The sequence below is a fragment of the Stegostoma tigrinum genome, chromosome 11, assembly GCF_030684315.1.
Source record: "Stegostoma tigrinum isolate sSteTig4 chromosome 11, sSteTig4.hap1, whole genome shotgun sequence".
In the NCBI taxonomy this organism is placed as follows: Eukaryota; Metazoa; Chordata; class Chondrichthyes; order Orectolobiformes; family Stegostomatidae; genus Stegostoma; species Stegostoma tigrinum.
In genome coordinates, this window is record NC_081364.1 from 34,879,482 (window position 1) to 34,951,570 (window position 72,089).

Genomic DNA, 72,089 nt, shown 5'->3' on the forward strand with positions numbered 1-72,089 from the left:
GAAAATGGGAGAAGTGCAATGTAAAATGAACTGGGTGATTATTACATTTGATTGAAATCGAGGAGATAGAGTGACAAACCAGCAAACAGAGATTCTTAAAACAGAATCTCACTGAAAACAAACTGAAATGGAAGCAGAAAAAAATGGATTGGAAACTGACCCTCTCAGGTTATAAGGAACCTCAGGTTTTGAAGTTGCAGCTTTGGAAGGATATCTATGTTTTGCAGCTTCAGTTCACTGAGATTGCCACAATAAATGTGTGTTAGACTTGCACTACAAGCAAAAAAAACACTTTATCATTGACCACCAGGCATGAGGCAAAGTTTTATCTCAGTTTGAATTTTTTATCAGCAAGCAGAAGCTGGAAGATTGACTATTTTGAAACAAGCAGAAGAATCTACAGCTGGTCCCCATAGTCCTGTAGAAAAGGAAGCAACCAGCTTTAAAAAGTAACCACAACAAGGACTTGAAGCATCCATTGTCAAGAGAAGGGAAATAAATGTTTCATGTGTGAGAATAGCTGAAACTGAGGACTATTGTCCATTGGGCTATGGCATACTTATGATTGGTCCCTGAGCAAGTAAATGCATTTTACTTTTGTGTGTCAAATGAGATAATTCTTGAGGAAAGTAAGAAGTAAATCTGAGACCATCAGGTATGTTGTTACAAACCAGATTGTGTATATTTGTTTTATGGTGTCTTTTAAAGTCAATAAAGTTTGTATTCTTTTTAAAAGTGGCCTGAAATCTGTGATAAAGTTCTATCGGTTAAAATTAAGTATTTGGATTTCTGTTTGAATGCTAATTCTCCACACTTGATTGTAACATTACTATCAGTTTCTTGAGAAATCTCGCATATGAAATAGTTTAAATGTTCTTTTCTGTATAATTCTTTGAATATTATTGCATTTTGTGAGGCAATCTTTGGGCGGCACAGTGACTCAGTGGCTAATGCTGCTGTTTCACAGCACCAGGGACCTTGGTTTGATTCACCCCTCAGGCAACTAGCTGCGTGGAGTTTGCACATTATCCCTACGTCTGTGTAGGTTTTCTCTGGGTTTTCTAGTTTCCTCGCACTGTCCACAGATATGCAGATTAGGTGGATTGGCCATGCTATGCTGCAGGTTGTTCACAGGAATGTGCAAGCTAGGTGGATTTGTTATGAGAAATGCAGGGTTACAAGGATGGGATGGGGGGATTCTGGGATAGGATGTTCTTTGGCGGTTCAGTATGGACTTGATAGGCTGAATGGTCTGCTTCCATGCTATAGGGATTCTACAATCTAATTGCTGATTCGGTTTTATATGTTTCACAGAATGTCTACGAATTGTGTTTTGTGGTATAAACAAAGGCAACAAAGTGTTGCAGAAACTGCCATTGTCATTATTAATACTTTTATTGCAGAATTTGTGTTATAGTGTTCTAAATATTCACAATTTATAAAATCAGCTGTTTTCTTGTGCATTTGTGATTTGCTGGAAATTCATCAGGACTATCATTGTAATGATGAAGGAAACTTACTTTGCTTTTCTGTACCATGCTATTAATGAATGTCCTACTTCTGTTTGAAGCTGTCACAAATTAAAAATATTCGGACTATGAATGTTTAATTCTGTTGACTCGTTTAGTACATTCAGCTTGACTTTGAAAGAAAACAACATGAAATTAGGCAGGATGCTGCTTTAAAATGGTTGTAGTGATCAGTTTACTGTAGACACCATGTTTCCACAAAACCTCTGACACAGACTAACATTAGGCAACCGCTTGGAGAGCTGCCCAATGGGGGTTGATACAGCAAAGGAGGAGAAAAAAAATAGACTGACTGCCTTCTACAACATATGGAATCGGCCAGGGAAACTGAGAAAGCGAAATACCCAGTGCAGTCTGGCAAGGACAATACACGCGATAACAACCCACACAAACGCATAGACAATCCTACAATAAACTAAATGGAAATAGTCACAGCTCCATCAAGTCTCACAATCAGGGTTACCATTTCAGCAGATCATGTCTGATTTGCTACTGTAAAAATATTGGTGGCATCTGGATATTGGTACCAAATGCCGACACTACTAAAAGAGAAACAGAAGGAGGTTGGTATTCCAGCGTTCTATGCAGCACTCCAGCTCCTCCTTGCTTTTCTGGATCGGGGTCGAGCCAACGAACAACCAGGAACGTGTTTTCCTTCCACCGATCATCATCTCCACTTGTGACCTGGCTGTTTTCTTCATTTTTAATTCCATTATTTTAACAAGGAACGCTGTGAGGAGACCTTCTTGCTGAAGTGTCGTCTCACTTAATGCTATTTAATGCAGCAGACTACTCCCTTGATGAAGCCTCTGATTGGTCCTCCTGTTTTGAGGCCTCACCAGTCATTCTGAATTAGCCAGGGCATCTGTCTCCATTCCATTTGAGATTGTGTCACAGTCAAAAAAGCCTGCTAGTAATTGTTTCACCCTGAGAGTGGGGTTGGCGTCTGGAAACAGGCCCTAATTTTGATCATTGCCCTGAAATGAAAATATGGCCCAGGTTATGAGGCAAAAGCATAACACCAGGAACTGAGGTGTACAGACAAAATATGGATGTGCCAATTTTAATGTAAAGCAACAAAGTTTAATGATTTCTAAAGGAAACAAAGCTGCCATAATTTTATGTTGCAGTGTAATGTGCAAAATGATGAACATACCAATGGCATACATCTTATGATAAATATAGAAGCTACAAATGTGAAGAGACCACCCTTTCTGATTTGACTATTTCACTACTGAGCCATTATGAGAAGTCAACTTTTCTCTAACGTTCCAACCAATGACATGCACCACACAAACCAAGTAGCATCTATACGCTAAATGCTTTGTTTGGTGTATTATCATTTCTATATTGAATATGTTGAACATATTCAATATTGGACATACTTTGGACCAAGCTGCAGCATTGTTCCACATTGTGCCAATGCGCTGAAGGAAAACTGCTAACACCTTTCACAGAGAGAATGGGAGGGGGTTCTTCCAGAATTTTAGACCCAGTATAGGTGGCGCTAATCCTGAGTGTTAGGAATTATGCTGGCAAGCAATTTAGGATTATCAGTTGAGCTTGTAGAGTGGTGCACTTGCATTTATTGGAAGCTGTGCTTATGAATGCACAGTATCCTGTTCTTTGCAGACTGAAAGAACATGCGCACATGCTGCACCTGTTTCGACTCAACAAAATATGTATCAGCCATTCTTTAGTCCATTTCTCGGGCAATGCCTTGACTATTTAGAATTAACCTGCCTGGTTTAAAATGTAAGCAATACTCTGTACTTAAACGTCAGTCATGATTAAGTGGTGCATTCTCCACCGCAACATCACTGTTATTCAGGGTCTACTGCCAAACAATCAGCAATCTCCGCACATACACTATAAATGTTGCTTACCTTTACTTTTCCATTTCATGCCATTTGCCAACGTGAATGCAAGAAAAAAATGCTTCAACACAAAAATTGTGAGGAACTGAGGATTTAATGATATAAAATAACTTAGAATAATTAAGATTAAAACAAAGTAATGGAGAAATTAATGGGGCTAAAGGTTGAAAACATTCTGTGTCCAATGGCCTTCCTCGGGAACTGCAAGAGGTGACTGAGGAGGTGGTGGATGTATTGATTGTGGTCTTCCAGAATTTCCTTTCTGATGTAATGGTCCATGAAGATGGAAAGTTAGCAATGTAAGGCTGCTGTCCAAGAAAGGAGAAGACAGATCTCAGAGGATGATAGAGTGTTAGCCTCACCTCAATCACAAGGAAAAAGCCAGAAACTTATTATCAGGAATACAGTAACTGGGCACTTAGACAATTATAATTTTCAGCAATGTCAATACAGTTTAATGATAGGAAAAGTGTGTTTAATAATCTATTAGTAAAGATAATGGAAACATGTTCAATATTAATTTTTAAAAGGCATATGGATAAATATCTGAAAATGAAAAATGTTCATGGCTTTACGTAAAAAAAAGGGGAATGAAAATAATTTCAATTTTCAACTTTCAGAGATGGATATTTTTAAGAATGTCTGCAGTTGCAAAGTGTTTGAAATTGGTGTGATATGTTTCTAGCGCTGAGTTCCTTTTATTTGGCAAGCAGTGTTGCTATATGGCAGTATGGACAGAGTGTGAGAGAACATCACCACAGACAGGCTACAATAGTCATGTGGCAGCTAATGCAATGTCTCTGAATCCACAGCATGACAGCCTGATTCTCTCAGGGAAGTCTGTGCTGGGATCCTCCATGATCCTTTGTAGATCAGATAGATGTTTAACCAGTGTAACTTCTATCTCAGTGGTGTCTGACTATCAACACTTTCTTGAAGGCTGTGCCACAAGGTCCTCATTTGAAAATGTTGCAGCAGATGATCTTGTTAGAAGCTAGTTTGTGAAGTATTTGTTTCCCACAACTTTGTTTGCATCTCGCTCATCCCCAGTCACCTACCATGCACACACCCCAATGTCGTTGCTCCAAATGAAGGAAAGGATGGGAAACCAGAGATCTGTAGGGATACAATGAGCAGTTTGCTCATTGTGCTGGATAGCAGAATGCAAGTGAGCCAAAACTGAGATGAAGTAAAAGAAAGGAACATTGCATCATATCCAATGTGCCCAACAATGCTGGACGTCACAGTCACTTTTGCACAATGCTGAGAATCAACTCCTCCACTGTATTCTAGAAATACTGGAATCCTTGCCCTCTGACAACTCTCTTTTATTCTGTGCTACACGGTTCTCCCATATATGTAGATGTTGTTGCTCCATCTTGATTGCTCAGAGCTCGTGCTGGTCAAGCAATGGGAATGTGGTGAGTAAAGTAGCATGGAATGAAAATGCAGTGATGTCTAGGGGATATCATGTAAAGATACATTCACTATCCATACTCATCATGAGAAAGTCATTATACTTCTAATGGTATTAATAGACTTCAGTGCTGGAGACCAGAAATCAGCCTCATTGCTCCCAATCCCTTTTGAAGGTAGTCCTTAACACTGTCAGGTTCCTCGTAAAACTTCTCATCACTCCTCATATCCATTTCCACTACTAAAGCATTAAGCTTCACATGAATGACCCTACAACTCTGTCTTCACTCTGAAGAGTCATGCTGTACTTGAAATGATAACTCTGCTTCACTCTCCTCAGATGCTGCCAGGCCTGCTGGGTGAGTTTATGGCTGACATTTCATTTTCCTTTTCCAACGTTGGCCTAGTAGTATTTGGCTACAGTATGAAGACATTCAGTGCCACTTTGCTTTCAAAAAGGACAGACTGCCTTTGAGAACAGAAGCTTAGCGATATCATGTCCTATCAATACAATGCAGGTTAAACCCACCACAGAGCATGAATGCAGTGGCAGTACAGCAGATGTTGAGCCCTAAGTAAAGATAAAGTCACCATAGCCTCATTAGAGAGAGAGATGACTAGTGATGATTTAACCTGAGGGTCACTATCATTAAGACATAGGGTGAGGTTGAGAATATGGGACCAATGTGTTAACTCAGCCAATGCAGGAATTAAACCCAGGTTTTTGGCATCAATCTCCATGCAAAATGACTCTCCAGCCAGCTGAGCTAACCAACCCTGGTCTGTGCCTTACATTACAATAATTTAGATAATGTAGTAATACAAAGTGTATGCGCTATTCACCTCCAACAGAACCAGAATAAGTAGGCTATAAATAGCAATTCTCTGCCGATAAATTGGACCCTAATTACCTGAAAGCACAGAAAGCTGTATTGCAAATAATATTAGGTCTGCTCATTCACAGATATTTTAAGGGATGCATTACATGGTGATATGTTCTCAGACACTGGAAATCTCTAATTAATTATGATAGGTATCGGATTACTACGAGCAGTGAATTCTCATTTCACTTTTTTTCTATTATCATGCTTTAAATGAACAACAGTGGAAGGTATTGGAATGAAATGAAATGCAAGATCGTTCATGTCATAAATTCTTACTGTGATCTGAGGATACATCAACATGGTGGTTATGGAACACTAATTGTGCTCTGGAGAACCTCCAAATAATATGGAATTTGGGTTGGAGATAATGGGAACTGCAGATGCTGGAGAAGCCAAGATAATAAAGTGTGAGGCTGGATGAACACAGCAGGCCCAGCAGCATCTCAGGAGCACAAAAGCTGATATTTCGGGTCTACACCCTTCATCAGAGAGGGGAATGGGGATAGGGTTCTGGAATAAATAGGGAGAGAGGGGGACGCAGACCGAAAATGTAGAGAAAAGAAGATAGGTGGAGAGGAGAGTATAGGTGGGGAGGTAGGGAGGGGGTAGGTCAGCCTGGGGAAGGCGGACACGTCAAGGAGGTGGGATGAGTTAGTAGGTAGGAAATGGAGGTGCGGCTTGAGGTGGGAGGAAGGAATGGGTGAGAGGAAGAACAGGTTAGGGAAGCGGAGACAGGCTGGGCTAGTTTTGGGATGGAGTGGGGGGAGGGGAGATTTGGAAGCTTGTGAAGTCCACATTGATACCATTGGGCTGCAGGGTTCCCAAGCGGATAATGAGTTGCTGTTCCTGCAACCTTCGGGTGGCATCATTGTGGCACTGCAGGAGGCCCATGACGGACATGTCGTCTGAGGAATGGGAGGGGGAGTTAAAACGGTTCGCGACTGGGAGGTGCAGTTGTTTATTGCGAACCAAGCGGAGGTGTTCTGCAAAGCCGTCCCCAAGCCTCTGTTTGGTTTCCCCAGTGTAGAGGAAGTCACACTGGGTACAATGGATACAGTATACCACATTGGCAGATGTGAAGGTGAACATCTGCTTAATGTGTCACCTTCCACATTAAGGAGATGTTTACCTGCACATCTGCCAATGTGGTATACTGTATCCATTGTACCCAGTGTGGCTTTCTCTACATTGGGGAAACCAAGTGGAGGCTTGGAGACGGCTTTGCAGAACACCTCCGCTCGATTCGCAACAAACAACTGCACCTCCCAGTCGCGAACCATTTCAACTCCCCCTCCCATTCCTCAGACGACATGTCCGTCATGGGCCTCCTGCAGTGCCACAATGATGCCACCGAAGGTTGCAGGAACAGCAACTCATATTCCGCTTGGGAACCCTGCAGCCCAATGGTATCAATGTGGACTTCACAAGCTTCAAAATCTCCACACCCCCACTGCATCCTAAAACCACTCCAGCTCATCCCCGCCTCCCCAACCTGCTCTTCCTCTCACCTATCCCTTCCTCCCACCTCAAGCCGCACCTCCATTTCCTACCTACTACCTCATCCCGCCTCCTTGACCTGTCCGTCTTCCCCGGACTGACCTATCCCCTCCCTACCTCCCCACCTAAACTCTCCTCTCCACATGTCTTCTTTTGTCTCCATCTTCAGTCCGCCTCACCCTCTCTCCTTATTTATTCCAGAACCCTCTCCCCATCCCCCTCTCTGATGAAGGGTCTAGGCCCGAAACGTCAGCTTTTGTGCTCCTGAGATGCTGCTTGGCCTGCTGTGTTCATCCAACTTCACACTTTGTTATCTTGGATTCTCCAGCATCGGCAGTTCCCATTATCACTGAGATACCTTTATAGTCAGGGCAGTGGGCACTTCAGCCTCCCCATGGGCAAATTGCTCATTTCACCTTCTCTCTTCTTTCACTGTCTTCGTATGAACTAGCAAGCAATTGATCCTGAAATAGCTTACAACATTCTGCAGCTGTAAACAATTTAAGCCTGGGCACTGGAATGAGTGAGCAAGTGATGTACGTGTTGACTTTGAGATGGTGAAGGCAGAGTCACACAGGGGAGTATCTTGTTCCAGGAAATCTTGGGTTTTCTATCTCAATGTCTCTTGACCATAATTACTAAGGCAGAAATGACAATCACAAATGAGCCAACATTAAGCAAAGCTGTACCACACTATTAATACATTCCGGGCAACATTAAGAATTTGAGGGTCAGTGTTCCAATCATCAGTGGGCTAAAATTTTGCCTTCAAGAGCTGCTATCCAATCTATCAGGCCAATTGCTTGAGAAATCCCAGTGCCAACATGCAGTATTCAGTGCTGCTGGTAGTGCAAGGAGAATGGATCATGGACCATGATAAGGTCAATCCACAAGATGTAAAGGACTGTTTCTAGGAAGAACAAACCAGTTTCTCAATCAATTCTCCTTCTGTTTTTGTACTTACTGCCAGAATTTTGGTAGCTGCAATGTGAACTTACATCAATATTCATGATCCACAGCATTCAGCCATTTCTTAGTACCGTGTGGAATTGGCTGAACATGTGATGCTGGGGACATCTGATGTGCATGAAGATGGATCATCCACTTGTCATTTCTGGCTGAAGATTGTTGTAAGTATTTTGGCTTTGCCTTTTGCACTGACATGTTGGGTTCCCCCATTATTAAGGATGGGGAGGTCATCCTCCAGCACTGTTCACAAGATTGCAAAGCTTCAATCTGTGCATTGTTGTCAAATCCCTTAACTGTGTCTATCACTTATGCTTTTTGGTAGCTTCACCATCTTAGTTTTAGGAATGAAGCTGTGTCTGGTATGCCCTCATTTGAAACAGTGTTAATTCTGTGGCATGATGGTAATGGTAGAGTGGGAGGATATTCTGGTCCAAGAGGATGTGTTGGAGTACAATTTTGTTACTGCTGATAGTGCACAGCATCTCGTGGATGTCCAATTTTCAGTTGCTGGATCTGCTCAAAGTCATTTAGTACAGTGATAGTGCCACTCGACATGACAATGTGTATCTTCAATTTGAAGACTATAGAACTCTCTTTCTTAGAAAACAATGGTGGCTGGGTTATTGAATTTACTAAACAATGAGTTTGATAGATTCCTGTTGGCCAATGAAGTCAAGGGTTATGGCAGACTGACTGGAAAGTGGAGTTGAGATCTCAGTCAGACCAACCGTGATCTTGTAGAATGGCAGAGCTGGTTCAAAGGCCTGAATGATACTCTTTCATGTAAGTTTGGACGTTCACTAAGATGTGTCTTGATCTAAGGACAGGCCTACCAAGCTTTACATTTCAAAGCCTCCATCTCGGCCACTTGGTCAAACTTCTCATGCTGCAGTGGGAAAGATAACCCAATTATTGATTTGAAAAATAAACACAGCAGTAAGTATCAACCATATTAAAGAAATATCAGTGTATTAAGTTATACATGCCCTGATTACAATGTGCCAGCAATTTATCCTTCAGAGACATAGCACTTGTGACAATTTTCACTCCTGACAGAATATTAGAACTTGCCAGTATCTACTCTTCTGAATCTGCACCTCCGCTCAGTTTGCAACAAACAACTGCACCTCCCAGTCGCAAACCATTTCCACTCCTCCTCCCATTCTCTAGATGACATGTCCATCATGGGCCTCCTGCACTGCCACAATGATGCCACCCGAAGGTTGCAGGAACAGCAACTCATATTCCGCCTGGGAACCCTGCAGCCATATGGTATCAATGTGGACTTCACCAGTTTCAAAATCTCCCCTTCCCCTACTGCATCCCTAAACCAGCCCAGTTCGTCCCCTCCCCCCACTGCACCACACAACCAGCCCAGCTCTTCCCCCCCACCCACTGCATCCCAAAACCAGTCCAACCTGTCTCTGCCTCCCTAACCGGTTCTTCCTCTCACCCATCCCTTCCTCCCACCCCAAGCCGCACCCTCATCTACCTACTAACCTCATCCCACCTCCTTGACCTGTCCATCTTCCCTGGACTGATCTATCCCCTCCCTACCTCCCCACCTTTCCTCTCTCCACCTATCTTCTTTACTCTCCATCTTCGGTCCGCCTCCCCCTCTCTCCCTATTTATTCCAGTTCCCTCTCCCCATCCCCCTCTCTGATGAAGGGTCTCGGCCTGAAACGTCAGCTTTTGTGCTCCTGAGATGCTGCTTGGCCTGCTGTGTTCATCCAGCCTCACATTTTATTAGATAGTGTAGGAGGGAGGGTTTCAGATATCTGGATCATTGGGTTGCTTCTAAACTGGAAGGGCACAAATATTCTGACCAGGGGGTTTGCTGGTGTCATGCAGGAGGATTTAAACTAGCTCGGGAGGGGGTTGTGAACCAAAGCAAAGGTGAAGGGACTGAAAAGGAACTAAAGAATTGAGCCAGTAAGACTCAGAGTAAGGGCAGACAGTGTGTGGTTGTGAAACAAAATGGATCTTGTGGACTGAAGTGCATCTGTTTCAATGCTAGAAGTGTAACAGGTCAAGCAGATGAAATTAGAGCTTGGATTAGTACTTGGAACTATGATGTTGTTGCTATTACAGAGACTTGGTTATGGAAGGATCAGGATTGGCAACTTAACGTTCCAGGATACAGATGTTTCGGGGGGATAGAGGGAATTATAAAAGGGGTGGGGGAGTAACACTACTTGTTAGGGAGAATATCACAGCTGTACTGAGGGAGGACACCTCAGATGGCTTATTCAGCGAGGCAATATGGGTAGAGCTCAGGAACAGGAAGGATGCAATCACAATGTTTGAGGTTTACTACAGGCCTCCCAACTGCCAGCGGGAGATAGAAGAACAAATATGTAGGCAGATTTTGGCAAGATTTAAAAATAACAGGGTTGTTGTCATGGGTGATTTTAACTTCCCACATAATGACTGGTACTCATTTAGCGCTTGGATCTCAGACGGGACAGATTTGTAAGGACCATCCAGGAGGCCTTCTTGAAACAGTACGTAGATAATCCAACTAGGAAAGGGGCCGAACTGGGCTTAGTATTGGGGAATGAGCCTGGCCAGGTGGTTAATGTATCAGTAGGGGAGAAGCTTGGGAACAGTGATCACAATTCAGTATGCTTTAATGTACTGATGTATAAAGATAGGTGTAGTTGTTGGGTTAAAGTGCTAAATTGGGGGAAAGCTAATTACAACAATATAGGCAGGAACTGAGGAATGTAGATTGGAGGCAGATATGTTTAAGGGCAAATCAACATATAGTATGTGGAAGGCTTTCAAGTAGAAGTTACTGGGAACTCAGGGCCAGCACATTCCTGTAAGGGTGAAGGATAAGTATGGCTGGTTTAGGGAACCTTGGATAATGAGAGATATTGTGAGCCTAATCAGATAGGAAAAGGAAACATTTATCAAGGCTATGACGCTGGGAACACATGAAGCCAGGGTGGAATACAAAGAAAATCAAAAGAAACTTATGCAATGAGTCAGAAGAGTTAAAAGGGGTCATGAAAAGTCATTGGCCAACAGGATTAAGGAAAATCCCGAGGCTTTTTAAACATATATAAACAGCAAGAGGATAGGCATGCAGAGGGTTGGCCCACTGAAGGACAGAGAGGGGAATTTATGTGTGGAGCCAGAGGAAATAGGCAAGGTATTAAATGAGTACTTTGCATCAGTTTTCACCACAGAGAAGGACTTGGCTGATGATGAGTCTGGGGAAGGGTGTGTAGATAGTTTGGGACATGTTGAGTTCAAAATGGAGGAGATATTGGAAGACTTGAAAAACATTAAGGTAGACAAGTCCTCAGGGCCTGATGGGATATACCCCAGAATACTGAGAGAAGCAAGGGAGGGAATTGCTGGGGCCTTGAGGGAAATCTTTGTATCCTCACTGGCTACAGGGGAGGTCCCAGAGGATTGAAGAATAGCCAATGTTGCTCCTTTGTCTAAGAAGGGTGGCAAGGGTAATCCAACTAATTACAGGCCGATTAACCCCACGTCAGTGGTAGGGAAATTATTGGAGAGGATTCTTTGAGACAGAATTTACTCTCACTTGGAAATCAGTGGTGTATTTGCAAGAGGCAACATGATTTTGTGAAGGGAAGGTCGTGTCTCACCAGCCTGGTTGAGTTTTTTGAGGAAGTGACAAAGCTAATCAATTGGGGGAAGAGCAATGAATATTGACTACATGGACTTCAGTAAGGCCTTTGACAAAATCCCTCATGGCAGGCTGATACAGAAGGTAAAGTTGCACAAGGTCAGAGGGGAGCTTGCAAGATGGATAAAAAAAAAACTGGCTCAGTCATAGAAGACAGTGGGTAGCAGTGGAAGGGTGAGTTTCTGACTGGAGGGCTGTGACTTGTGGCATTGCTCATGGATGATTGTATATAAATGTCATGTATATAAATGGTTTGGAAGGGAATGTAACTGGTCTGAATAGCAAGTTTGCCAATGACACAATAGTTGATGGAATTGCAGATAGTGATGATGACCGCTAAAGGATACAGCTGGAAATAGATCAATTGGTGACTTGGACAGTGAGATGGCAAATGGAGTTTAATCCAGAAAAATGTGAGGTAATGCATTTTGGAAGGTCTAATCCAGATAGAAAATATACAGTATAATAAAATGTGTTGCTGGATGAACACAGCAAGCCCAGCAGCATCTCAGGAGCACAAAAGCTGACGTTTTGTATCTTGTATTTTCCAGCATCTGCAGTTCCCATTATCACAGAAAATATACAGTAAATGGTAGAACTCTTAAGAGTACTGATAGGCAGAGGGATCTGGGTGTACAGGTACACAGCCCACTGCAAGTGGCAACACAGGTGGAGAAGGTATTTAAGAAGGCATATGGCATGCTTGTTTTCATTGGCTGGGGCATTGAGTTTAAAAATTGGCGGGTATTGTTGCAGTTTTATAGAACCTCAGTTAGGCTGCATTTGGAATATTGTGTTCAATTCTGGTCATCACACTACCAGAAGGATGTGATGCCTTTGGAGACATTACAGAAAAGATTTACCAGGATGCTGCCAGGTATGGAGGGCATTAGCTATGAGGAGAGGTTGGAGAAACTCACGTTGTTCTCACTGGAATGATGGAGGTTAAGGAGCGATCTGATAGAGGCCCACAAGATTATGAAGGGCATGGACAGAGTGAACAGTCAGAAGCTGTTTCCCAGGGTGGAAGAGTCAGTTACCAGGGGCTATAAGTTTAAGGTGCGAGGGACAAGGTTTAAAGGTGATGGACGAGGCAAGTTTTTTACACAGAGGGTGGAGGGTGCCTGGAACATGCTGCCTGGGGAGGTAGTGGAAGCAGATACGATAGTGACTGTTATTGGGTGCTTTGACAAATAAATGATTAGGATGGGAATAGAGGGATACAGTCCCTGGAAGAGTCAGGGATACAAGACCCAGAAACACCAGTGAGCACAGACCCCTGACTCTGTATGTATATCTGTGATATTATAGATGTGTACATAGTTAGTGTTCTTAATAAGCTTCAAGGCATTTGTCTCAACAAGAATCCAACTCTCTATGACGACTTTGTCTTTATGTTATATGTTTTATGGACCAACGTATAGGAAACCACAAAGCTCATGTCTCTGGATTGGCCTTCTGTCTATGTTCAGAGTCTGTAGGAGCGTTTGAAAGCAAGATGAACTAAAGACAAACAACTGTGGATACTCAAAACCTGAAACAGAAACAGAAATGACAGAAACTCAGCAGGTCTGTAGCAAGGATCTGAAGAAGGGTCACTGGACTTGAAACAATTACTTTGCTTTCTTTCCATAGCTACTGTCAGGCCTGTTGAGTTTCTCCAGCAATTTCCATTTTTGCAGCAAGATAAACAAGGTACATATAGGTTTGCCAACACTATTATTCCTTGTTGTCAAACATCCTCAAATTTTACCCCTGGTGTCTGTGTCTCAAAGTTTTGTGTGAATGAAGTGATCAGCAATATCAAGCGCAAAAAGATGTACAGTACACAGAATGCCTTTGGATTGCCACAATTTTGGTGTTTGTGTGTGTGTGCCTGCATGTGTGTGTGCCTGTGCGTGCATGTGTGCCTTTGTGTGTGTGTATATGTGTGCTTGTGTGTGTGTGTGTGTGTGTGTGTGTGTGTGTGTGTGTGTGTGTGTGTGTGTGTGTATGCCTGTGTGTGTGCATATGTGAGCATGTGTCAGTGTGTGTGTGCATGTGCACCTGCGTGTGCAGGTGCCTACGTGTGTGTGCGCGCATGCCTGTGTGTGTATATGTGTGCATCTGTGTGCGTGCGCATGTATGCCTGTGTGTGTGCGCACATGCCTCTGTGTGTGCGCCTGCATGTGTGTGGCTGTGTGTGGGCGTGTGTGGGTGTGTGTGTGTGTGTGTGTGTGTGTGTGTGTGTGTATGTGTGTGTGTGTGTGTGTGTGTCTGTGTGTGTGTCTGTGTGTGTGTGTGTGTGTGTGGTTCCTGTCCTCTGTAGGACCTCACATCAATTAATCTTGCAGCCCCCTCACAGATCAAGACAAAGAGCCTGCCCAAACTTCCCCGTTAGGTACTTTTGATTTCCAGTATAATGTATGGCAATAGCAAGCACTCACCAGCCAATGAATTCCAGGCTCCACTTCTATGTGTCAGTGGGGCCTCGACTATCCAGACTCCCTCCCGGCAACCCTTTCTGTGAACTCTGTACATTTCCCACCTCCCTGTATCTCCCTCAATGCATCCACATATGTCTGCAGCTGCCCACCTTTCCCTTTAGCCCCTAGTATAAGAGGTGACCATGCCAGATTTGGGGGTGGGGGGGGCATGTATTTTTCTGCCCATCCCTTGAGGCAAGAGGTACTCATACTCATGGACAAATGCCCCCTCCTGCATTCTCCCTTCTCCCACATTACCCCTTTCCCATCCATGCTTTATCATATTCCCCCAGCTTGTGGCCCCAAACACCACAAACAGGCTCTTGAGTCTTCTGAGTACTAATGCATTGATCTAGTGAATGAATGATAGTTTTCAAACATACAATATTTCATATTTGACATTTTGAAAGCTGTCTCTGTCGCTCATCAAAAGTCACAATGCTTGGGTGCGTTGTATGTGCCTAATAACAGAATGATGTTTCTTTTCCTGAACTCCAAATGTTTTAGGTACTTTTCCTTTCAAAACGCATTTGTAATTTTGCTGCATGTCAAGTTAAAAGTATCTTTCTCTTCTATTTCTAAGCTCTTTGCAGCACCACTTGTGAATGAATTACATGCCAAGGGGGAAAGAAAAATCTTACTGATGGAAATTTATTGCTCCCAGCAGAAAAACTGCATTTCAAGTTCACAGCAAATGCGGTGGGTGCTGGGAATGCGGTCAGAGGCTGGACTGGAACATATTAGCTCTGATTATCTGACTCATATTCCCTTTGAGTGCACACTGCTACTGAGAGCATAGGTTGCTGAATTGAATGTCAACTGTATATAAATTGGAAACATTAATCCAATCAACATATTCATGCTCTGAGTCCAGAGGCTAGTTAAACCTGTTACAGCTCACAATTCTGTAATTGTGCTGTGATCCATACGCATTCAAACAATAAAGATTGATTTCAAGTAATTTTCCTTATGATTTTTGAGGTCTCCACTGTGCTACTTTAAAATTTGAGTTTGAGTCACCATCTTGACTTCAATATATCACCAGTTTTACAATGCAAGGCCCAAGAGTGTGCTCCATGACATGACAGAACAATGCACGACTCACCATGGCAATTTCATTTTCAACTGTATTACATTGTAAAACTAATTGCCTGCAGTAAGCTGATGGGAAAACTGAGCATTATTTTATGGCATTGCATGATAAAACAGATTTAGAAAACTATAAGGTTGCAAAGTAACTGTTATTTCGGAAGGTCAGAAATCACACAACACCAGATTATAGTCCAACAGGTTTATTTGAAAACACAAGTTTTCAGAAAGCTTGTGATTTCAGATAAACCTGTTGGGCTACAACCTGATGTCTTGTAACTTCTGACCTTCTATCCCAATCCAATATCTGCACCTCCACATTGTGTTATTTTGTAAACTACAAAGGCAGATTAATAAGGCAGCATTTGCTGAAATACATGTAAATACAAGCCAAATGAAGACATCTTTTAAAACAATCAGCAAGATTTGCAAAACAGCTTCTAACTCCATAAAAGCTGAGAAGGTTAGAATGAAGTGTCAGCTGAATGAAATGTCACCCTTTGCTAAACGGAATTTGCAAGGATTGCAGCAAACACGATTATGAGCACGAGGTAAGTATCAGTTCGTCAGAACCAAAGGAAGTTTCAGGTGTGTGAAGGAGAGAGTTGAGTCATGAGCAAATGGCTCATGCAGATTGTTAGAGCTTCTTTGATGATGCAACATACAATCTGCTGTGTTCTTTTCCATACCCTACACTTGTTGATTGCATATCCGATGTGAGACACAGCTGGTTTACCACCACACTGCACCCCCAAAAGTAATTTGTCCCAATTCTTGGCTGATAGACCAACTTCTCTGCCTTGACAGATTGAATCAGAGCACAGCAAATCCCATCAGAGTTTACTCATTTTTCAAGTCTGATCTACAATCCACTAAATTAAAAGAACCTTTAAGTTGGACATTTTAGCTTCATACTTCCTTCTACCTGATTTTTCTCCATGTGGTGCGCTCAGGTTAGCCAGAATCACAAATGACCATCAGCATTTCTCTCCTTTAGAAGAAGACATTTAGTTATTAGTTCAGCTTGAGGTACCTTTCCATATGAGTGAGTCACATCAAGGACACTGGCCTCCGTGGACCACCAGTGTCCGCCTGTTCAGATGAATTCCAATGATCCAGTGGTGCTGTTGGAAGAAGAGCAGGCAATTCTCCCAACATACAAGTTAACCCTTTTCTCCCTGCATCACGACCAACAGCAAATTAATTAATTTTGTTTCACTTTGCTCTTTGTTGGAGTTTGTGACCTCAGCTCAGATGTTTCAATCTATGAACCTGATAATTTATATAAAGTGAAATGGTTTTGGTGTTTTCAAAACTAAATGAGCTATTCACTTTTACGATATTTTTAATTTTTATTCAAGTTTTGAAAAGCAATCATTTTCCTGCTCTGTGCATTCTCGTTCTATTGAGATCAGAAAAATGTCGAAAATCAATTTGGTTGAGTTGTGTTGGATGCAGTCCACTGAAAAAAGTGCTGTTATTAAAGCAATTCCATCATCAATTTTATGATAACAGAAAAAATAAAACACAGCTACTTTCTCAAATACACTCTGCTGTGCTGTTGTGTTAGTTTCAGCGTGCTAATGCAAGAAAGGTCTTCTTTCCTCGCTGCAAAGCTGAACAAATAAAAAGTAATGACACAAACAGTGGCAAAATGCCAGGCATTATGCAACTGTAAAGTTCATTGTGAATGTGATAGAAGCAGGTGACCTTTGGAAAAAAATCTAGGCAGACTGTATTTAAAATTGATTCTTTTAAGAATTGTCACAAAAGCTGAAGGTGCACGTTATGCATTTCAGAAGGCCTGCCAAACCCAAATGTATCATGTCACTGCTGAGAGTTTTTTCTTGAATACACTTTGGCCCTTTAGGACAGTTCCCAGCGAGGGTAACATTGAGGTAACATTGCTCGCCCAGCCAGTATATTTGATTGCTAATTAACGTCATCAGTGCGCCTCCAGTAAAGTGTTGGTGTTCTGTCCCACTTATTGCTTATATGCACTGACGATGTTACCTAGCAGGGTGACGAAATGTCTGCAATCAAACACACTGGCTCAACAAGCAAGTCTACAATCTCATCCACAAGCTGAGTTATAAATCTTCTCAAAACCTTTAAAGAGTAACATTGTTTAAATTCAATGTAATGTTGTTTTATATAGCTGATGGCTAACAAATCACGCATTTAAAATTACACATACATGAACTTAAGTTTACAGTGCCTTTTGTTTCCAACCAGCATTCTCTTCAGCTTGCTCAGAAACCGTTCAACAGCTACTAATGGTCCTTGGGTGCCCTGTTCAAGTGGTGAATACAGACTTATGACTTTTCACTGTCAGACAACCATAGTGCCATGCTCACACATTCATAAATGTGGGAGAATCACTGACAAGAAAGACAGGATGATTAAGAAGACGTTGACCACCCTTGCCTTTGAGTATAGGATTTGGGAAGCCATGCTGAGGCTGTGCAGAAGATTGGCCAGGCCTCTTCTGGAGTGCTGTGTACAGTTCTGGTCATCCTGTTACAGGAAGGATATTATTAAGCGAGAGAGGGTTCAGAAAAGGTTTTCTGGGACTTTGCAGGGAATGGAAGATTTGAGTTTTAAGGAGAGGCTGAATAGGCTGTGACTCTTCACTGGAGTGTAGGAGGTTGAAAAGTGACATTGTAGAGGTTTACAAGATCATGAGAGGTATAGATAAGGTGAATAGCAGGTGTTCTTTCTCCTCTCAGGTGGGGCATTTCAAAACTAGGGGCATATTTTTAATGTGAGAGGAGAATGATTCAAAAAAGCCATGAGGGGCAACTTTTTACACAGAAAGAGGTTCATTTGTGGAATGAACTTCCAGAGGAATTGATGGATTAGTGCACATTTGCAATGTTTAAAACACATTTAGGTAAGTCTAGGGATGAAGAATGTTTGGAGTTTAGTTTGAGATTATGATCGGTGTGGATTGGTTGGACTGAAGGATCTGCTGTATGATTCTATGACTTGATGACTTTATGACTCTATAGATCAATAATCAGGGAAACCAGATGATTGGGGCCTTCCTAACATACAGCACTGGGAGAAATGTCACTGTTTCAACTTTAAAGTTGTCAAAGGCATTCTGCATTTCCCAGAACCTGATAGTGCGGTTGTTCAGACTTTGGTTGAGAAAAGATCTCTACAATTAGTAAGTAGTTTGTTGAAGGGTTTTCTCCTGGAGCCTTCAGCAATCATTTACGCGTGTCAGCAATTTCTGCTCATTGAATATTGACTTGACCCACCTTGGACATTAGAATCTACTTTTCTGCGGAGTGATTTTCGTTAGTAGCTGCTTAGAACTGTTGTACTTCTCGATAGAGCTATGTTTTTTCTCTGAATGTGTTAAGTCATGTTGATGTGTGTGCGTAATTGCAAAGATGTGATGCACATATGACTTTTATCTGCATAGGTGGGACACCATCCATCTTGACTGAAACTTCAGTAGTCCTGAATCTGAGGCCTCTCCTGTATATAATTGAAGATTTATTTCTAAATCCATAATCTGAGACATCTCAGATTCATTTATTGGTTGAAGGAAGTTTTGAAGTTTTACGTGCTTTCAGTACTGATTAAGCCAATACAACATGTGTGCTCCTACAATGCTGCTTGGCCTGCTATGTTCATCCAGCTCTACAATTTGTTATCTCAGATAGTCCAGCATCTGCAGTTCCCATTACCTCTGATACAATGTTTACTTCTTGCTTCCCAATGGTAGTCCATCCTTTCCACTCTGAGCAGGAACATTTTCATCTCACTATGTTGCTGCATCTATTCAGAAGATTCTATACAATAAATATATTATTTCGTTGCTTCATTATCTGTAAGGAAAATGTAATTTTTCTTAAAAGAGACAAGGAGATTTCAGTAATAGTGCCACCTAAACCCAAAGGCACAGGCTGGTCCGAAATCCAAGACTCCAGTGACTGAATCACTTGAGTGATAGCTCCCTTCTCTATGATGATACACTTAAAAAAAAACTTAAAAATAAAACAAGCAATCGTTCAAAATGCATTGTGGTGGTTGGTCATTATTTTGGCTGGTGCCTTCTTTTCCTGCCATTTTTCAGATTCTTCTCTGAGAGAAATGAAGGGTCTGTCCCACCCTGCATTGGAGTGGAGGGTAATGTCTGGCATACTGTCTTGAGGTCCATGTCTTCAGTGTCTGACAACTGAAGAAAGTTAAATGTTGTACAGGCAGATCGATTGAATAAAGCCTCTTCGTGTTTAGAAATCATGTGCAAGAGCTCTGCAATCTCTCTTCCCCTGCCAAAAAGTGTTGCATGCACCCTTCCCCTCCCTCTGTTTCTAGCATTTACCAAGCTCTCAAGTTGAGTAAACAATTGTCTGAGGAATGATGGCTTCAATCATGGTCTAGCATCCAAAAGTAACAGTATGTCGTTTCTGGCTTCCAAATTAAAACCTGTTTTCTTGCCATTCCCCTTAATCTCCACATACCAGAATTTGTCTGGTGGGTGTGTATTGTCAGGGGGTTTGAATTCTTTCGATTGATTGGCCACATTCCTCCAGAAAGTGTTTATCTTTTCTCTTTGCCTCCCCTGCTGCTGGGGCTGTTATAGCCCACTCTTTCATGTTCTTTACTGAAGCTGCAACCAGATCCCAGTGACTCATTTGACACTGTCTCAGAGATAATGGGAACTGCAGATGCTGGAGAATCCAAGATAATAAAATGTGAAACTGGATGAACAGAGCAGGCCCAGCAGCATCTCAGGAGCACAAAAGCTGACGTTTCGGGCCTAGGCCCTTCATCAGAGAGGGGGATGGGGAGAGGGAACTGGAATAAATAGGGAGAGAGGGGGAGGCGGACCAAAGATGGAGAGAAAACAAGATAGGTAGAGAGGAGAGCATAGGTGAGGAGGTAGGGAGGGGATAGGTCAGTCCAGGGAAGACGGGCAGGTCAAGGAGGTGGGATGAGGTGGTAGGTAGGAAATGGAGGTGCGGCTTGAGGTGGGAGGAAGGGAAGAACAGATTAGGGAAGCGGAGACAGGCTGGGCTGGTTTTGGGATGCAGTGGGGGAAGGGGAGATTTTGAAGCTTGTGAAGGCCACATTGATACCATTGGGCTGCAGGGTTCCCAAGCGGAATGTGAGTTGCTGTTCCTGCAACCTTCGGGTGGCATAATTGTGACACTGCAGGAGGCCCATGATGGACATGTCGTCTGACGAATGGGAGGGGGAGTTGAAATGGTTCACGACTGGGAGGTGCAGTTGTTTGTTGCGAACAGAACGGAGGTGTTCTGCAAAGTGGTCCCCAAGCCTCCACTTGGTTTCCCCAATGTAGAGGAAGCCACACCGGGTGCAATGGATACAATATACAACATTAGCAGATGTGCAGATGAACATCTGCTTGATATGGAAGGTCATCTTGGGGCCTGGGATAGGGGTGGGGTCGGATTGTAGATGGCGGAAATGTCAGAGGATGATACGCTGTATCCGGAGGTTGGTGGGGTGGTAAGTGAGAACGAGGGGGATCCTCTCGGGGCGGTTGTGGCGGGGGCGGGGTGTGAGGGATGTTTTGTGGGAAATGCAGGAGACACGGTCAAGGGTATTCTCGACCACTGCCGGGCTGGGGGGGGGATGTTGTGGTCCTTGAAGAACGCGGACATCTGGGATGTGTGGGAGTGGAATGCCTCATCCTGAGAGCAGATGCGGCGGAGGCAGAGGAATTGGGAATAGGGGATGGAATTTTTGCAGGAGGGTGGGTGGGAGGAGGTGTATTCTAGGTAGCTGTGGGAGTCAGTGGGCTTGAAATGGATATCAGTTTCTAGCTGGTTACCTGAGGTGGAGACTGAGAGGTCCAGGAAGGTGAGGGATGTGTTGGAGATGGCCCAGATGAACTTGAGATTGGGGAGGAAGGTGTTGGTAAAGTGAATGAACTGTTCGAGCTCCTCTGGGGAGCAAAAGGCGGCGCCGATACAATGATCAATGTAACGGAGGAAGAGGTGGGGTTTGGGGCCTGTGTAGGTGCAGAAGAGGGACTGTTCCACATAACCTCCAAAGAGGCAGGCATAGCTTAGGCCCATGCGGGTACCCATGGCCACCCCCTTTGTAGGAAGTGGGCGTCCACATAACCTACAAAGAGGGAGGCGTAGCTTGGGCCCATGCGGGTACCCATGTTCCACATAACCTTGTCTTTCTTTCTGTTATGATTTTAAAACCAAAGATTGGGTGATCCATGCAGGTCTTGCTCCTCCACACCAGCTCCGCCCCTGTACCTTGGTGCTTTCTGCAGTCAACAGCGGCTACATGACCAGTAATTGTTGTGGAATGTCAATAGCCGAAATGGAGAAGATATTGCTGGGGAAGAGAAACACCTTCAATCAATCTCACACACAGGGTCATCAGCTTGGATACTGCATTGGACAAATTTCAGCGTGGAGCAAGATCTGCACAAGGTGAGCCTTTGCGTACAAGTGGGTTTGCAACCTGAAGCAAGGAAAAGTGCAGGATGTAGGTCAGCTCCCCACAAGGCAAGACTATACGTGAATTTTGCTGCAAGGAACTCAGATAGAAAACCATCAAAGATTTTATCTATAAAAAGGCTAATGTGCGTCCATGCTTGGACAATTGGCAGCGCTAACGTACAGCCTGCTGTCGCTGCCAAGGATCATGGAAGAGCACAACTTTAACTTGTCACAGATTTTTGTTTTGCAGAGCTTTGGAGCTCATCATTTCCTGAGTATGAGCACTGGCCAATTCCAATGGAGCATATTTTGGACCTGGCCATCGTGCCTGGTGACCATCGTCCCAACCTCCATTGCAACACAATCACAATCTGAATTCTGCAATATCAGCTCAGACTGGAGCCATGAAATCCATGTTGCCACATGGACTCAGACTGCTACCATTTGTAGTGTGTGTGCCAGTGCCCAAAGGATATTTTAGTCTATCACAGCTATGATAAAAAAAAGTGCGCATTGTATACTGTAATCCTTTGCAATTTTGGATTTTTAAAGGGGATTCTGGTGAATTTTGGCAGTGGATTATACAATTTAAACATCTTTCAGTTCTAGCAAAGACAGTGTGACCTCAGTTGGTTGGTCATCTGGTCTGCAATGCAGAGTGATACTAACATTGTGGGTTCAATTCCATGCTGGCTGAATTTATATTGAATCTTAACATTCTGAACAGCACCCGCTCACCTAAGGAATGACGTCTCTCAGGCTAAACCAAAACTGCTTGTTTCTTCCTAATGATAAAGCAGTCTCACGGTCTGGCAACTTTGCCTTTACTTTGATTGGTTCTTCGATAGCTGAACAACTTAAGGCTGTGAAAAAGTTACAGAGAAAGAGAAGTGTTCAGTTCTTCTGTTGCCTGGGAGTGGAATCTCTGTCCTCTGTAGTTAAAACTAATTTTTAATCTGAAGTAAACCAGTTTATCTTTCCTGTTACAGAGTTATAAGTTGTTAACTGTTAAGTAAGAAACGTTCTATAAGTGAATGAGTAAACTTGTGTTTCTTACCAACTGGTGGAAGCATTCAGAGAAAGATGACTGAGGCAAAGTGCTGGCCTGTAGAAGAGTCATGGACATCATCTCAGCCACAGTAACTGGAAGCAACATTAAATGCCAATGATTTATAACAATTTACCTGTAGCGAGGGACTAGTTTCTTGCAATAAATAGTAATTCTTGTTAAGTACAGAAACCTAGTCCACACTTAAAATCAACCTGGATCTGAGAATCAGATAAATTGGGAACTCTGCATAATTTTTAAAGAACTTTAATGGCGTGACGACACTGGGAATAATGTGACTTTGTTTCTACTGCAATATCCCATAAAGCATTCACACTGTTACATGAAATAGAGATATGAAGAAATTTTAATAGAAAAGAAAAATGCCTCTGAAGGATAACTTTGCATTTTTTTTGGAGCGAATTCTGTTAAAAATATGTAGTATAGGTTATTACTTCGGAATTTGCATTTTACAATAGAAGAAAATGGATGTTGGTTTTAATTCTGTGAAGCTAACATTTTAAAGTGATGTCAGAAAATTATATGGGTAAGTCAAATGAAATATAATTTCCAAGAAGGTGTGATTTCAGTTAAGTGCCTAGCATGATACTTGTGGTGTTAATTAATTAAATGTCTACAAAGCGGAAAATTTATGATATGCAGAGGAAACAAACTAGGGGCCATGGGTTACTCTGAGTTCAGTTCAGAGTCAGGTTTAAGTTCAGCACGGAGTCAGGAAAACCGATCTACCCTAGTAGTAAGGTATTAGTTTGTGACATGCTGAGCTTTGAAAGGTTGGATAAAGGTTTTTAAGCTTTGAGAAATGAAAAGAGGTTTAAACAAGTGGAATTGGAAAGAGGTTTCCTGGTCACCAAAACTGGAAAAAGTAAATTAAGACATGAGAGTTAGGTTTGGAGTGCTGCATCGTTGGGATTGATTATCTGTAAAATAATACTGCTGGGATAAAATGTTGAACTATTGTCTTCTTTCTAAAGTAACTTGCGAATGATATTATTTATTTTGTGCATTAAGTTTGTGAATTTATTAAAGAACATGGTCAGCCTCCTGTGAATATGTTCAGTGTCTAACAATCAGAGTAATTATCTGAAAAAGTTAACCTTATGATCCATCAAACCAGGTTTCAAACTGGAATATGATTTGTCTAGTATTGCCATCAGGAGTGGTCTTTGCACAATAGTAGAACAATTTTTCCATCAATAAATTAGTAGGATTACAGAAATATTGTCTGATGAGTGGTCATTGCCCTCTCTCAGACACAACCAATTCTCCTGTTGTTACTTGCTAACCACCTACCCAGCAGGAAGTCCCAGTACTTCAGATGCAAATTGTGCAGTTAACTGGGAGTTAATCTTGATGTACACATTAATTGAGATTTATAACTGTTTAATATTATGGCCTTAGGTGTAACTCCAGAATCTTAACTTCATTCCTATCTTATCAAGAACTAATTACAAAAGCTTCCAGTGGTGACACAGACATTTCGCTATATAAAAGGGAAAGATCTATGAGGACAACACCAGAGATGTCATTGACTTGCGAGTGATGAAAAGTGCACCATCTTTCAGCAGCTACCATTCCACTAACTAAGTTTCCAACATCAACGACTGAATACAGTCCCGCATAGAATATAATGAGCAGATTGGCCATTCTACTTTACACAAGATTCTACCCCCTGACATAAGTCCGGATTCAGGCAGTAGCATTATGATCCCATTCCGCCTCCCCCTCTCTCCCTATTTATTCCAGAACCCTCACCCCATCCCCCTCTCTGATGAAGGGTCTAGGCCCGAAACGTCAGCTTTTGTGCTCCTGAGATGCTGCTTGGCCTGCTGTGTTGATCCAGTTTCACACTTTATTATCTAGCATTATGATCCCACTCCTGCTTTAGGCTGGAAATACTCATCCTTCTCTTTCTCCTGTCTTTCAGGATTCATATCTTCAGCTGCTTTAGCCTGTCCTGTCTCTCATTTCGCTCAGAGACTTTAAACACCTGCTCAATTTCAGCTATTTCAGTGATATTTGGACTGAAGTAAACTTGTCCAGTTTGGATTCAACGTCTGCAGTCTGCTTTGATTTTAAACTGAATTCAAAACATTAGCTGATATCCGCAAGCATTCTTGTCTCTCTGTCTTCCTGAGGATCTTTACCTATCTGAATGGCTTTTAGATGGCTCATGTTTAAGGATGCTGTCTTCTGCTAAATTAAACCCTCTTGATCAATAATGACTCATACATTTAAAGTCATCATCTTGTGCTATCATTGGTACTTTTACAACCAAACTTGGCTGCTATAACTTTGGATTTCACTGCAAAGCATTTGATTTCTACCTGCCTTTCAACTTCTATGCAGTTCTTGTGCTTTTCACAACAGGTTAAATTTCAGTTTTCAATACAAATTTGGCTTCAGTTCATTTTGCAATGGATACAATCCATTTATGAGACACCAATTTCACAGTGATACCAGATGTGATCACAGTATTTGGTTCATGACATTAAATTTGTATTGCTTATTTAGCCTCCTATTTTTGATTGGCAAGTGTTCAAATGAAAAAAAGAAGCAGCAAAGTTTTCGTTTTGAACAAGATAAGGGTGAGCTTATTGTACAACTATTACTGCAAGTTTTAAAGTAAAAGTGATAGATATTTACAGAAAAATGCGCAGACACTAAACTTAAAAGTAGGTAAATATAAAAGTTTCTTATAAAGATGAATATAATATCAGTCCATTATTTTTGCTAGCCTGGCTAACTTGAAGATTATTGTTTCCGGTGTGAATGGCTGAAACTTGAAGTTAGAAATCAGCAACTGCAATGTCTTTTCTAGCTGATTAGTTGGAGATTATTTGTACAGATGGGTTGAATAGGTACAGTATACTTTGGGAGAAAGAAAAACCATTCTTCTTCCTCATTCATTCTGCAATTATGACATTTGGAGCTTGCCCATACTCTTTCAACAGAACAGCAATTGATTTCTGAGTGGGTTTTTTTTATTGCACTTCCATTGGATGAGAACTATCTGTCTCTGATGATGTCTTTTGAGGCGTTCTGTTCAAAATGTTGCCATTTGGCACATCTTGTACAGAACAAATTTGAAATGGTTACTGTGTTAACTTTGCTGAATCATTGATTCATACAGTAAAATCAGTTATACTTAAATTCCCTTAAGTGCCCTCCCAGCCTCCTGTTCTTTTAGAAGATTTGAAAACTCTCACCTTTAGAAGGACTCATTACATTGTCCAAAGGTTAATTATATTTAAAATAGGTCTCTTTGTGTTTATTACTGAAATAACAAAAATGTCTATCTGATATTTTGGACGTAGTGAATCAACAAAAGTAATCTTGTGACTTCTGGAAGCTACCTTGTATGAATCTGTATTCATTTTCAACAAATTCCTTTTCTTTACTATATACAATATGATTCCACAGGCATGAAGGTTCTTATACTCTGCTTTCACATCTATAGCTAGATCCTGTATATGTGAATTGCTTTGGGATGTTAATTTATGCATTGTGTAAGTTTAAGTTGTCATTTTTCATTTTAGTGTGCACAACTTTCTTGTAAAATTCAGTCCATTTTTGTCGAATCTCAGAAACATCTTTGTGGCAAATAGTTACTCGGTGACTGCATTATGCAGAATAGGTGAACCCAAATCTTCATTTAAAGTAATCTTAACAAATTAAGTTCCATTCACTTGATAAGTCCTATTATTAAAATATATTTTAAGCTACGCTAATTAAATGGGGATATTAAATGTTTCCTATGGTTTCCTCTACTAGATTTGAAGCACAGTCATGACACAATAGGACTGACATAGAGATTTCACTAAGGACCAGGAATGAAAATCTTGTTTAATATAATAAATATGTTTTCCAGTAAATTAATAGAGAAAGAAAACTAGAGCTGTTGACAGTTAGTTAGAACAATTTTCAAAAAGAAAGAAACAAATCTCTAAAATAGAAGAGGTCTCATGGCCTTGTGTTGTAAAGCTGCAGCAATAACCGAGACAAAAAGTAAATAAATGAAGTGACGGTAATCTCACTGAGCAGAGAAAGTGTTTTCGTGCTCGAACAGGATATTAATGAGGACAACTCTTACTGGGTGCCAATACTAAGGGTTTGGGAAAATGCTGAAAATGAAGTGATGCTCAACAAAGAGGGTTTTTCACCAAGCTGTGTCAATGACTGACTTCAATTCCAAGAAAAGGTGATTTACATTTGAACTCTCAAGGGAAGTGAGCCTATGTAGGAAGTGAATCAGAATTCTAACAATTTCTGTACACATTTATCAATTACTTGATCCAATATAATGTATACGAACTATTTTGAGAACCTTTTATTAGATTGATTGTTATGCCTTTATATGATACTCTGCAGTGAGAACTGAATTTGTTTCCTTTTTTGCTGTGTTGAAGATCAATTTTATCCCAGCTAAAACAATTGCTCTTAAAGTAGCTACTCAAAAAGTAGAAAAACTGCCTGAAATAACTGTACCAATGAAAAGGCATGTAAAATTTAGCAACAGGTGGGCCAAATGAATCTGCAATTATACCTTGAACTCTTGTATTCTAATCATCCATAAATCCAATTTTCTTTCTCAATAAAAATTTGAGTCCAAGAACAAAGCAACATGATGAATTTGTAGGGGAAAATGTTTGGGTTTTGAAGAGTCTTTGGGAATGTTTAAAAAATTACACATTGAAAGTATGTGAAACTATAATATACAGATTCAACCAAATGCTGCAACACATCATAAACTCTGTAATGCACCAGACATGCCCTGTCACATATTACACACCATTTACATATCTCACACACCCTGTCATTCATCTTGTTTACCTATCACACATCATGTACCCTGTCACTTCTTCAACACTGTCGTACTTGCACATGTCCTATCATACATCACACTCACCCTGTTATTTATAACACACCCTATTATATATTGCACACTCCGTGCCACTTACCACACATGTACTGCCACTAATCACATGTACCATGTCATACATCATGTACCTGCTTGCTTTTCAGATGCACCCATATGCTGCATATCACTTTGTTTATTTGTATTTGTTCATGGGATGTGACATTTGCAGGCTATACCAGCATTTATCGCCTACCCCTATTTCGTCTGTATAAAATGGAGGTGAGTTGCCTTCTTGCACCACTGCAATCTTTGGGGCTTGGGTTTTGAAATGAATTGCAAGATTTTGACACACCAACAGTGAAGATACAGTGTGTTAGTTCTGAGTCAGGTGGTGGTTTCCTACAGCAACTGCTGCCCTTGTCTTTCTAGGCGTTGGAAACAACAGGTTTGGAAGGTGCTGTTGGAGGAGCTTTGATGAATTGTTGCAAAGCATCTTTTTGGTGGCAAATGTTGCTGTTGCCATACAACAGTGATGAAGGGAATTGATGCTGATAGTGGGGTTGTGTGACGCCAATCAAATAGGCCGCTTTGTCCCAGGTGGTGTCAAGCTTCTGAGTGTTGTTCAAGTTACATCCCACTCCTGACCAGGGCTTGGAGATGGTGGAGAGGCATTAGAGAGTCAACAGGTGAGGTACCTAATATAGAATGCCTATTCTGATCTGCTCTTTTGGCTGCTGTCTTCTCTGGCTGATAAATTCAGTTTCTGGCCAATGGTAAAGCCCAGGATGTTGAGAGCATGGTTTTTAATGATGTTAATGCCATTGAATGTCAAAGGGAATCTGTTAAATTCTCTCATGTTGGAGATTGTCATTGTCATTTGTGTGTCACAATAACTATTAACCACTTTGTCGGTCCAAGCCTAGGTGTTGTCCAAATCTTGTTACATATGGACACAGACTTCCTCAGTGTCTGATGGGTCGCAAATCATCAGCAAGCATCCCCACTTCTGACTTTATGACGAAGAAGTTGATGAAGCAACTGAAGATGCTTGGGCCTAGAATACCACCCTGAGGAGCTCTTACAGTGATGTCCTTAGGCTAAGATGACTGACTTCCAGCAATCACAGACTTTTCCAGGCATGATACCAGCCATCAGAGGGGTTTTCCTGGTTCCCATTGACTCCAGTTTTGCTAGGAGTCCTCAATGGCACACTGGGTCAAATGTTGCCTTGTTGTCATAGGCAGTTACTCTTAAACCACTGCAGTTCAACTCTCTTGCCCAAGTTTGAACCAAAAGTGTAGTCCTGGCAGAGTCTAAACTGAGCATCATTGATGACACTATTGATGCTTCTTTCCATTATTGAAGTAATGATTGAGAGTAGATTGATGGGACAGTAATTGGTTGGATTTGTACTTTTCTTGTGTGGATGGGAAATTCTGGTCAATTTTCCACTCATGAAGATGGTGAAGAGGTAGTAATGTTGCTGACATTAATTCCAAGGCCTAGGCTAATGCTCCGTGGACGAGGCTTCAAGTCCCACCATGGCAGCGAACGAATTTTAATGTTGATGGAATCTCTGGAATTAAATATTTTTTAGAAAAGGTGCAACTGAGTAATTAACAACTTATAGAGAAGGAAATCTACCTTCTTGTCTGACCTGGTGCTACAGGTGAGCCCAGGTTCAAAGCAATAACTCTGAACTATCCAGTCAGTTCATGAATAATTAAGTATGGTCAACAGAGATGACTGTACCAGTGTTGTCCACATCTTAGCTTCTGATATCTACATATATTACAATCCCAGGCATTTCCATGTCTGGTTGAATACTGTACAATTTAGTCACAAACTGTAGCACCCTTCTCTCAATATGTCACACTGCAATCTCATACGTTGTGGGCAAGGATGCCCTGAGCATGGTATATTGGCGTAACGATGCAAATGCCATGACAACGGATGAATGGACACCTCATAACAATTGCCAAACAGGAACGTTCCCTCCGAGTGGGGGAACACTTCAGCAGGTTAAGGACATTCGTCCTCGGATCTTTGGGTCAATGTCCTCCAAGGCGGATTTCGGGATATAAAACAATGCAGAATCACTGAGCAGAGGTTGATAACCAAGTCTGGTATCCATGAGGACAGCCTCAACTGGGGTCTTGGGTTCATTTTGCAGTACAGATGACCCCACTACATATATACACACACACACACACACACACACACACACACACACACACACACACGCACACACAGACACACGCACACACGTATATTTTCTCTCTCTCTCTCTCCTCACACACATACACACACACACACACTCCCTCTTTCTCTCTCTCCTCTCTCTGCTTGCTCGCTCAATCTCTCTCTCTAAGCCCCACTCGCAACCCCCTCCACTCTCTCCACCCCATACAAACACACACACAGACAAACACTCTCCCACTTGGGGAGAATTCGTATTTGCAAATACATTCTACCCGGTTCAAAAAGCACACAATTTATAGACAGTCAGTCAATATAGCATTTTGTAAATTCCTACTTTAGAAATAAAACCAGTCTGACTTCAAACCAAAACACAAACAGATTCTAAACAAGGCCTCACCCCTAACGTGCAATGTCTGACCTCAAATATCACCCTTCTTTACACTGATAAGGCTTTTACTTCTCACACAACAGTGGTTCACCAGGAATTCAGGGATTTATATATACATATTAATCAAGTAAAACCTTCTAACTGGTTAAAGATTTAACAGCATCTTAGGTTTGTTCTTACACTCTCATCAGTGGTGTGACCCTTTGACCTCTTACTTATAAATTCTGTATCTGATTAATACCTCTTTCATTAACACCTGTGGAAGTACTGAGGCTCCGAAAGCTTGTGTTTACAAGTAAACCGGTTGGATTGGAACCTGATGTTGTGTGATTTCTCACATTGTCCACCCTGGTCCAACACCGGCACCTCCACATCATGCAATTACCCTGGTAAGGTGGAGACTGAGGCCTTTATAACTCACAGTCACGTGCCATCAAGCAGAGATAGTATCATGAGCATGTCTCTTTCAACGTAAATTTCACGTTAGCTGTGAGACATAGCACAACAGTTTTGGTTGTGACTTTTGCTTTGGTTTGTGTAATACTTAATAATAATAAGCAATATGTTAATACAAACCGATTTCAACTCACAGCCTGAGTAAACGCTTTCTTTTTGACCCACTCCCTCTCCCTTCAATCACTGTACTGTAATTCTGGGAATTTACTCGTCAAAATATTCACCACTTTTAACACAGAATACATACAGGGGTTGGAAGTCACAAAATATTATATCGGAGACAAAGAGAGTCACTTGTTGCAGTTTCAATGTCCGTAAACATGGCCTTGTTTTAAGGTCATTCCTGGGTCATATAAATTGACTTAACGCTCCCTGCTTCATGGCAAAAATCACTTTTACTACATTATAAAGAGATACAAATGCCTATATAATAATAGAAGGCCTCAGGAGAGAATGAATAACCTTTCCATGTAGCTAAATCATACAGCAATGAATACACCATTGAAAAGGAGAAAAAATAGAATCTGTTTATGAGAATTAAAGTACCTTTGGATGAAGTTTCCAAAGTGTGATGGGCAATGATACATGAGGTGAAATGATACTTTTGAGTCTTTTAGAATACCATATTTTAACTGAGTCTCCAGAGGTTTCTGCTGGAGCCGCAACCTCCATGAAGTACGTTCCAATGATATGAAAGACCATCCCCAATGCTGGATCCTGTCATTTTGCTGCTGCAGCCACCTAATATGAACCATGTGTCTTATGAGAGAGTGGAACATTCCTCAGCCAGTGTCTTGCAATGTGTCTGGGTGATGTGCCTGCCAAAGCTGGACACCAGATAGCAGGCACAAGCTATGAGATGTGAAGTCAAGAAAACACTGAGAAATAAAGACAAATCAATTTCTGACCACAAAATTCACTGTGGCAAAGTCAATGTTGGTGAACCTGTCGGACAGAGTCACATGAGTTTATCTATTGATAATTCAGAGTTAAAATTTGAGTTTTGGTGAAATATAATTGATCTGAAACTCAACTTGTTTTCTCTCTCCATGGATACTCTCTAACCTGTTGAAAATTTCTACATTGTTAGCTTTTATTTCAGCATCCATGGAATTTTATTTATGACTACAGATTTCAGCATGTTTGGGGATTGAGTAGTGGTAACAGCGAGAATAAGGAGGTATAAATGACATTTAACTTGAACATATAGTTTGGTAAAAATACACCCATCAGTGAAAGGCAAGAGTAAGTTAGCCTGTGGAAGAGCAGAGGAGGACAATAGTGGGCTGCGATTCACATTCATAGTAAAGGGGAGCACCATCCCAAAAGCCATGGGCCCTCATTTAAATGAGTGGCATTGAAGAGTCATTTCAGGGGTAGATAAATCCATGCATTAATTGGTAGATAACGCTTAAGTACTCAGCTTTAAAACAATTTCACACACTTTCCTTTGCTTCTTGTAGTCCAGTAAAGCAGTAAAGAATGTAAATATATATTCAGATAACATCCTCAAGTAATAAAAGGTACATATACACCCAATAATATCACCAAACTAGCCACTCTGCACATGCACTAAAAAGCTGACCAATTTAGCCTGCTGGAGGCCATACATATAGATGGCAACACAACAGCAGCAGTACAGTAAAACTAGAAAACCTTTCCGGTGTGTGAGAATTACTAGGTACACAGAAAAAGAATAAAGGTATGTTAAAAATAAAGTTATTGATAAACAATAGGTTAATTAATTGTCCTATCTACAATTTAATATTTATGTAATGCTCAACTGCATGGATTGCTGCATGAAGGGAGTAAGCAGAAATGTACAATTTAGGTGTTTTGAAAGACAAAAGATACTCAGCTCAGAATTTATACAACTTTGAGAGTTACAATTAAACCATTAATATTTTGATGCAAATCATGCCTTTTTGTACAATCATACAACAAAGCAACAAACACTTGGTTATCAATGTACTGAATGCATGTTTCTGCATGATTAAAATTTGTATTAGTTTTTACACTATAATGTATTTGCAAATTATTTCAGAAAATACCTACCAGTTCAGCGTTAAAATCAGGCTAATATAAAATGTTCCTTTAACTACAAAAGTGACAGAAGTGAGGAATGCATAATAATTCGGCTACAGGATATTTTATTTTCTTCTATCAATTTTCACTTAAACCTGTCTTAGGAAAATGTGGAACAAAGGATGCCTGTGACGCATTTTTTATTAATGGCCTTTTTGCACGAATGACGCGAGGTTGCCACTCAATGTGGATGTTAAAAACACTGACGGCAGTTGCATCCTACTGCATTTGTGCATTGTTAACTTGCATTGTTAGAAATGGGGCAGTTACTGCTGAAACAAGGCAACAACTGGCAGTGATGCCAGAATCTTAGGATACGATTTAAACAGCTGTATGTTGGTTCATTGAAAGATCTGGTCACAGGATGAATAAAGCACTTCAATCTCTCTGAAGAAATTTCAAGTGCAATCAGTAGGGGAAATTCTAAATCAATCTTGCCAGCCTCATAAAGCATCACAGTAATGATTAATTGTTTACAGTAAAGCAAACGTGAAACATCTTTTTCTTTCTCAAAATATTTGCTTCTCCATTTTACTCTGCATGTATTATTTCTGAACAAGAAAAAAAAGTAAATGGCCTATTTGCAAGTCTTTAACAACATTGCATTTTAGCTGATCTCTGAGGAGTGAGAAAATGGAACAGAATGATTTGCTAACTACTTTTTTTCTATCTTCCAGCTTTCTACACTGAGATAATTTAGCGACTAATAAATCTGGAACCAATTATGTATCCTTTGATTCTATGTACATGTGCCACTTAATTTCATTCAAGCTTCTTTAAATTTGAATAATATAGCATTTTATTTATTGGTAGATTTGAATCCAAAGCAGAAACCTTCTCAATTATAAGCCCATCTGTGAAGAAATGTAATAGTTACTGCATTTTAATCTTTTGAGATGAGAAACTTACTCTATCAAAAAGATAAAATGCATAATTCAGGGCATTGAAAGAACACAATGATCAGTCTGTCTTGGCTAGAATCAAGGAGGATGTGCTACTTCAACCCCTCAATCTGTTGTAATGTTATGTCTTTCCTTTCAGTCTATTGAACCTAAGTTGCCACCTGTCTCTGCCATCTGGCTTTCTCCTTTGTTCAGGGGTAGTCAGGAAGTTTGCATTGATCTCTGTTTCTCTCTGTCCAAAGGAATTTTCACTCAATAATGTAAAAATAATGCTTTGGTGAGATGTATCTGCTTCTCCAGACGCACAGCCAGACAGAAGCCATTCTTGACAACCGAAAAATTGCTTTTCTTTAAAATGCCTTCTAACATTCTTCCCTCAGAGGTTATACGACAGATACACATTCAACAGCTTTCATGAAAGCACGTGGAAAAACAAACTCACACTCAGAGACAGCATTTTACTAAAAACTCCTTATTTTGCCACTTCAAGAAAGAGCTTTACAAGAAACTGAAACAATGCACAAAAATATTGTTAAATTCTAACTTGTGAAAGTCACAAAAAATGAAAATGCCAGATCAAAACTGGTCATCAAGGAGAAGCAAAGGATTCCCAGACATTTAATTCTGCTTGCTAAAGTTGGTTTATTTCAAACATAAAGAATAGAAATTTCCCTTGTTGTTTCTTCAAAATATATAAAATTGTTTGGTTGCAGGAATCACGGCCTTTGAATATTTTATTATATTCGAAATTAGTCTGTAGAAAATTGATTAAAATACAACAGAAACGAAGGATTGAAACAATGAAGCAAAAGGATTTATCTACTTAAAGCAAAGTAGCATTTACATTGGTTAAAGATAATTTAAAGATGGAACATTAAAGCAACAACTGAAATTGTGTTTTGGATACAATATCTAGAGGCTGTGAAGGAAATGTGGTGTAAAATCCCAAGCTAGCATTCATTGATACTACATTGATAGAGGCCATAATTTTAGAATAAGAGCTCACAGATTTATAAGAGATGAAGAGAAATTTCTTCTCTCAAAGGTTCGTGAATTTGTGGAATTCGCTACCCCAGAATGTGACAGAAGCTGGGGCATATAGTACATTTAAGGTGGAGGCATTTTTAATAAGTTATGAAGACTAGGCAGAAAACTGGAAGTGAGGTTCGGATGAGGTCAGCTATGATCATATCAAGGGTGGAGGAATCTCAAGGGGCTGAATTGCTTACTCCTGCTCTTAGTTCTTACGTATTTTGTGTATCTCTGGGCAATAAATGGTTATACATGCACCCTTAGAAGCTGCTCGCTTTTCTTTGGAATACCACTTTTCTTGATCTTCAGCATCCCAAATTCATTTTTCTCCTGAAGTAACACCCTTTCAACCTTTCAGTACTATGACATTCTATATACATTGATATATTTCCATATTACTGAATATCAGACTCGAATGTGGTGTCACAGATGTTCTAACTTACATTTCTCTCTGATCCTGCTGCCTGCTTTGCTTTGTTGATGTCAAAGTAATATCAGGTCATCATCATTCACATATTCTATTATACCATAGGTGCTAAAACACTCAGGCTAAAAACAGGCAGGAATATCCACAGACTAAGGCTTTCATGATTTCTGTCAGCATCGGGGATTTATTAGACAAGGTCACTCAACTGACATGGCAATTCCACAGGGTGCTTTATACCAAAGCAGGTTACCTTAAGCTTGAAGCAAAGTGAATAACAGAGCAACCTCACAGCAGCCAAAATGCACAGTAGAACCTAACAGTGCAAAGTGGCCCTGATAGTTCAGAAGGTTGGGAATTCAATTGTACACAGAGTTCCAGTGAACGAAAAAAGCAAGAATACATTGACCACTAGAGATAGGGGACATTGCCCGACAAAATCACAAATTACAAATAACCACATCTCTTGCATTTCCTGAACTTCTGCCCTCACAGTCCCTCCCCCCAACAAAAATAAAGACACAATCCCATCTTGTCCTCACATATCACCGCACCAACATCTGTATCATTCTTCACCGCCAACAATCTGACCCCACAACCACAAGAGATATTTCCCTCCCCACCCCAATGTGCCTTTCATAGGGACTGGTCTTTCCATGACTCCCTGGCCTGCTCCACACTCCCCATTAACCCCACCACCCCTTTCCCTGCAACCACAGGAAATGCTACACTTGATCCTACACATTCCCCCTCCACTCCATTTTAGGCACAAAACAAACTTTTCAAATCTGACAGGGGTTCACCTATACATCCGTCAACTTGGTCTACTGTATCTGTTGCTCCCGATATGGCCTCATCTACATTGGTGAGACCAAGTGCAGACTTGGAGACCGTTTTGTGGAGCATCTGCACTCTTTATGTGACAAACAACAACACCTTCCAGTCGTGAACCATTTTAAGACCCCTCCCACTCCCTGGGTGACATGTCCATCCTGCGCCTCCTCCAGTGTCACAATGACACCACCCAGAAACTGGAAGAGCAACTGAAGGACCCAAAATGTCAGCTTTCCTGCTTCTCTAATGCTGCTTGTCCTGCTGTGTTCATCCAGCTCCACACCTTGTTGTCTCAGATTCTCCAGCATCGGCAGTTCCTACCATCTTTGTTCTTAGCTGATGGGTCTCTACGCTATGCTCTAACCCATTTGATAACGTGTCTGCTGTGCAGCTCTATTTAATGGAAAGCAAATGGAGAATGGTGTCAGAATGTGATGGTACTGGAAACAACAGCAGTATTACAATTTCAGCAGACTTTGAATTGCAAGTGAGTGATAAAGAACCCCATTTTGTCCTCAAGATAGGGGCAAATTCTGAAAATATTTACTTCGCACCAGCAATAGGTATCTCTTTAATGTATCTATGCCAAATCCATGAATCTATTAGATATATTTCCACCCTGTGTTCAAGAAAAGCAAGTGGGAAAATGGCAGAGGCTTCAATTCTCCCATTTTTTTTTCATATCCACAAATGAGTGAAAATATTTCCAGCCATTGGGACTGCCTATCAGAAAACTGCTAGAAGGGGGAGACAGGTAGTAGTCAGGATGGCATGTGGAAAATCAACATCTGCACCCTTTACAAGGCAAGCAGTAACTTAGAACACAATGTTAAAGTAGTGAATGTAGTGTCTTGCTTGTGTTTGAATTCAATTAATTTTATTAGGCTAACTTTTAAACTCTGAGGAATATGTTAACATTTATGGAATGTATTTAGCTGAACTGAATTTGACGCGAGGGGAATTGAACAAAATAAAAATGAAATTCTCAGTTAATCTACTCCATCGAAAGGTGGTAGCTGCTGTTGAAGCAGACAGGAATATAGAAGCAGCTAGAAGTGAATTTGTTCCAGTGAATGTCAAAAGGGACCAAATGCTAAATTCAATTATAAGGTGCTAAAGAGAGTTAATCAGGAATCTAGAATGGATCAACTGCTAGCCGATAAATGCAGTGAGCTTGGGTGATGCAGGGTATCAAAAAGAATATTGATAGAAGCTGTAAATTACCTGTAGTTATGCAGTTATAGTCAAATCGACATAAAGTTTATTATAGGGTCTCCGTAGGGTGATGGTTTACAGCATTTAAAATGCTGCTCAATTATTGAATTTATTAATATTTCTGATGAACGTCATCAGTTTTTTAATGCTTTGATTTTTGAATGCAGTTAAAATCTTGATTCACTATTGAAATAATCAAACAGCGGAAGTAAATTGTCAATTGCCTTATACTGTACTGGTGTTGAACCAATTAACAGTAACTTCAAAACATATAGCGAAAAATATTTTTCAGAAATATGACTGAATACTCATCTCAGAACATCCTTTCATCTTAAACATCTATATCAGTAAATTTTTTTTATTATTTAAATGTCTCCTGGGGTAAATAGATTACATTTTAGAGATGATGGTGTGGAAAATCATTCTACGGAATTGCATTCTTATCACACGAGCGAAAATGATGAAATTTCCAATGCCTCTCACCTATCTGAGATGGGCTAGAATGGATCTTGAACTCCAAGTTGTATATTTTCATCTTTTTCCTCATTTACCACTAAACAAAATGCACAAAGAGGAAGAGAGGAATCCCTAGTTGAATCCCTGCTTAACAAATACGATTGGTGGCTGCAAACCATCAGCAACCAAATTCCTGATGATACACTTTAAAATGTGTGTCCAGATTAACGACGGGAAAGATATCAAGAAAAAAAAATTACTGAGAGCTTCTTTTCACAACATAGCAGGGTCCCATACATGCATAACATAGACCAGGAGTGGGTCATTCAATCTGTTGAGCCAGGTTCATCATTCAAACAGATTGTGGCTGGTCTAGGTCCTTCTCCAACTTCTTTCACACTATTCCTGAACCCCATGCTAGCACTAGTATTTAGAAATCTACTGATCCATTAAATATGCACATATCAATAAACCTATGAAAGAAATGTATGCATGTATGTAACTTTTTCATATCTGTTGAAATAGAGTCAGAGTCATAGATTCAAATAGCACAGAAACAAGCCCTTCGGCCCAACTCATCCATGCTGATCAGATTTCCTGAACTGAACTTGTCCCATTTGCCTGTGTTTGCCCCATACCTCTCTAACGCCGTTAGAAGTCACAGCACACATGCAGATGCATCCCACTACAAGAGATGTAAGCATTAAATATCTTACCCATTTTTGACATGCCTGAAATTCTGACATATGGTGCAGAAAGCACAGCGAAATCCAACTCCACAGGACTGTCCAGCTGCCTCCCAGCATTGCTCGTTCTGGGATACTCTTAGAAATACGGACTGCAAAAAATCTTCTTTGATGCATAAGATTCTAGGCTTTGGCTTCGATCACTGCCTGTTTTTTTCCATCTGCATAGATCACACATTTGTCCAGATATAAGTTGTGGTGTATTCTTTCTATCTTTGAAGGAAGAAAACTAAATTAAAAACATGCAATATAACGCTTTCTACAGCCACCTAAGAGGAATCAAACAAAGTTCTAGAACATTCATTTAGATAGCACTGCAGCCTCACAGTGCCAGGGGCCCAGGTTTGATTCCAGCCTCGGACAACTGTCTGTGGGGAGTTTGCACATTCTCCCTGTGCTTGTATGGGTTTTCTCTGGGGGCTCCGGTTTCCTCCCACAGTCCAAAGATGTACAGGCTAGGTGGATCGGCCATGCTAAATTGCCTGTAGTGTTCAGGCGTGTGTGTGGGTTATTGAGAATGGGTCTATGTGGGATGCTCCAAGGGGTGGTGTGGACCTGTTGGGCCGAAGGGCCTGTTTCCACACTGTAGGGAATCTAATCTTACAGCCCAATCTTAGAACTCCAGCCCATGCAGCATTACAACAGATTTATTTATTTAATATTTTGTCACTTGTACCTAGGTCTAATTAAAAGTGAATAATGTTACCAAGTTCTGGTGCCACCTTGGATTACAGAATAAGTTACTGGATAAATTGTATAAATTGTGAAATACCGAATAAATTGATATTAAGCTGATGTAACTGAAACTGAAAAGCTTCAAATGTTCACCTTCCCCTCTCCATAGTCATCACCCACGCTGCTCCCCCAGTCACCCTGTCTAACATTGACCCCAGGATCCTGGCAAAGTGCCACCACTGGCACTGTTCCTTCTGTGTATGCCACCTTTAAGCTGAAGATAGTTGCGCTGTGCAGATCCAGCACCTCCTCTGACACTGGGCATCGACAGATGGGGTCCTGGATTGCCTTCCAATGCCACCACCTGAGATGGAGCGGGGCTGGAGATACACATGGCCCTGGCCTCCCGCAAAAGGGCATCAGGAGGCCCCAGGGTAACCAAACCAAACAAAACAAATGTTACTGAGCTGGAAAGGCAGTGGTGATGCCATGTAAATGGGGCAGACCCACCACACAAGCCATTAGCGGCCAAGCCCTGTGGTCAGGAGCCAAACACTGCGAACTCTGCCACCACTATGTTTGAAGTCAGGGAGAATGAGTGAGGGTGGAATTCACCTTTGTGTTTTCCTTTAGTGCTTGACTTCCATGTGCCTTGCCTGATGTGGTGCTCCTAAGCAGTTCTATCGTGGTGGCTGAAGATGGCAGAAGGCTGTTAGCTTTTAATGACAGAGCAATCCAATTGGATAATATGACTTCCATGGTTGAAAAACTGGCAGTTTGTGCAAGATATGAGATGGGGTGTGAGGCTTGCAGCAGTGCTGAAAGTGAAGGACATGATGACAGATATGAGTTGAGATGAATAGAAATTCATGATTGTTGTGTGTTCGCAATGTAGTGAATGAGCAGTATTTGAGGCTCCTGGTGCAGCTGGTGTGATAAAGCATTTGTCAATACATTTACTCATCTTGAACACTCAGGAGAAGTAATCAAACTTCTCGTAGCATTACACCCAGGTTGGCGTTGACGTGCAAGGTTATCTGCTGTTGTTGCCTTCTCAGAAATTGTTTGGATGGTCCATTGTGGATGGACGACCCTACTATTCCTGGCCATTTAGTTTCTGGTGTTTTGGAGAACCTTGGTGGGACAATATAAACTTTAGCAATTATCTTGACGGCAAAAAATCAATTTTTGAATATTTGCCTGATTAACTCATCACACCTGTCATTATTCCTGCCATTCCAGGCAGCAGAAACTTGCAGCCTCACTTCCCTGTCCCTTCATCTTATTAGAATTTAAATATGCCCCATGAGCAAATTTCAACACTACATAGTTAGGTGTTTAAATATTGTACTCTTTTGATCATGAACTCTATACTTATTTGTTCATGATTTGACCTCAAACATTATATTATTAACACTTTCCTCAAACAGATATTCAAAGGGCATTCTTTCTGTTGCTAAGGAGGCTACTGTGTATTATATGATGTTAAACCACTGCATTTGCACCTCTTTAGCAAACTGCTGAACTAACAAAGGTTTGAGGCAGCACATGGATCCACTAAGCATTAACACCACGCTAATAAACAGATAAATTATTGTAAATCACATTTTTTGCTGCTTTTACCCTTTCATTTGGACTGAGCATCACCAATGGCTCAGGTCATCAAATAAAAGCAATAGTGAAGGTTCTCCAAGTTACATCTACATTCTGACAGTAACAAACAGAAAAGTAAACAGTAGTAACAACTAAGCAATGCGTACCTGCAACACAATACTTCAAGGCTTTTGCCTGATCTAGGGGCATATTTGAAATTCCTTCGAAGTCACTCAAGAGCTCCAAATATTCTCTTTTGCCAAACTAACAGATCAGAAATGATTTCAATCATTTTCTCCATCAATGCAAAACAAAAAGAAACTCATGTAAATGTGATTGCAAGAAGCAGTGCATCAAATAAAAAGAAAATCAAACTGACATGCACTGAGAAATAAGTTTCGAATGAATGTTTCAAATAGCTTCGACATATTTGGAGCTGTCACAATTTTATGCAGTTTATATCCTTTGTGCTTTCACTGACTATTTTTAACAGACCTTCTCCAAATTCCCCTGTGATGTTTTAATTAGAATGCACAGTCTAAAAATTTCAGTTGTCATGAAACTGCTGAGAAAGCAGAACGTGCTGAAGGCAAGTCCTCTCTGATGAAGGATCTAGGCTCGAAACGTCAGCTTTTGTGCTCCTGAGATGCTGCTGGGCCTGTTGTGTTCATCCAGCGTCATATTTTGTTATCTTGGATTCTCCAGCATCTGCAGCTCCCATTATCTCTAAACTTGTACATTCATGTTGTTATTTACTGTTGTGCTTGGGCTGGATGTGGCAACCGATTTTATGAGAGACAGTCAGCACATTGAATAGCCAAATGATTCACACATGCAGCACTGAGCAAACCTGACATTGTAGATTGTTCTTAGTTATTTGCAAGACTTTATTTGTACACGTGGAATAGGCATCGTTCACTGAGTGGGAAGGTTATGGATTGAAAACTCATTGCAGACATCCTTTTAGAGTGAATTGGAGAGATCTGGTGCCTGGAGCTGAGTTAGCATCCGGTGACGTATTCAAGTTTAGTGGGAGCACAGTGTGTTTACTTTGGTTCCAACTCCAACCAAGCCTGCTCCCATCCCCATTGCCCCCGTGCCATCGCCTTAATTATTACAGAGTGAGAGACCAGAGGTCTAACCTCTGAATAATGGGTTGACATCAACCGGGAATGGAATGTTTCCCCTACCTTACTTCATTATCTTTCTGCAGCAGCTGAGTACCTGTTAGGTAAGAGAAAAGGGGAGGTTCACAACTTCTGACTCTCAAACAAACCTTCAGCCTCCCTCTTGCTGATGACAAACTATTTGTGCAACTGAGATTGGTTATTCTGATCTTGTCCTCACTACAACCGGATATTTCCATCTGTCATGATTGGTATCTTCCAATTGCTCACCTCTACCATCCCCAAATCCCAAACTTGCTCAGCCTTTCCCCCAACGCGGACTGAAACCCTAAATATTCCAGTGAAGTTCAACTCAATGTACATTGGCTCAGCTTCCATTTAGGCACTTTACAGCCTTCTAGATTCAACAGTAAATTCAACAGCTTCAGATCATGAATTGGATTCTGTTACTTTGCCATGTGCCAGTTTGAATTTTGTTTCTCATTTTTGTCTTTTGGGTGGAACTGTTAATTATTGTTTTTCAAGTTCACTTTAGACAAACATTATTTATTCACTCAACTGTTACCATTCCTTTTTTATTTGTCATGATATTTTTGTTATGTAATCTCTTCCCTATGTTCTTCATCCACTTCCCCTTTTTAGCAGTACAAAATCTGGCACATTTTTACATTGTTGCAGTTCTGAAGAAGTCACCTTCAACTCAAAAAATTCACTTTTTTTCTCCTTTTACAGTTGCTGTCAGACCTGCTGAGTATTTCTAGCACATTTTGTGTTTAGTTAGTGTTGCTTCTGGTTTAGGAGCAAATTACTGCGGATGCTGGAATTTGCACTGAAAACAACAAATGCTGGAGATCACAGAGAGTCAGGCTGCATCTATAGAGAGAGAGAGAGAGCAAGCTAATGTTTGGAGCCTAGATGACTCTTCATTAGCATTAATGTAAAGTGTGGAGGGGCAGGCTTTATGCTATAGTTGGGGGTTGTGGAGTGCTGGGGCAGAAAGAATGTTGATAGCTCAGACTAAGTGATCGGAATGTGAGAATGGCAGAACAATGGTGTGTCTAACTTCCAGATGAGAAAGAACAAACAGTCCCACAGGTTTGTTTGTTATAGTAAAAGCGATAATACCTGATACTTTGTCTGATCTTACAAACCAATCACATAATCTAAATACATTTTTTTCAAAAGTGACTGGCTTCTAAAGAGACCGTAACAAATTGGGGATTCTCTGTCGGATTTGAAGCAAGAGCTGAGATAATTACACTGGAGTTGTCCAGAGTTTAAATGAACAAGATTTCACCATTTTGACAATTTTGCTTTATTAATTTTAAAATTAACATTACTGCATCTATTGAAGTATTCTCCATAAAGGAGAATATGTGAGTGCATCAGCTACCAAAGGTTAATTTGATGGTGATAACAAGGAAATGACAATGATGATTAAAAAATAGGCACTGAGAAGGAAGCGTCGTTTAGACATTGGCTCGTCATTTAAGCCTCAAGGAAGAAAAAGCCAATCCAGAAAACACTCCAGTAGATTTGATGAGAATTCATTGGCAAAGCTATTACAGAAGTAGATAGATTCATGACTATGAAGGATGGCAAAGATTATCTCGAAGAAGGATATGCATTTGAAGTGACAGTCAGAGCATTCATTAAATGGCAGAGCACAATGGAGGGATATAACTGCAACTGAGGCCAGTAGGCCAAAAATTTAAAAAAGTGGAGAAACAAATGAAAATTTGAATTCAAAGTTTAAAGGAAGGGAATGCAAAATAAAAACTGAAATATAAAAATTTGAATTAAAATTTGGGAGAGACAGAGGGAGAGGATACCCAGGAATTGGTAACTGGACAGAGAAAGGTTTAAATTACACAAACATGGAGGAACAGCAAGATTTGATGATGAGCCAACATTAACTCTGTGTGTTGATATGGCAAGACATGTTCACTTGCTGGTTAAACTTAGTGAGGAAGGAGTTGAATTGCATTTTGTCTTGTTTGAGAAAATTGCTAGAAAATGACAATAGCTGAGGAACGGTTGAACAGTCTTACTCCAAGCTGTGTTAATGGGAAGGTGCTAGAAAAGTATTCATCACTTACGGATGTGTAATCTAATTATGATACAGTGAAGAATGATTTTTCTCAATGTGCGTGAGTTTGTCCAAAGCTTACATATAACTATTTAGGAAGCAGAAGAAAAGGAAAACAATCAGCCTTTTATAGAATTTGCAAGAGAGAAAGGAATGGTATTTGATGGCCAGTGTAGATTAAGCTTGAGCATGATTTTGACCAACTTTCAGAGGTATTGCTAATGTAAGAATGAAGACAAAGCATTTCTTTATGAATAAGCTCCCACCTGGAAGACCAGAAAAATTCTAAGAGAGGCTGTTCTTGTGACAGATGGTTACAAACTATCCTCCAAACATACTTGTGGCAATGATCCTTTGCTTGCAAATCCTCACAGAAGCTGGAGAGACAAGAGAGTTGAAAAAAAAACATGTTGTTTGTTTCAAAAAGGGAGACAGCAGAAGTGAGAAGACAAACCGCCTTGAGAATAGCAGAAAAGACAGTAGAAAACTTAAAGAGACCAATGCGGCACTTTAGTAATCAGAGGGGCTATATAAAAGCAGATTGCTGGATATTAAAAGCTAAATTGGTTTCCATTTATGGGGGCATCTGGGGTTTCTCCAGAAAATGCTGCACCTGTTGGAATAAGCCAGTATCACTTAATATATTTACAGTGGACGTAAATTGGAACATAATAAAATTGATTAATAGAATATTAGAATTTTATACTGGCAGATGAATTAATTAATTTATTCTACATGATGGCAGAGGTAAAAAAGCTCATTCTTCTTAGAAATTGATTTTTTGCAGTCAGAAAATCAGAAATGAAGAAGTGTCCCAAACCAAAACATCAGCTTTCCTGCTCCTCTGATGCTGCCTGGCCTCTCTGATTACCATTACTTGGCCATTATATTGGTAACTACATTGATATGAGCCCAGAGGCTCATAGATACCACATTAGGTAAGGCTGACAAATTTCCTTTCCTTAAAGGCACTAATAGACGAATATATACCATTGCCCTCAGCCAGAGGCTTCTTCTTTGCCTCCTTGCAAGCAAAGAGAGCAGACGACACCCAGGAGAAGCAGAGACCCATGGACCATCTGCCAAATAACACCTGCAATGGAGGCACTAAAAAACTTACAGTTGTCCAGGTGCCTTACTGAAGAAAATGATGAGATAAGTGATTTGATTATAAAGAGGTCAGCCAGGTGGGCATCATAGAATATAAGTTCCCTGATTGGGACTGTTAACCTGGTCCAATCAGGGAGTCCTGGCTGTAGATAAGAGCAGGTATGCCAAACATCCTATTTCTTCTGAGAGATGGATCAGTGTAAATAAAGGGTGACTTGGTGATAGGATACCAGTTTCTATGGAGTTATTTCAGTGAGGATTAGAGAAAAGCATGTTCCTGAAGGATCTTGCTTGCGACAGTCTTCTTTGAGTTGGGTAAGTATTTCTGCTATCCTGCCATTATTTGGAAAGCTTGACTCATTTGATCCTGATGAAGACTGGGCCCTGTATTTGGGAAGGATGCATTTTATTTCAACAAAAATGGCACTGGGGCACATGAAAAGCAATGATTAAATCACATGCCAGATTGTGAACCCACAGCTTTTTTGGTTATTAGGAGCCTAACATTCCCTGAGGCGCTAAATACTAAAACATTTCCAGACATGACAAATTTTAATTAGGGAATATTACCACACCAAGCCTCCTCTAATTCTGAGATGCTACCAGTTTTACTTGACAATTCAAGAACCAGGGGAATCCATATTTGGATTTTTGACCAGATTAAGATGTCTGGCAGAGGCAAGTGACTTTGGTTTAACCCCTAATGAGATACTGAGAAACCGTTTGGCATGTGGGATTAATGATGTAAACATGCAAAGTGCCTACTAGCTGAAGCCCAACTGGTCTTCAAACAGGCACTACAACTTTCATCATTGGAAATACAGCAAGAGGAGTGTATGAGTTGTGGGGTATTCTGATGGAGGTGGACAGTGTTTACACTCCGACAGAGTTTTGTGAGCATCACTTGAATGAAAGCAATTGCATAGCCTCGCTCAGGACATATCCTGAACAAAGGGACTCTAGGCCAGTCCACAGCAAAACGCCAAATGAAAGCCATGCCTTGGCCAAACTGTTTCTTCAGGACCCTGGCTGGCAAGCCATTGTAGTTGCTGTCAGTATGCAATTTGAAGCTACAAACGAGTTTTGACAGACCTAACTGGGCAAGAGAAGTGACAGGCCAGCCTCCGGGAGAGTGCACACCCTGGAAAGTCTATCAACAGCTCATTTAGAACAGTTAAATTACTTTGCAACATCTAAATCAGAACCCAATCAAAATAAACATCTGGTTAAATGGTCATCCAGTTCTAATGAGGGTCAATCACTGGCAAAATTGTTTAAGGAAGATTCACATAGATTCGTTCAATATTTTTCGATTAGAAAATGGCTGCCTGAGCGAAGTCCAAATTAAGCACCCAGAAGTTTTTCAGGAAGATTGGGGAACTGTCAAAGGAGCCAAGGCCATCTTGCATCTTGAAGCAATTCTGTGATTTTGCAAGGCCCACCCAGTGCCATTGCCTTACAGGCAAAAGTAGAGACACAAATCAGAAGGTTGCAAAACAAATGAAATCATCAAACCAGTTGAGTTTACCAAATGGACAGTGTCACTGATTATGTACCGATTATGAAGCCCGACAGATTTGTCTGCCTTTGTGGAGCTTTTAAACAAATGGTAAATCGTAGCTGGATAAATATCCAATCCCTTGAACAGAGATTTGTATGCAAAGCTGACTGGAGGCTGTTCTTCATGAAACTGGACATGAACCATGTGGTTAGATGAAGATTCCCAGATGTATGCTACAATTAATATCCATAAGGGTTTGTGCCAATATACAACACTGCCATTTGGAATGTCATCAGCTTGTGCAATATATCAGTGGATGATGGAAAACATTCTACAAGGTTTAGGTGACAGGCTAATAACAGGGAATATCACTAAGAAGCACTTAGAGAACTTGGACATATTGTTCAAATGTTTCTCCCAGGCTGGTATATGCCTAACAAGGGAAAATTTGTGTTCCAGGTACCCCAAGTGACCTACTTGGACTACAGAACTGAAAAAATAAAATGAAGGTGATCAAATGAGCCCCAGTTCCCACATCTTTACTGGAATTTAGGTCTTTCCTTGGGCAGGTCAATTATTATGGAAAATTCATACATAACCTGGCCTCCATTCTGGGACCTTTGCTTCAACTCTTAAAAAAGGGTCTGCCTTGGAAATATTTGCATAGCCATACCATAGCTTCTGGGAAGTGAAGAAACAGCTATCATCCTCTAAGCTGTTGACCCACGATGATTTGTACTGGTATGCCTTGCCTCTCCACAATGCATCGGGATAGTATTAGCTCATATGTGGCCCAATGGAGAGGAACGCCTATTGGCGAATGCATCCAGAACTTTGGCTAATGTAGAATGTAAATATCCCTGGATGGAAAAATGTAGGTTTGACAGTCATATTTGGAATCAAGAAGTTTCACCAATTCCTTTAGACATACATTTGTAATAATAAACAGACCATAAATCCCATTTGGGTCAACTTTCAAGAGGATAAGGCAGTACCAGTACCATAGCTTCAGGCTGAATTCAACAGTGGACTGAAGATAAAAGGTTGGTAAATCTCTAAAGGACAGATGTCACCTTCAAACTTCCAAAAGAGTAAATGAAACTGATGTGATGTGTTGATTTTGTATTTTCAATATTTTATGGTAATCGGAGATATTGGAATATACATGCTGTATGACATGTGAAGTCTCATGATCTGAGCGTGGAAGATTTGATAGGATTCAGGGTTCTGATATGATGGATTCTGCTGTTCATTCTGCTGTTAAATTTGTGATTTTTTAATATAGTCCTCTCACCTGAGATTTGGCATGGGCATCCAAAATATATACAGTAAACTGTCAATAGATGCATGCTGAGCAAATTCTTTCTCATGTTCAGGCAAGAAAGAAACTAACTCTAGAGTTATAGAGTCATGGAATCATACAGGCCTACAGAACAAGGAAAAGATATTTTGGCCCATTAATTCTGCACCAGCACCTACTTACCCTGATCGCATTTTCCAACACTTGATCAATAGTCGTGCATGTTGTTGCAACAAAAGTACACATCTGAATAGAATTGCCATAGTGTGGAAAGAAGTCATTTGACCCACATCCACACCAACCCTCTGAAGGTCATCCCACCCAGACTTTCCACCATTTCCCCACCACCCTCTCAGCCTGAATTTCCCATGGCTAACACACCTAACCTGAACATCCCTGGGCAAATTAGTATGGCTAATCCACACACCCTGCACATCTTTGGACTATGGGAGCAAACAGGAGGACCCAGAGGAAACCCACATAGACACAGGGAGAAGGTGCAAAGCCCACACAGACAGTCGCCCAAGGCTGGGATCAAACCCAAGTCCCTAGTGCTATGAGGCAACAGTGCTGACGACTGACCCACCGTACCACCCCTTTTACTTTTGAAAGTAATACTTTTGAAATATTGAGGGTTTACAATACGTTCTCTTGTGAATTTCATTTTCTGCACATTCTCTTTGTTGCTTTTCAAAAGAACATAGAATTTACACAGAAAAGTCCACAATTTTGCAATAGGTTTTATGAGGGTTTTATGGCATCAAGTTGTTTTTGGTATGCTTTTAATTGTCTTTTATAATTACATCACAAATGGATGCTGTTCTGTGCAATTATTTTCTCCATAACCTTGCCAAAGTCAAGCATGCTCAATAAATAGGTTTTATATCTCGCTAAACAAATGGTGGCCATACTTACTCTGTTTGTCAATGCTGCAAGGCAGGTATACACTTGCAAATCTCATGAAGAAAGCAAGCAATCACACAAGATTGCAAACTTTTGGCTCTAGCCTTATGCTCAGTACTCAGCGTTAATGTGCAAAATCCACCTTAGAATCACTGACTGACCAATTCAATCATAGCCAATTGACAATTTTCTCTCCTGAGTGAATTAAGCATGAAGTCCATCGTATGAGAATGAAATGTAAAAGTGAGAAGTTGTAGCTAGTTTCCCAATACCCTTGTATTTTTCCAGATTTAACCCCTTAACCACAGTCAAATGCACACAGTCCTCCAGGCTGAAATCGCACCAATGGCCATTCTCAATAATCCTTCTATTTATATTCACACAATATAAAGACAAATAACTAATTGCTCAATTCCTTTAATGGTTCCCGAGCTGCGAGGCAAGAGAAATTGCAGCTGTGGGTGCAACTGAGTTTGAATAAAGCAGAGTGTAATGTTAAATTTAATATCCTGAAGTATTGATAGAACACTTTAGAGAATTTGGGAACAATTTCAGGGAGGATTATCTTCTTTGGTTAAATAACTCCCTCAGGAGATTAAATGTGCTGAGCAGAGTCCACAGTAGGACTTGATCTGCTGTACAAAAGGCTGAATGCCCTTTATTTCATTGTGCACTTCAAGAAAATTTAAATAAAACAAAACACATAATAAAACCGTAACGAGATCCTCCTCACTTTAATAGTGCTTTGGAGACTCATTTGACTATGATGCCTGATGCAACAGTGCTTGCAGAAGATCTGCTGCTTCCTTATGGAATTTAATGTCCTCTCTTGCCAAAATCACTGAAGCTATCACAGGAACTGTCTCATATTCTCCTGGATCTCTCTTAAAGAGGGCCAAGTCAATTTATACCGCTCATTCTCTTGGCTAACCCTTGAAGGTAGCTTTCTATCACCGCAGGTTTTATAGTAAACTTGTACTCTGGATGTGTTGTGCGCTCAAATATGTGAAAATACTGTAAATATGGTTTAAGAGTGCTTGTTACCTTGCTACATTGACAGGATGTCATAAAAGTACGATGTAGAACCACTTGCAACTCTATAATGGCTATGAATATATAATAATCCTACTAGCAAGTAAAACTTCTGCTGGAAGTAAATTCTCACCATCGCATCTGGCTCCTGTTCTTTTTCTCTTCAGTAATGCGTTGATTTGACACGAGGGGTCTTCATTAATCTATAAAAGCCCAGGTCCAGCTCACAGAGCAAACAGAGAACTGAAAAGAGCAAAGATTGCATAAATCATTGGCAGGTCTGTGTATAAACACAAATATGCCAGCCAAGCATCTTCCAAGACATGATATCCATCAATTGTGGGAAGATGAAAACATAAGGGGATATTGGCTATATTTAACAAGACTACATTTCACATGGTGTTTTCCGACAGAGCAACAAATCTTCTCACGATTTTAGGTGAAAACGTTACAGGCTTTTTGCTCTGTTGCCCCTTCTCAAAACGCTTCTAGCCCGTCGATTGACATCAAAACAGTGTATATGGTTATTATCTTGTTGTTTGTGAAACTTTACAATGGGTATTCTTAGTTGTTGCACTTTGCCATTATAACTGCATTTATGGCTATAACAATGACACTCCAAAAAAAAAATTGGCTATAAAGCTGGTTGCTCGGCTAATGTCCAACTGCTCATAATAAGTAAAATTGCTAAGTGCATACGGGACATTTAGGCTTCTTATTTGCTAGATTTCAAACTGTCAACTTAATTCTGCTTTGGACAAACCTTGTGGTCATTATCTTCCATTGTTTTTAAGCCAGTCAGCCTTCTTTGTTGGATGCCAAAGGTCTCCATCTCAGAGGTGTCTGTATTATCTGTGGTCGTGGAGGATAGAACAAATTGTGGAGAAGCTGTGTCCAAAATGGAACACTGACAAAGTGTAAATAGTTCCAATGAGTTTGGTTGCATTATAGTTGGGGAAAAATGAAAATATGCTAAAATTAGGTCTCAGTGGCCACAAGTTTTATTTCCTATTCCCAACACCTTTCACATTGCTGACAATTGTCTGAGATTGAATTGGATAAAAGCCTAAAGAAGGGTCTCTCGACCCAAAACATTATCTGTGATTTCTCTCTGCAGATGCTGCCAGACCTACTGTGCTTTTCCAGCAATTTCTGTTTTTGTTTGTGTTTGAGATTTAACTGGACTGTTCTCGGGCTAGGTGCCGTATTTGGCTCCCAATGTGAAATTTCAACTGCAAAAGTGCAGCATCACTGAGACAGCCTATTTCCAGCTCCCTGCCGCGGCTAATTTCACCTCTGCCTCAACTCATCTGCTTCTGAAACTCACATGTGCTACACCTAGACCTGACAATCCAATACATTCCCAGAGAGCTTCCCATGCTCTGCCCTCAATCAAATCGGTTTCATTTATGTCCTGTTGGACATGACCTATCACACACTGGGGTTCTGTCTACCAATCTCCCCCATGCACTCTGATATTAGCTTCCAAGTGACTAATGGTTTAATTTTTAAAATTCTCACCCATGATTTCAAATTCTTCCATGGCTTCACTCCTGCCAATTCAGGGAGATGCTGCTGCAGTGCTAATATCAATTTATTAGTAATTCAACAGCACAAACTAATGCTCTAGGAGTATGTGCTCAAATTCCAATATGCCAGCTGCTGGAATTTAACTTTAATTAATAAAATCTGGAATTGAATGCCAGTCGCATTAATGGTGACGATGAAGCTGTCAATTGTTGTAAAAACTCAATTTCGCTAACTAATGTCTTCTAAGAACTGGTCTGAACTACTCTAGACCCACAGACATGCTTTGGACTCATAGCTGTCGCTGTCTCCTGAAGAGGTGTAGCGAGTCAATCAGTTCAAAGGGTAGTTAGGAATAGACAACAAATGCTCGCCTTGACACCCAAGTTCCATCAATGAAACAGAAATCTGCAATTACCTCTGGCCCCTGAACACTTCAAGAAATTTGTGTTTCTGTAATTCTGGTGCCTTGGCAATCCTTAATTTTAATTGTTCCACCATTGGTTATTGTGCCTTCAAGATATTCTGGTCTGGAATTCCATTTCCTAAATGTTAACATCTCTATCTCTCTTCCTTTTTTTTTGAAAATCTCCTGAAATTGACCTCTTTCACCAAGTTTGTTTTATCATCTGATTTTATACAGATCAATGTCAAATCATGTCCTTCAATGTTGTTAAAGACACTATACAAATTAAAGCTATTTTTGTTCTGAAATCATGACTTTTCTTGGGTTTTTTTTAAGACTATGCCATTATACTATTTTAAGAAAATACTTATGAACATTACAGACAACTCTGACATTACAGACAATTTTGCTGTGACAAATTTCACTCCTAACTACTGCTGTCATGGTGGGAATGAAGCTCAGATTAGCCAGAGAATTGGAAAATGCCATAAATAGAAACCATTGCTGATCCTAATACAGAATCTTGCTTCCAAGGCCCTGCAGCAAAGATCTGCTAGTTTTTAACACAAGACCCAACAGCACTTCCTCAACTGCCAGCAGAGGAAAATCCATGCCTAATGACGTCAACAGTCTTCAGAATGATTCTGACATCCTCTCAGTTTTAACAGCTCTGACATCACAAGCTGAATTCAAACCGTGACTCAACTCATACTTCCATTGACTAAGTGAGATGTGGTTTCTGACTCCAAGTTCTATTCGAGGACCTCAGTACAAAAACAAATTTGACACCCCAGTGTTGAATTGTTGGAGGTGCTATCTATCAGAAGGGAAATTTAGTTGAGAGTTTGTCTATCTCCTCAAGCGGACATAAAATTTCATGGTAACAAAGTGTGGAGCTGGATGAACACAGCAGGCCAAGCAGCATTTTAGGAGTACAAAAGCTGACGTTTCAGGCCTAGACCCTTCATCAGGGTTTTTCTGATGAAGGGCCTGGGCCTGAAACGTCAGCTTTTGTGCTCCTAAGATGCTGCTTGGCCTGCTGTGTTCATCCAGCTCCACACTTTGTTATCTTGGATTCTCCAGCATCTGCTGTTCCCACTATCTCTGATAAAGTTTAATGGTGCTATTTTTAAATTGAAGGAAAGTTCTCATTTACATCTTGGCCCACATTTATCTTTCAATCAACATCACAAAAACAGGTTATCTGGACATTATCACTTTGCTGTATTTGGGAACCTACTGTGCATAAATTAGCTGTCCTGTTTCCTACACTATAAGCAGTGTCAAAACTTCAAACAGCACTTTAAAAGCAATAACATACTTAAGTCAATGATATCACGAAAGGAATAATATAATTGCAAGATTTTTTTCCCATTCTGCTGCAATCCTCATTTGTCCAATATACTAACACTGTCGCTGAAATGTTTTCTTTCTCAATAGTCGCATATCATTGTGTAAATTTGAATTGCCACAGTCTAGATGTGCTTCAATTAATCTGCTCCAAATCAGTGCCTGAGTGGGGGATTGGGGAAACCTATTCCTAACTCGCCACAGTTCAAATTAGAAATAATAATGTCATTTACCGATTCCACTCCACTTGAGGGATCAGCTGACCTCCCACTTCTTCAATTCCTGAGATCCAATTTTGAGCCTGGCTTAGGCTTTGAGGACCATGTTTGCTGTGTAGTGCTGTGTCTAGGCCTAGATATGGGCCCAGATTAATTTCTACTCCAGGCAGAAAGGAAAGAGTGCTCCCTCTAGTTATATGGAGCAATTCCTGAAAGAAGTAAACCTGATTACGGACACCTTCTCGCAAATTTTCTACTACCTTCTACATCTTCAGGGCCTAGTGGGCTATTGAAAAGCTTGTTTTGAAATATTCAGCTTAACCTCTTCAGGATGCTTCTTCCCCCTTCATGTTAGCTTCTACATTTCCAGGAGCTAAAAACCATGCTGAAGACGTTTGGATTATTGGCAGTCACATCATGTTTTTTGAGTGTGGTGTGTGATTCTGATAATGCCAGCCCCATCAATGCACAATAAAGAAGCGATGTCACTAAAATAACCCTGACTTCATTCTGTCATGGAGCAGGGTAGAAACAAATCGACAGTAGTCATTTCAAACCTGCTAGGAGTTAAATCAACTCTCTCGGTTTTGAAAAGGTCAAACAAATCTTATAAATTCAATTTCAAAAACAGGTTTTGGAATGATTTAAATTTTGTAGAATCTCACATAGTCACATGGCATTGAAAATAGCAAAAAAAAGCTGCAATGAAACAACTTGTTCACTTCATGTCATTTCATTGGGTTTAGTGGAACCCTCATGACTGAGCTGAATGAGTGTTATGGTGACAATGAATACTAAAATGGTTTGGCACTTGTATCCTTATTCTAGGACTGGTCATGATGGATATCGTGAATTACAATACTTTGCTAGTATGGATAATTTCCTGAACTATGACAACCTGAAGCTTCACATATGTTTGTTCTGAAATTGGACAAATTACATTGTGACCTTCAACCAGCCAATTTTAGAAGTGGCTATTACTCACATTTAAGTGTTGAGCTCCTTGGGAACTTATTTGGGGGTTCAGTAAGTAGCTTTTGCAGACAGTCAAAGACTGAACAATATTATAGCAACATCTGGAAATTAATTTCCACTCCTTGGATAATAAATGCTCGCAGGGATCAGGCTGTATGCTATGTTGCTGTCTCAGCCAATTGTTTACCCATCTAGAGTCACCATAAACCAAGCATTTATTGGAGAGCTGATTTATTTCTAACAACTATAATTTTATGAGGGTTTTATTTTCAAAGGAAAGGTAAATAAGTAGGATAGGCACTCAGGCACAGGCCCTTTGCTTGTTTGGGATGATTGCCAGATACAGACAAGATCGTCTTTTGATATTTGAACTCAATTCATAAACTGTGGCTTTATTCATCTCAGTCAATTTTCTGCTTTGGAAGGATTCTCCTTGTTTCCCGGGTCAGAGACTTTCAAAAGAGTTTTTGTCAGCTCCCCAGTCCCTCCATCCAGGGTAGGCTGTCAACATTATGGTAAGAATCTCAATAAAACTGAAAAGCATCATAGAGGAAGTTTTTAAAAAGTGTTTATTTCTTGCAGAGATAATGATTTAAATTATCATTCAAGCATTTTAACATTCTTTAACTATTAAGAACTCCCTTCAATGTTTATTGTAACTCTGGATCCTAAGAATTTAGGTCTCCTTTGAGCCTGATAATGTAAAAGGCAAAACAGGAAATATGACTTACCTCAGTCCTTAAACTCTCCTTTTTTTTCGCTTACTTCTCATACATAAGAAATGTTTTTGCATTATGATTCAATGTATAACAAGACAAGAGAAGCAATTCTTATAAACATTCATCCACTACTCTAATAATGTAAAGCTGAATGATTTTTTTCTGGGCAATCCACCCAGTCTTTGCCAGTCTTACCCTCTGATATGTTTGTTATTGGTAAAATTCGGAACCAACAACAAATTATTCACCCACAGACATTTTTCATGCACAATATTGAACCTTGCAAAAAAAAGAACTAAACATCAGAAAACCATGGACAGTACAAAATTGTATAAGACTATTTCACAAACATGATCACAAGGGAGCTACTTCCACCACTTTTCAATTCTGGAAAGCAACAAATAAAATTTGCATAATCTTAAAATTCAAATCTAGGCCCTGAAATCAGAGGTATTGGGTGCAAAAATATTTGATGTGCTATTGAAATTTCCTCTATTTCATTTGAGATGTTAACTCAGAGCTTGATCAGTGCCTCCAGCAAGATTGGAAATTGAACAAAAGACCTCTGCTATGTTTTAAAAGTTTTATGTCAGCACTTATCTTGTAAATACACAAATAAACTTTGATTATATGCATCATAAAATTGTTAAAGAGTACTGATACTGTCTTTACCTAACAACAGATCTGATATATTGCTGCTTAGATTTCAATGATTTATAAACACTTTATGAGCAGGGATTAAATGTTCAGACTGCTTGCAGCACGGCAATAAATAGGTGTATATCTTGCAAGAATGTCAGATTCTGGATGCATATTCAGATATTAAATTAAGACTAAGGGTGAAATACAGGAAGTCATTTGGTACTGTTAGTGGAAAAGGCCTCCAGGGAGCATTAGTTGAGGCAGAATGCTTTTGATCAATGTTCCCTTTTAAATGAAAACCTTCTAATGGAATCACCAAACTTTACAATTGTTTTATTGTCTTTTGAACCAAAAAATAATCGACTTACTTGCTTTGGTTTTAGACACGGACGATAAAATCCATGCAGCTGAAAACGATCAACTTTTGAGAACATTCTGCCGTCCAATTATAGATTTCCTGCCGTTTGAAAATAGTTCCAATTGACAGACAGGCATCTCTACCCAAACGTAGATACTACTGTTTAAATTAGAGCAAAATGTTACGGATGATGGAAATCTGAAATTTTAAAAAAAGAGAACTTACTGTTGAAACTCAGCAGGTGTCACAGCATCTGTGTCTAGAATAGATGAGTTATCATCGAATCCGATATAACCCTTTTACAGAATTATCCTTAAAGTGTATAGGAAATGATGCACACAAACAAATATATTCTAAATTTCAAATGCATTCCAAAATATTGAGAATGTTTTATGAAGAGGAAGATGGGTATCTTTTCCCTTTTCTGCTCACTTATTAGAGGTTTGCAACAAAGTGCATGTTAAAAGGGCTGTTTCAAATGCTGGGATAGCAAGGACTGCAGATGTTGGAGTCAGCGCTATCAAAGTGTGGAGCTGGAAGAACACAGCAGGCCAGGCAGCATCAGAGGAACAGGAAAGCTGATATTTCGGGTTGGGACACTTCTTCTGAAATGAATGAATAAATGAATAAATGAATAAATAAATAAATAAATAAAGTTTATCAGCAAGTATGATAGGAAGAAATAAATGCACTACACCCCAGACTGTAAACACAATAACGAGAAATACACACACACACACACACACACACACACACACACACACACACACACACACACACACACACACACACTTCAGAGAACAAAGCACGTGGCTAGATTCTTGACAAAAGAATGTTGACTTTGAGTCATGAAAAAATGGATTGGCTCCTCTCACGATTCTTTGAAGAATTTAAATTGGACATCTCTGGGTTTCCACACGGGATAATGGCCATGTTTCTCCAGGAACAATTCTTTCCAAGTGAAAATGAATTAATCTGCCTTGATTTTATATGAGTTTATTTATGATTAGGTCTGGTTCTATTCTTTTCTGTGGAGGAATTGTCCCTTCTTTACCTCTTAGTCAGCGGACTGATAGGTTTCCTCCAGTTCTTGGATTGTTTAGGTGGTTAATCTGTAGTCAGTTTCGGTTATTTGACAAACATTTCTATTGTTCACCCAAGTGTTTTAATTAGAGGACACTGTTTTGAAAAGAGAATGGATGGCAATCTTTTACACCCACTCCACACTTTATGAGTTTCTTTATAGTTGTTATGACAATTTTGAGTTTGGAGACAAGAAGTATCGTCATCCATAGGCTTTGAGTTTGGGTCAGCCCAGAAGTAGGAAGTGCAAACTGTCCAGGTGCTTTTTGTCTATTGAAAGGAGTGCAGCCCACCCAATGCTATTTACATATTACAACTTTACAGAATCTTGTTCAGATGTGCACTACTCTTCATTCAGAAATCACAGAATGCTACCTAAACCTTAATGGCCATCTTGGGTCAAGGTAAAATACTCACATGCCATGTTGTTCTTTTAGAGTGTTAAAGCTAAAAGAAAAGTTTGCCTCCATTTGCATGCAGGCATATGACTTAAGAGTGACAATATTAAAACACTGTTGCATTAAACGGGAACTAACGTAGATCAGAAAAGAGCTTTTAGAATCCTTTTGGAGAAATGTACGATTAAAGCAGACAGACAAACAGTCATTCATTTATTCAGTGGAGTGGGTGTTGAAACTTTCAACTGTCAGAAGTAACTCGGTTTATCATAAAAACAGTGCATTTAGATAAAAAGCTTTTGTTGGCTGGGAGGTATGATGATGGAGAAGAGTTTAAAATTGCATCATATTTGTTCTGATAATGCATGTGCAAACGACACAGAGCATTTCAGTGTGAATGTGATGTGTTTGTGAACAAAAAGAAGTTGTCAAATTTAAGTATTTTTGCCATTTTCATGTGCCAGTAAAAGCTTATAATGGCAATGTCAAGGATATCAATCTATTTGATGGCCTCCTGAGATGCAACTGATTCATTGCAACATTTATAAGGGGCAAGTTCCATGATTTCGAACTCATGGCCATAATCAAAATTCAAATTGTCCCTAATCTTCCACTCGTGGTCCAAATCACCACATTTTCTCTACCTCCAGTTGACCAACTGGCTTTGAAGAAAGTCATATCTAGGGGCATCTAATTTAGCGCAAAAATGCATCACTGCTTCTTTAGGCTCTAAACATTCTCAATTCTATCCATCTGGACAGTGGACAGATGTCAGCAGCTGATTTTGAGCTGTTTTTGAGAAAATGAGACAGGCATGGGATACTGCAGGAGTCAGTGTTTTGACCCTAAATAATCACAATCTATATTAGTGATTTAGATAAAAGAACTAAACATAATGTCAAATGTGCAAACTCACAAAGTTGGGTGGGAGGATGTACTGAGAGGAGGACGCAGATATGCTTCATTGTGAATAGGACAAATGAATTGGGTGGGCAAATGAATGGCTGATGAAGGATGATGTCGGTAAACTTGACGTTTATCCAATTTGATAGCAAAAGCATGAACAGATTTTATCAGAATGCAAATAGTTTGGGAAAAGTGGAGCAGCAACAAGACTTGGTGTCCTTGTACACCAGTCGCTGGAATTAAAGATACAGGTGCAGCAGGTGGTGAAGGCAACAAATGCACATTGGCCTTCCCAGTGAGAGGATTCAAGTACAGAAGCAAGATTCTTTTGCCTCAATTGTATTGGATTCTGACAAAATGTCACCACTAAGTTTATGTGCAGTTTTTTTTTCCGGAGGGGTAGAGATGAAAAGTTTGTTTACCAAGCTGGTTCCTGGGATGGCAGGATTGACACATGAAGAGAGATTGGATCAGTTAAGACTATATTGTAGAGTTGTACAGCATGGAAGCAAACACTTTGTTCCAACTAGTCCATGCTAACCATGTTGTCAAACTAAGATAGTCCCACTTGCCTGCATTTCGCCCATATCCCTCCAAACCTTACTTATTTGTGTAACTATCCAAATGTTTTTTAAAAGTTGTTTTTTAACTGTCCTGGTATCTACCACTTCCTCTGGAAGTTCATTCCGCTTATGAACCACTTTCTGTAAAACTTCTCTCATGCCTTTTTAAATCTTTCTCCTCTCACCTTAAAAATATGCCTGCTAGACTTGAAATTCCCCACCCTAGGAAAATGACGCCAGCCATTCATCTTATCCATATCCCTCACGACTTTGCAAAGTCACTCCGCAAGCTCCTATGCTCCAGTGAAAAATGTCCCAGCCTATCCATTTAACTCAAACCCTCTATCCCAGCCATATCCTGGAAAATCTTTTCTGAACCCTCTCCAGCTTAATAACATTGAGACCAAAACTGGATACAGTATTCCAGAAAAGGCCTCACCAATTTCCTGTACAGCCTCAACATGATACCTCAAATCCTGTACTTAATATGTCCCAGCAATGAAGGCAAGCATGCTAATTGCCTTCTTAACCATCCTGTCTACAACAATTATGGACCTGAACCCCAAGGTCTCTCTGTTGTAAAACACTACCCAAACCATTGGAGTTTAGTAGAATCAGTGAGGCGTTTAAACACAGGATGAATGTTCCAGATGACCAAAATCGGAAGTCTCAGTCTAAGAATACAGGTTTAGGCCATTTATGACTGAGATAAGAAGATATTTCTTGACCCAGAGAGTGGGGAGCCTCTGAAATTGTCTCCCACAGAAAGTGGTTGGGACCAAAACATTGAATGTTTTCAAGAAGTCATTAGATAAAGTTCTTAGAGTGAAGGTCATCAAAGGGTATTAGGAATAAGTTGGACCAGGGTACTGAGTTGGATGATCAGCCGTGATCGTATTGACTGGCAGAGCAAGCTCAAAAGGGCTGAATGGCCTACTCCTGCTTCTATTTTCTGTGTTTCTAGGAATCCTGACTCAAATCCAAGCCTGGCAAAGAGGCCCACCTCAGTCCTTGTTCCTTAGAAATTCCAAAAGTCTTCTTGGTTCTGTCCTTTTCCTCCAAATAGAAAACAAAACAAGCACCCCACTTCTGCATAGCAGCATTCTCCCTCTCTGCCTGTCTCTCTCAGAAAACCCTGCTTCTTCACCATGAAAAACATAAAGCAGAATTAACTAAGGGTTAGCTCACCAGGGGGAGAACTGATTTTCCCAATTTCATGAATTTGTAGTTCCAATCAACTCAAGAGGTTTAAAAAAAAACGCTCATCTTTGACAGAACAGTTTGTGCATGTGCAGATCAGAGATGGGAGGATAAATGGTAATGCTATTGGATTGGTAATTCTACTTGATTAGCAATGCAGATGCATGGACAATTTCCGTGGACAGAGCTAAAATCCCACCAGCTAATGAATGCATGTGTCAAACCTCCCATCTCTGCATCATTAGAGACTGAATGTGAACTGTGACATGTATCAGGTACAGACATAGGAACTTGCTTACAGCTTCTAAGTGGGGATTGTCCATGAAGTTTCATCTTCCAAAGGGATATTTCTCCACTCCTCAGGATCTCTGTGAATGTCTTAGACTCTGGGTTTGATGACCCTGCACTTCTTAACTGGATAGTTTATCAGGAAATGTTGGACAGATTAAAATATATATTGGTAACTACACAACATATAATAGATAATACCATGACCACACAGGAGATTGGAGCTCTGCAATCCTGCCACTTCTACTCATGAATAGTGGTTAATAATGAAACAGTGAAATGGAGGAAGCAGCTCCATAGCACCTCCATTCTCTCAATGAGTGATCTCAGTGCAAAATGGCAACGCTGAAGCATCTGCAACCACCTTCAGTTAGAAGTGCCAAGTGCATGGAAGGGAATTCTAGGATTTTGACCCAGTGATTACCACCCTATCAGATTAGTCCTAATCATTAATGTGTTGGGAGCAGACATTGACAGAGATACGAAGTGGCAATTAGTCAGCAACAACCTGCTTTCTGATGAACAACATGGATTCCACCAGAGCCCATCAACCTCAGGATCATTCTACCTCCAGTGGAAACATGGATAAAAGAGCCAAGTGGCAAAGATGAGATCAGGAGAAAAAGATAACGTTTGACTTCAAAGCAGCATTTGACCTAATGTGTCATCAACAAACTCCAGCGAAATTGAGGTTAATGGCAATAAAGGGCAAACTGTCCCACTGATTGGAGTCATATTTAGCAGAAAAGAAGACTGTTGGAGTCCAATCGGATCAGTCCCAGGACCTCGCTGCAGGAGTTCCTCAATGTGGTGTCTTTGCCCCAACCATGATCTGCAACAGAAAGCATTGGATATTCTCAACAGTCAGACAACATCTGTTGACAAAGAAACTGAGTTAATTTTCCACATCAGTAAAAATTCAAATCCGAAATATTTATTTTCTATTGACAAGCCTGTATGACAGAGACTTGCGTTGTATTTTCTTTATAAGCAAAGGGTTGACAATTTTTCCAGAGTTGGGAAGGGCAGATAGACGGGATTAGTTTAACTTGATGCCATTTTTATCACAATATTGCGGTCCGAAGGGCCCGTTCCTGTGCTGTACAGTTTTATGTTCTATGCTCCATGTGTGTCAGAAATTGAGTTTTTCAAACAATTGTCATTATTTTTTCCATTTCAGCACCAGATAGTTACATCGCAAGAACCAAATCCAGATAAATTTGAATTTGCCATTTCCCAAATGAAATTAGGTAATGAAGTTCTCAAAAATGGGGAAAAATTATTGAGTTACCTTCCAGAAGAAAATCAAAATTATTACAATCATTTAGAGAGATATGTGGGAATAACCTGGGAAGTACTAAAATGACTATACATGAATAAGACTTACTCAAAAATCTTCAAAAATCTAGAGAATTAAACAAGAGAGACTTCCAAAAAATGAAACCAGATGGATCCAACACACCACGCTTCTACGGACTACCAAAAATTCACAAACCAGGAGCCCCCCTCAGACCATAGTCTCTTTACCTGGAACACCAACCTACAGATTAGCCAAGGAACTACACCAAAGACTAAAATACCTAGTAGAAGACTCATGCCACTCCATTCGCTCCACCCAAGAATTCCTGAACACCATCAAAGACACCAAGATAGAAGAGGATGAAATAATGGTCTCCTTTGACGTAACAGCCTTGTTCACATCCATCAACATCAACCTGGCCAAAGAAACACTGACTACACTATTAGAAAAACTGAAGACACATACACCAGACACCACCAACCTCATCAGCAAGGACAACATCATCAAGCTAGTGGACCTATGCCTTACCACCCACTTCACTTATATAACAAAACCTACAGACAAACCACCGGTACACCCATGGGATCTCCGATATCAGGGTTCTTAGCAGAGGCAGTAATGCAGAGACTCGAACAAACAGCTCTGCCAATCATCCAACCCAAACTTTGGGTCCACTACATGGATGACACCTTTGTCATCCCTAAACAAAACAAATTAGAGGAAACCTTCAAGACCATCAATAATACCCTTACTGGCATAACATTCACAAAAGAGGAGGAAAACAACAACAAACTGCCATTCCTAGATGTCACAGTAGAGCGAACAGTCAATGGGGAACTTCAAACCAGCGTCTACAGGAAAACAACACATACGGACCAAATACTGAACTACAGGAGCAACCATCCCAACACCCACAAACGAAGCTGCATTAGAACATTATTCCAACGAGCCACCACACACTGCAGCACAGAGGAACTACGCAGAGCAGAGGAAAATCACCTATACAACGTATTCAAAAAGAGTGGGTACCCAATGAACACAGTCCGCCGATTCCTCAGCAACAAACCCAAACAAACAGACAAAACGGGCTCAGAAACCATAACCACTCTCCCCTACATCACAGACATTTCCAAAATGACTGCCAGACTACTCGGACCTCTTGGCATCAGGGTAGCCCACAAACCCACCAACACACTAAAACAGCAGCTAATGAACTTAAAAGACCCTATACAGACAACAAGCAAAACGAACGTCATCTACAAAATACCTTGCAAGAACTGTGACAAACACTACATTGGACAAACTGGCAGAAAGCTAGCCACCAGGATACATGAACATCAACTAGCCACAAAACGACATGACCCACTATCACTCGTATCCTTACATACAGATGAGGAAGGACACCACTTTGATTGGGACAACACATCCATCCTAGGACAAGCCGAACAGAGGCACACACGAGAATTCCTGGAAGCATGGCATTCCAACAGGATCTCCATCAACAAACACATTGGCTCCAAATCAATCTACCATGCTCTGAGAAAAAGAACAGAAAATGACATCACCAACACAGGAAATGACATCACCAACCCAAGGAAACCTAAACAGATAAATAGAAAGCGGGACATAACACCAGCGCTTCGTCGGAGGCTCACTGATGATGTTACCTAGAATGGTGACGAAACGTCTGAAAACTAACCTTCCAGCTCAGCGAGCAAACTCACATCCAGAACCTCAACCTGAGCTACAAATCTTTTCAAAACTCGCTAGATTAAACGCGTTCAAACATGATATCATCGAAGCAAGTTGCAGCAAATGGAGCTTGCCCTGAGTGATCGTGCCAAAACCAAATGGTACCCAATGTGTATGCATTGATTACCACAACACCAATGTAGTTACAAAATCTGCTTCATATCCTTTTCCACGGCTGGGGACTGTACTAAAAAGGTGGCAAAGCAACTTATTTTTTAATGCTGGACTTATTCAAAGGATACTGGCAGATACCTTATATCTCAGACTGCAAAAGAAATTTTGGCTTTTATGGTACTAAATGGACTTTACCAGCTTAAAGTTATGGTATGAAAAATACACCAGCCACGTTTCAAAGACTAAACAGTAAAGTCATTTTGGGATTAGCCAATTGTGTGGAGTACATAAATGCTCTGTTGATTTTTTTTTTGTAAAAATCAGAAGGAACATCAGGAGCATCTATTGGAATTGTTTGACAACAGAAGGTAGGCTTGGTGATAAACTTGGCTATGAGTGAATTTGCAAAAGCCTGTTCCTGAGCTGTTTCATTAGACATGGACAGCTGGCCCTATGGGATATGAAAACAGGTTCTTGGGACATTTCCCATGCCATTGATAAAGAGGGAAGTATTACAATTCCTGGGATTGAGTGGTATTTATCAAAAATTCATAACAAAGTTTAGCAACATGTTTGCTCTACAGGCTGGCTTGTTGAAGCAGAGTGGAAATTTTCAGTGGGCAGAAGAATGTCAGAAGGCATTTGACAGCCTGAAAGCTGTGTTAACTACTGTCCCAGTGTTAGCCACATCTTATTATGCAAAGCCATTTAAGGTGGCTATTGCTGTGAATGATGTGGCTGCTGGCACTGTACTCTTGCAAGAAGGTGACAAGAAGATAGAAAGACCCATTGGGTATTTTTCCAGAAAGTTGAATATTCATCAACAGAAATATTCCACAGTTGAGAAGGAGAGCTTGGGTTTGGTGTTGGTGGTGCAACATTTCAACATATATGTTTCTGGTAACATTTCTGAGACAATTGTATGTTCCGATTATAACCCCTTAACGTTTTTAGAAAAAAAACTAAAGATAAAGCTAACAGACTGTTTAGATAGAGTTTATTGTTACAGCCATTTAATTTGAAAATTATACATGTGACAGAATGAGAGAACGTATTTACTAACATGTTGTCACGACTGATGAAGAAAGGCAAATATGTTGGTGGCAGAAGGAACAGATTGAAATGGACTGCAGTATTGAATATTTGTATGCTTAGAGTCAATGTAATGTATATGTACTGTAGTGTATTAGTGGTGTAAGAGAAAAGGGTTTTATAAATGAAACCATCTTTGTGTATTAATGGGTTTTTTAAAGGGAGGAGGTGTAACAATACTATGGCTTTAAGAGGTGTATTTTGTTCTGATATTTGTTTGAAAAGGGGTGTTGAGCCATAGGAGATGAACTGTCTATTCAAAGCCAATAAAGTAAACAGCTTGTGAGGCCTTGGGGATTTTTAAAAGTTTGGACAAGTGAGACAGATTTACCTCTGGAACCACTGTACCTTACCTTCGCCTTCAAATAATATAAAAGTTAGGGTCTAGGCTTCTAGGAATTCTCTAGGTCCTAATAGCAGGAGTTGCAAATTAAACATGATTGTCATTTTTGTTCTCGTCTGTTTCAGTACAGCTCACATTTGCTCATCATGAGTTGATGGCTAAAGACATTGGGTATTTTCAGAACACACAGTTGCGTTCATAAATTGAGATTCTAAATTGTTGCCAGGAGTTACACAGAAAATAAAATTCTTGGACATTCACATTCCTTGTTATGCATGCCAACATACATTACCAAATCATTCCAATTTACTATAAATAAACCCTGATGTCCAACACTTACCCTTAATATGAACTGAACAGCTGGCTATCTTTGTGCCAAATGCAGCAGTCTGGCTCCTAAAAACTACAATTTATGATGCAGTAATCATATGTTTTTGTGATTATTTTATTCTTTTGAGCAATATCTTTTAAGTGTGCATCAAAATTAATTTTTATTTCATTTATAGGATTTAGTTTAAAGTTCCTTCCCCTCCGAGGAATAAATACAATTTGTTCAGATGTTCCATGAACCTATCGTACTTACACCTGAACTCAGATTTAAGAAACGATTAACTCCAATTGATTGTCATGATTTTAGAAAGAAGAATGCTGATCAAATATTCAGTGCCAGTATATTTTACTTTTAACATGGTCTTAATTTATCTTTAAAGCCTGTTTTTCTCCGTTGGTAGATTTTTTTTTCCATCAACCACTTCGTGACAAAGAACAAGTGATTCATTTTCTAATCTCAGCTGGATTCTGTGCTGACTGACTAACTTCACCTTTTCCCTTTTCTCTGTGGTCAATCATAGAACGCTGAGGCAGAGTTTGTGGATAAATTTATATACCTAAATATACTTATCCACTTTTTCATTTTGCCCTAACAAGAAAGGCAACATAAACGTTACAGAGTAAACATCCCTAATTCTGGCCAATTGAGCCTCCAGAATTTCCATTGTTTAGATCCTAAGCTTGAGGATTCACTTGCTCTACCACTCCACTCTCTACATCATAATTCTGCTTGAAGATTCCTGACACATCTTTGACAAAACTTGTGGTAAGCTGACCTATTATCTCTTTAGGTGGATCAGTGCCATAACTTGCTTTATAAATGTACATGTGCAGTGCACTTCTATTCTCTACATGTACACGGTACTCACAAAAAGGGAATGACAATTTGGTTGAAAATACAGACTTTCTGCCTAACGACTTACCTTTTGCACTGACCAGATGCTGCAGTGATATTAGATGGATCCTCTTTCTTTTTTATCAAGCTGTCTGTGTGAAGGTAGGTCTGGTCCCTCAGCACCACAACCTCCAGCAAGGAGGCAGGTGAGTAAAAGGATGCACATCTGAAACAAATGGCCAAAAAAATCAATTCTTTGGTCATGAGTGTCATTAAAATGTTCCGTGTAAATTTTTTTACAACTTCTCATTAGAGTTTTCCTCTGTAGCAGAATGATGGTTCATGACTTTACAGCATTCACACTCTTACCTCCAATTATTTTTATCACTGTTCCAAAGTCAAACCAAGGAAATACAGTGAGCGCCATCATTTCAAATGCATTCTAAGAAGCTCCCTGCTTCAATATGTGTTTCCTCGCGGTACCATTCAGCTCCAGAACTCATTACAGCATTGGTCTAAACAAAGGCTGAATTCCATAGTTGAGGCAATGGTGTGTGCCCCTGACACCAGGGAAGCAATTAGCCAGTGCAATCTCAAGGAGCCCGTAAAGTTGATGAAATCAGCGTTAATTGGCCAGGGGAGGATCTGCAAGCATAAAAGCATAATGACTTAGGCTGTTGTATGGAAACTTTCCAGCCAGAAGAGTGCCTCAGGCCCGGTGACCTTCAACTGATTCCTCAATACCTTTCTCTCTCTCTCTCTCTCTCTCTCTCTCTCAAGTGCAGAAATGGGACTGCTCACTTGTACTTGCCCAGCATCTGGCTATGTTTGCAATTCCCCCTTCTGAGTGATGCCATGGTGTCATTTACAAGACCTGTGTCACTCAGGTTTGAAACAGTGAAGACAGCTTTCAAACCACATCTGTAACCTGTCAGAGAATTTGAGCAAATTTCACAAGAAATCAAGCAAGGCCTTTCTCAACGTCAGGAGCAACAAGTTGTATTTTCAAACCAAGTTCCATATATCGGTACAAGATTTTCTACTTAACAGCAAGGGGCCCGTTAGCAGTAATCCTTGACCACCACCACACTCACCACTACCAAAGCTGACCTCAGTAATCTGTACATTCCCATTGCTCACCAGAACAAGCATGGGTTAGACCAGCTGCATCTCTGGGCTGTTCACTTGCTTTCTCAGTACGCACACCCTCAACACCTGTCAGAATGCTTCCTGCAGCCCCACCTTCCTTTAAGGTATTATTCCTTCTGGTGCACTTTAAAGGCACCCCCACTCACTGTACTTGTGTCTTGCCTCACTGTTTCGCACAAACAGAAAGCCAGGCAGTTTGTCATGCCTGTCAACAATCGTTAGACAAGTGGGTGAATACATTGCTGTATGGCACCATGCTGTATTTGATGTCAAACCTACAGCATGTGCCAGTAGACTGACCAGCAAACACTCCATGTGCATAAACAAAATGACCATGTCTCAAAGTTGAGTCAAGGGAAGGGGCTACTGTCAGTCAATAGCAGTTTCCAGTCTCAGTCTGGAAGCTTAGGAGTGAAAAGGTTTATTCAAGTCCAGGGAGTGGGCCATGGTCAGTCCTGCAGGACCTGGGGAGAGTGTCAGTGCATTCACAGATTAGCAGTTAGGCAGGTTCATTGAGAATAGTGAGAACTTTGTCTATGATTAATGACTGATCAACCATCCAAGTCAGACATTAAGAGGACAGTAGAGCACAATGAATGCTGTGGCATTTGGGAAGTTCGGGGAATTCATTGCTGGGAATTAGAGGCAACAGAATGGGATGTGGAGGGTAAGGGATGGTGATGGGTGGAAATTTGATGGATGTGGGGAGGGGTTGGAGGAGAGCAATAGTGGATGTGTGGAGTGATGTGTGCATTTTGATGGTAGGTGTGACCAGGCTGCAGTGATGTTGCTCAGGGCAAGGATGACAGTTGGAGTTTCCATTCACAGTTGGAAAATGATAGTGTTCAGCAGAGCCGGGCTGTCTGGGGAGTGATAGGAAAGAAAAGGGCATGGAGGCTTGGGATATGGGATGGACCAGGCAATGAGACCAAGCCTGGTACTCACTGCGCCCAGCATGATTTGTGTTGCCTTCCATGATCTGCCGATTGTTAAACACAACCTACAGGTGGAAAAGGGATGGAGACTCATCCAGAGACGGGGGAGTCACCATCTGCACATGGTCAAAAACTAGACACTTCACCTCTGTATAACTGCAAGGAATATTTGTATCAATCATGTACCAGCAGAGTGCAGCTTGAAGTCATTTAGCATCATATCATTGTGCAGTATTTCAAACACAGCATCTCCAAATATCTGGCATGAAAACACTGGTCACAAGCTTTATTGATCATGTGGTTGGTCCTTGCAAATTGGAGATGGCACTTTTGAAGCAGGTGACTTTATGAAGGAAGATCCTGTCGGCCACAATGCACACAGCTAATGTAAGACCACCTGGACACCTAGGGGCATAGAACTGATAACCTTACCACCTGAACCGTTAGTAAAATGCAATAATCTTCTGTATGCAATGGCACCTTTTGTTGGTGAGGTGGGTTGAGGAGACAGGATCGGTGCTTATGGAGCACTTACATTCGGATGTTACATATTTGTGACATGACTGGACCTTAAATCACTCATGCCAAGAACTAAGCAATACCCGTCGCACTGCAGGGAGGAGTATTTTTAGCACTCATTTCAAAGGGGTACAGACGCTGGCTCCTCACATTGCCAAGCATTGGTTCTCTTTCTACCCGCTCTTCACACATGATCATTGCAAATGTGACTGCTGGATCTGGGCACAGGAAGCGCTAATGTTACAGTAGTGCAATGAGGGTGCAGAGAAGCAGAAGCAGAAGAAGAACTGATGCATCAGCAAGCTCCAGCAAATGCAGAACAGCTTCCGCATAAAGAGGGTGCAGATGAAGACCCCCTCCAATGCACAGCAGATAGAGGAGGGTCATAGTGTTTTGTCCAGTATGCCATTTCCCCTGCAAGGCATTGTGGGCACAAGCTAATGATGCCCCAGAACACTGACTCAACTACGCCAGCTGCTGGAGTGGGACATGCAGCTTGAAGGAGTGGGTGGCCATCCTGTCTATCTATTTAGGACTGGCTCCTTCCAGGGAGTCACTGGGGGCCTATGTGGGATCTCTCACTGAATGATCCACCAACAAAGTGTGCCAAGACTGCAACCAATGCCATTTGTGCCACTTCACCTCGTTTCCCCGTGGCTAGGTCCATCCTGCAGCCAGTGGGCAATAGGACACGGAGAGAAAGCCGGAATCCCACAAGTGCAGGTTGCAATGGATTGCACACACCACACTGAGAAGACCAGCTCATAACGCAGCGGAGCTCAATAATCCACTCTAAAAAAAACAGAGTTCCAATTCCATCACTGCAAACGATCTAAGATCAGCCGTTCCACTTCTTAGAGATTTAGGCCAAGCAGCTTGGGAGCGGCAGTGATGCCTGCTTCCTCGAGAATGCATCTGTTCCTGCTGCATTTGAGGATCCAGATGCTTTACAAAAAGATGGTTACTGTGAGACTGGGGCTACCCACTGATGGCTGATGACTTTGTCGCGTGCCCCCTTATGGAGGCAGAGCACTTGTAAGGCGCTTGGCTTTTCCAAAGGCACCAGGCACAAAAACCTTCCAAGAGTTGACAAAGCTGGTGAAGGAATGTTACAAGCTAAAACCTCCTCTAATTCTGAGACAATATTGATTTTATTCAGCTTGTTAGAGAACTCAGGGTCAGCCAGAGGTCTCCAAGTTGAGGATGCTGGCAAGAAGCTATGTCTGGTGGCCGGGGTTGGATGCTGACATCGCTGCACTGGTGGGAAATGCTCAGACTGCTGACAAGGACAAAAATTGCCACCAACAGTACCCCCACATTCATGGGGATGACTGGAAAAAACTTGGACTCTGTTGCATGTCAACTGTGTCGGTCCTTTCATGGGCTCAATGTTCCCGGTCATTGTAGATGCCTATTCAAAGTGGTTGGACATAAATTTCATTTGGCAAACTCCGGGATGATGATTGGGCAGCTACAAGCATCTTTCACAATACACAGACTCCCAGTAGTATTGGTCACGGACAATGGGACATCATTTACCAGCAGGGAATTTAAATATTTCCTAAAGTCACATGGCATTTTGCACATAAAGACAGCTCCATACAATCCTCTGTCCAAGGTCTAGCGGAAAAAGTGGTCCAATTGTTGAAGGCAGGTTTAAAGAAGCAGTCTACTGCATCACTTCATACCAAACTGGCCCAGTTCCCATTAGGATCACTCCACACACAAGAGGAATATCTCCAGCAGAGTTACTGATAGAGAGAAGACTCCACACCAAGTTAAACCTGATATTCTCAGTTCAGGATGAGGGGTGTACAGAGGGTTAAACAGCAGCAGGAACACTATTGCTGGCCACATGCCACCTCCAATCGAGAGACAGTTTAATTTAGGGGAAGACCTTTGGTGCTGGAACCATGGAAACGGCCTTGTATGGATCTGAGGTGTAGTTGGGTCTCATCACTTACAAAATTCAAGTAGGTAATACAGTCTTGAACAAAAACATAGATCACTTGAAAGCTGTTACCTCACAAACGGGGCAGGCGCAAAACATTCCTGGCCCCTCAGGACAGCCAGAGACCTGTCAGAAACCGTAGGTTCTCCCCTTCCAGCTTGTGTCGAGCAAATCTCAGAGCCCAAATGGATGCAGCCTCGATAACATTACCGCTGGAAAAGGAGGAAGAAACTACCAAAATACTCTGGATGCGAGAGATGGGTTACAATCTGGTTACATGCTACTCATGTTAGAGTCCAAATCAGAGGAACCAGACTTAGGGCAAAAAACACGCAAGAAAGGCTACAAAACAAAGACCAGGCCTTCATCCTCAGACTTAGGGGAAGGGCTGTAGTGATTGGAACCAGGTTGACCTCATTGATTACAAGGTCATTAATTGGGGTTGTTAACCTGGGCCAATCAGGAAAGCCCCGGCTGGCGATAAAACCAGTAGATTGGGAAGGGTAGGGATCAAATCAAATTAAACTTTGAAGGGGGAAATAAAACACCTCCAACTCTATTTTGATTTGATCTCTATATTCCCCTTCACTTTTTCTTTCATGTAAGCATTGCTCCTACCAAGCTTTGCTTGTTACTGGTTCATTGGCCACATGGGTGTTTTTCCTAGTGGTGGAAATATTGAACAAAATTATCTTGTAATTTTACCGACTCCTGCACTTACACATCCATGGCACAGGTGCTGTGGGGAAAAATAAGCACGATTACTGTATGACGATCGCAGAGAGGAGGAAAACAAATATAGCCAGGAGGTTAGATTTAGAATCAGTTCAGGTGAGTGACTCCGAGCTGGCTGGCCACAGCCAGTGTATGGTGCACAAATAACTAAAGGATGACTTGATGATTGATTCCCAGCCTCTGGAAAGTTATTTCAGTGTTAAATGCTGATGAATAGAGAGATTGGGAACTAACTTCCAATAGAATGAGGACATTGAGCCAGAAGAACAGATCTTGTGCATGATGCAGTGGCACTGCGTCAGACAATACAAGCCTGACAGGAATAAACTGATACCCAGTTCCGTTGATGTGAGCTGGATAGAGTAATCATTTGCTGGCTAACAATTGTTAGTAAATGACATTGAAGCCATTTGTGTGTTCCGGAGGCAAATGCAACTTTTGTTTATTTGATTGCTGTCCACTTCCTGCGATGACAAATACAAACGATTTTTTGAAGCATTAGAAGGCTTTCCTGGGCGTGATGGCCGCAACATGCATTACTGGTAAGACACTGGGTTACAGAGAGCA